The sequence below is a fragment of the Clarias gariepinus genome, chromosome 20, assembly GCF_024256425.1.
Source record: "Clarias gariepinus isolate MV-2021 ecotype Netherlands chromosome 20, CGAR_prim_01v2, whole genome shotgun sequence".
Lineage (NCBI taxonomy): Eukaryota > Metazoa > Chordata > Actinopteri > Siluriformes > Clariidae > Clarias > Clarias gariepinus.
In genome coordinates, this window is record NC_071119.1 from 6,348,135 (window position 1) to 6,420,223 (window position 72,089).

General features: G+C 37.3%; 2 protein-coding genes and 1 pseudogene across 2 annotated transcripts; all 3 read left to right on the plus strand.

Annotated features, from left to right (window-relative positions):
- Positions 1–14,511: 14,511 nt before the first annotated feature.
- LOC128508239 (CD209 antigen-like protein E) lies at positions 14,512–18,274 on the plus strand. The gene is made up of 5 exons (XM_053479462.1): positions 14,512–14,598; positions 17,032–17,329; positions 17,653–17,777; positions 17,930–18,036; positions 18,133–18,274. Exons 1-5 carry the CDS (start codon positions 14,512–14,514, stop codon positions 18,272–18,274), a joined length of 759 nt encoding a protein of 252 aa, XP_053335437.1.
- Positions 18,275–34,838: 16,564 nt separating this feature from the next.
- Positions 34,839–36,090, plus strand: LOC128508240 (C-type lectin domain family 4 member E-like). Its single transcript, XM_053479463.1, has 5 exons — positions 34,839–34,875; positions 34,951–35,160; positions 35,479–35,603; positions 35,746–35,846; positions 35,943–36,090. The coding sequence occupies exons 1-5, from the start codon at positions 34,839–34,841 to the stop codon at positions 36,088–36,090; spliced, it is 621 nt and encodes a 206-aa protein (XP_053335438.1).
- A 3,646-nt stretch (positions 36,091–39,736) lies between these two features.
- LOC128508241 (CD209 antigen-like protein E) lies at positions 39,737–50,745 on the plus strand (annotated as a pseudogene).
- Positions 50,746–72,089: the final 21,344 nt, after the last annotated feature.

Below are 72,089 nucleotides of genomic sequence, written 5' to 3' on the forward strand. Positions count from 1 at the left end.
AAAATCTATCTGTGCACGTGCAGGCATGCACATGCAGACACGCGCTGTAAAATATACTGCAAAATAGAGAGTCATGGTTACCAACTCTCGAGAGACAAACGAGCAAAACCACAGCTTCATAGACAAACCCAAAATAAATCACATATTATTATAGTATGTTGGAGCCACAAAGTTAACATAAACACATTAATACATTTTCTCATTTATATGATCAAAAGTTGTTTTATTTCAGTAATTCAATGAACAAAGTGAAACTTATATAAAACTTCCATTGCAAACAGACTGATATGTGTTTGTTTATTTATTTATTTATTTATTTATTTTAATTTAGCTGATTATGGCTTACAGCTAATGAAAACCCAAAATTCAGTATCTTAGAAAAATAGAATATTACTTAAGACAATAATTATTTAGACATTAATGTTGGACTACTGAACAGTATGAACATGTGCAGCTCTCAGTCTTTGGTTGAGGCTCCATTTATATGAATTACTGCAGCAATGCGGCGTAGAGGTGATCAGTCTGTGGCACTGTTGAGGTGTTACTGTATGGAAGCCCAGGTTGCTCTGATAGTTGTCTTCAGCTCTTCTGCGTTGTTGGGTCTGGTGTCTCGCATCTTCCTTCTCACAATACACCATAGATTCTCTACGTGGTTTAGGTCGGACAAGTGTCCTTGGCAGTCAAGCACAGGGACACCATGGTCATTAAATCAGGTATTAGTCTTTAGGTGTGGGCAGGTAGAAAATGAAATCAGAATCTCCATAAAGCTGATCATCAAAGGGAAGCATGAAGTGATCTAAAACTTACTGGTAGAGAGCTGTGTGACCTCGCACTACTTGTGTGTATATTTGCATATGTGTGTGTACAGCATGTGTGTGTGTAAAATAAATATATGTACAGTTTACAATTTTTTTTTATTTCTTCATTTTAAAATAATGCTAAAGGCATCCTAAATTATCCTTATGCTTTGTAGAGCTTTTATAACGGTGCTGTTAATTGATGATTTTTGTGGCTGGTAACTATAAATGAACTTCTCTGCAGCAGAGGTAAGTTTTGGTCTTGCTTTCCTGGGAAGGACTTCATGAGAAACAGTTTCCTCATGGTTCTTACTGGTATCATTACTGAAACAAAACTGTTAAAGATATTTTTTCCAATTAAAATGACACACAAACTCTGGAAAAGAAAAAAATGTGGAAGAGTAGCTTCTCCTGGCTGCGGGAAAACATCACTAACAAAACTACACTCAGGGTGTCTGAGTGAAGTCTCACTGCGTTAGTGACTGGATGTGTTGCTGCTGTACTGAAAGCCTGTTTCCAAACCACAAGTAAGAAACTGACACCCTGTGGTACCTTTAAACAGGAAGGCCTTAAAGGGGCCCCTATACAGTCATGTGACTACCAGACTCACACTGAAAAGTTTACTGGACATTTTATTAGTGTATGAATGATGATTTGAGTCCTGAAGTGAAGCAGCTCCCACACACACCTGCCTGCTCCATCATCAGTTGTTACAATTGTTTATTATAGAAAAGAAAAAGCAGACAGAGGTTAGTTAACATTATTGTGTTTACAGAAATTATAAACATTTGTATTTACATTTTGTCAAGAATATTTATAAACACATCATGTTGCTACAGCTACACTGTGTGTATAAACACTACAGTCTCTGTTCAACAAGATGATGAATAATTGATGCAGTTTATTTCAGCACTGTTGAATTATTGAACATTTTTATCAGGATACTATAGTAGTTCAGACAGTAGTTTTTTATAATAATGCACGTCTCATATTTCACTGTGGTGTTGTGTTGCTTTACTATTTCGACCACAGAAAGCTATCTTCCTTTACTTGCAGTCAGCAACTAATAGCCTTTTTGTGCATAGAAGCTAAGTATTTTTATAAATAAATAAAGCTGCATCCACCAAACAGCTTAAAGTAATCAGGACCAATGAGCTACATCTGACCTCCTGCTACACTTAACGCTGGGAAACACTGTGTGTGTTGGGCCAATAGGCCAATCAGAAGCCTAGACAAAACATCATCGCCACCGCCACCGGTTCCGCCATGTATAAGTCCAATTGGGTCTCCCCTAAAACTGCTGACGCTGTCCGCTTTGTCTTGTGTCTTTGGAGTTTTGTATGTAGCAGCAGTAGCTAAGTACATTCAGGCACCTCTGTTCGTTAACGTCATGTGCGAGTAACTGTGTATGTATGTACATGCATATTTAAAAGTCCAGTAAGCAACATTAACACAGTAACTAATTTATGTAAGTTTGGCGTTGCACAAAATATCCTTATAATCAGAGCTGACGTCAAATCAAGGAGAATGGTGCATGGACAATAAGATCACTGGCACACAAGGGGACGTCACAACAAGCCAAAAAGGCCGTTTCCCCTGTCCGCACAACACCACTGAAAACATCCAGATAAAAATATCACATGTGAACTCCCCACTCACTCGTTCTCTACATAACTTATCCTGTATCGGTTCGGGAGAAGCATGGAGCCTAGCTTAGGTATTTATACCCATGAGCAGCATATCAGGCTTCTCCCACTTCCTTACTCCCTCTCTGTTTTTCACAGCTATGTCGTTCTCCTCTGCCTGCGCTGTCTTGTGGTTTGAGAGTGTCTGGACTTGCAGCTCTTTATGGAATGTTAATAAAACAGAATGATTAAGTAAGGAATAAAACACACAGTGGCACGTTATTATGGTTAGTACATGTTAGTGATTGGTTAATACATTTATTGACTAGTAATTGTGTTGCTGGCTTTATTTTTTATTTTTATTTTGAATAGCAAACGTAGGTTTCAGTGGGCTTTAAGGTATCTGTGCAGAACCCTCATTTTTCCACGCAAACACTGCCAAATCATGACCTTCAATCTTTATAAAGAAAAACAAATGGGAAAAAAACACAGCCTGCTCCTAAAAAAAGCCTGCTCCCTTTATAACAAAACACAAACTCCAAACACACAACAGAGATCTGTCCTGAAGACTCTCCCAAAAAGTTTATATTACAGTAAATAAAGGTCATGCTCTTTTACATATATTTGTGTGAGTGTGCAGTGTGTTTCTGTGAGCTGTTTTTTCTCACACTGATGTGAGACAGAGAGCGGTGGTTGACACTGACCTTAGATCAGTCGATCAGCATCAGACAAACAGTGTCAGAGCTTTGTGCAATGTGTACATTACTATAACACAATTCTAACATTATTTTGTATTTATATAACTGCTGCACTTTAACATGCACATCTGCGGTTTGTGTGAGCTTTGCAACTCAAATGTCTCACACTTTGACCACAAGAAGTGACTGATGCGGCTCTGACTTTTTTTTTAGTGGCAGCAACAACGTTATATATATTTACCTATACAGTAAAAAAAACTAAAACAGTCACATAGGGCAATTACGTTTTCACATAGGGCCAGGTATGTTTGTTAGTGTATTTTGTCCTTTAATAAATGAAATCATCATTTAAAAATCCCCTTTTTTTTTATTTGGGTTATCTTTGTGTAACATCATCTAAGTGTAAGAAAAAAATATAGGAAGTCGGAGGGGGCAAATATTTTTTCACAGCATTGTAGATTAAAGATGTTTTGGTGTTGTCCTTTGCAGGCTAAGATGCCGAGAGGTTCCTACAATGCGGCAGACAGTGGTGAAGGTCATGGCACTGACTTTAAGACAGGACGAGATGCTCAACACTCAGGTACAGAATGATTAAGTTTGTTGGGCAAAAGTGTTAGAAAGTGCAGAGGTTCAGTAATTCAGTGTTTTATTACAGTGATGGAGATGATGGTGGAAATCTGTGAGAATTTACACACTGTTAGAGGGAACACAGAAAACAGAACCTTTAGTCACTTTTTCCACATTGCTTTGCTTTTCTGATTACATTAATCAATCATCTGTGTGTTACACTCTGTCTGTGCCTTGAGCCGAGCCATGGACAGAGCACTTCAAATTACACAATTTACATGGATTTCTGCACTTTCATTTACACAACCACTCAAATGTTTGAGTCACTTGTTTTTGTTTAGTGATTTATTTTCTACAACAATACTGGGGATTTCAAAGCTACAGTATGAAATAACATGTATGGGATTATGTAATTATGTAACATCAACAACAACAGTCAGTTGGTATTTTAAGACATGAAGGACAGCCTTTCTGTAATAGTTCTTGCAAGAACAATACCCATCAGGCACCATGATAAAGGAAAGCAAGACCAAAACATGGTTAGAGATTATTGCACATTTTGGACGCCTTCAGCATTGTTGTAGAGTGTATAAAGACATGAAAATCAGGAACGACCATGGAGTTAGAAAGGTATCCCAAACTTTTAAGTGATAGTGTAAATATTATACTGTTTATTTATTACAGCATTTACCAGATGCTCTTATTTACAGTGAATTAATAAAGTGCTTTATAATCTCTATCATAAACACATTCTCGTACTCTATAGGTCAGGGACCATGGGTAGATCTACATGCAGCGAGGAAGGCAGCTTGCCCCCCCCCCCACCTTTTATATAATTTGCCCACCATTCTCCCCATCCACAACCAACCCTGTGCCCACTTTTTTAGTTCCATACACCGCATAAAAAAATGCTAAACCAGCACCTCTGCTACTAATGCGCTGAGTCTGCACACAGTCAGTTAGTCAACCTTTGACTGGAACTGGCTTGTTTTTAGCTTGATCAGACATGACCAATCATGGACGTAATCAATTCTGTGCCGAGTGCACAAGCTAAACAGAAACACATTTTTATGGTGTTACATGATCAAAAGTCACGAACGGTAAAAACCCTCTGACTGAGTTTTTTATCTTTTTAAAATAGTCTTAAAACTCACTCATTACACCTATTTACATCAGTTTTACCACCACATGCACTAATTAGTGTCAAAACAGAAGTGTTAGAAACTGTGTATGGCCGCATTCTTACAATTACTCAACACACACTCAACACCTTAAAGGCACTTGAGGGAGTAAAATATCAATGTGTTCTTATAATCCTACAGGTAGTGCTGTGATTATTTACTAAGTGTGTTTAGAAATAATAATTATGGAGGATGACATGGATACATGCTGCTTAGTAACAATGTAGGTTTGTGTTACATTTAATTTGAAATTAACATTTATTTGAAATTAAATGTTAAACACTTTTATTCAAAGTTATTTTGTATTGTTTAAATGCTGCACTTGTTTTTTTTTTAATATACACTCTAAATAACAGAAGTTATATTTTGAATTTAAGAGAAATATTGTCAGCAGTTCAGAAAAAAAGACAAAACTGTTCATCTCACCAATACATGCACCTGTAAGAAAAACAAACATAAGAAACTGATTATGCACCAGTGGTCTCTTATGGTTTTCCAGAGCTGTTATTCCTCATGTTCAGTTCAGTTGTGAAGCTGTTGAATGAACCATAGAGGTATTAATCTTTTGAGTCTTGACAACTTTTTTTAAGGTTCAATGTCTTAAAATGGTAACAAAATCAGAAAAACTAGTGATCAAAAAATGTAAAATATAATTTTTCTGTGTATTTGCCCTTAAGTGGCCAGTGTGTTAACGAAATGTGCAGGACACCGTCAGGCCTCGGTGTCAGGTCAGCAAAAAACACTTTACCAAGGACTATTCATCTAGACCTTTTGGTGCTGTTAGCGCACCAACTTTGCCTGCTGCAGAATGGAAGAAGACGAATAAGAAGACAAAGCGGCTGGTGAAGGTGGGTTTCAGCTGCAAATTTAAAATTGCGTAGTTAAAGTGCGTAGTTATTATTGACAAGGAGTCTGAATGTAAGTTAAAACCACAAAGTCTGTCGTAAAAAAAAACATGTGGTATAGTTTAGCTAAAAATTACACAGCTTACGTTTGTTCGTAAATTGCAACAGGAAATGCTACCTGTGGTTTAGCATGTGGATTAGCATGTCTAGGTAACTGACACTAGTGAGGTTGAAAGGTTTGGTAAGATTATTATTAGGCATTCCCGGTTTCCTCCCACAGTCTAAAGACATGTAGGTTAGGCTAATTGTGTGTGTAGTGTGTGTGCCCTGCAATGGATTGGCACCATGTCCAGGGTGTACCCCGCCTCATACCCTAATTCTTATGTGATAGGCTCCGGGCCTCCCAGGTAGCCTGAATACAGGATAAAGCGGTATAGAAGATGAGTGAGTAAGTTAATGTTACTGCATGATCAGTTTTTGAAAACCAGTAGTTTTATTATAGAGTGTTCAGTTTATTATAGAGTTTAACTGCAGTTACCATTACATGTAACCTTAAGGACATCAGTTAATTATATTCTATAAATGGAAACCAATATGTTTGTTTGTGGAAAGGTTTCCTTGGTAATTATATACAGTGGTGTGAAAAACTATTTGCCCCTTCCTGATTTCTTATTCTTTTGCATGTTTGTCACACTTAAATGTTTCTGCTCATCAAAAACCGTTAACTATTAGTCAAAGATAACATAATTTAACACAAAAATGCAGTTTTTAAATGAAGGTTTACATTATTAAGGGAGAAAAAAAACTCCAAATCTACATGGCCCTGTGTGAAAAAGTGATTGCCCCCCTTGGTAAAAAATAACTTAACTGTGGTTTATCACACCTGAGTTCAATTTCTGTAGTCACCCCCAGGCCTGATTACTGCCACACCTGTTTCAGTCAAGAAATCACTTAAATAGGAGCTACCTGACACAGAGAAGTAGACCAAAAGCACCTCAAAAGCTAGACATCATGCCAAGATCCAAAGAAATTCAGGAACAAATGAGAACAAAAGTAATTGAGATCTAGCAGTCTGGTAAAGGTTATAAAGCCATTTCTAAAGCTTTGGGACTCCAGCGAACCACAGCGAGAGCCATTGTCCACAAATGGCAAAAACATGGAACAGTGGTGAACCTTCCCAGGAGTGGCCGGCCGACCAAAATTACCCCAAGAGCGCAGAGACAACTCACCCGAGAGGCCACAAAAGACCCCAGGACAACATCCAAAGAACTGCAGGCCTCACTTGCCTCAATTAAGGTCAGTGTTCACGACTCCACCATAAGAAAGAGACTGGGCAAAAACGGCCTGCATGGCAGATTTCCAAGGCGCAAACCACTTTTAAGCAAAAAGAACATTAAGGCCCTTCTCAATTTTGCTAAAAAACATCTCAATGATTGCCAAGACTTTTGGGAAAATACCTTGTGGACCGACGAAACAAAAGTTGAACTTTTTGGAAAGTGCGTGTCCCGTTACATCTGGCGTAAAAAAAGTAACACAGCATTTCAGAAAAAGAACATCATACCAACAGTAAAATATGGTGGTGGTAGTGTGATGGTCTGGGGTTGTTTTGCTGCTTCAGGACCTGGAAGGCTGGCTGTGATAGATGGAACCATGAATTCTACTGTCTACCAAAAAATCCTGAAGGAGAATGTCCGGCCATCTGTTTATCAACTCAAGCTGAAGCGATCTTGAGTGCTGCAGCAGGACAATGACCCAAAACACTCTGAATGGCTGAAGAAAAACAAAATGAAGACTTTGGAGTGGCCTAGTCAAAGTCCTGACCTGAATCCTATTGAGATGTTGTGGCATGACCAAAAAAAAGGCGGTTCATGCTAGAAAACCCTCAAAGATGAGTGGGCCAAAATTCCTCCAGAGCGCTGTAAAAGACTCGTTGCAAGTTATCGCAAACGCTTGATTGCAGTTATTGCTGCTAAGGGTGGCCCAACCAGTTATTAGGTTCAGGGGGCAATTACTTTTTCACACAGGGCCATGTAGGTTTGGATTTTTTTTTCTCCCTAAATAATAAAAACCATCATTTAAAAAATGTGTTTTGTGTTTACTTGTGTTATTTTTCACTAATAGTTAAATGTGTTTGATGATCAGAAACATTTTGTGTGACAAACATGCAAAAGAATAAGAAATCAGGAAGGGGGCAAATAGTTTTTCACACCACTGTACACTTTAACTGTGTTCTTTTCAGAAGCATGCCACCACAGAAACCTTTTGAGGAGACCAAGAATCTCAACAAAGAAACTGCAGGAGAATGTTCCGGAGTTTCCATCAGCACCACATCATCAGTCAGGAAAACAGCAGCTGACGAGCAAACTCAAGCCCACCTCTCAACCTTCAGACAGTTGGGAATGGAGTAGCTGAATAGTGTTTGGGTAAAAAACAAATTTTTTATATATTTTTATTGTTCCTTTAGACACTAAAGCAACTCCAGGAGCTGCAGACTCAAGAGAAGACCACAAGAGAAGACTAATGAGCCGGTGAGAGAACACATTTCCAGGTACTGAGCTGTTCCTGTAGCCCTTACATACAGCAAGTACAAATTTTCATCTCCTCTTTGACTGATTCTTTTCACTGGAAGATTGTCACAATGCTGTGGCCTTTGTGTAACTCCTGTATAAATCATACTTTGAGTTGAGCAGTGTCACACTTAATATCTTTGTCAGGTCATGTGACATTTTGTATCATTTAGGCCTTGTTCACATGAGCATTAAAATCGAGCATTTTTTTTTTGCGTTCGTGGCGTCCGGTGAGTGCGGATCAAGCGGCGAGTGATTTCTACACATAGGAGTCAATGAAAGTGATCACACGATCTTTGGTGACGTGCGTTTGTCAGGCTGCGTGTTTATACGGCATTAAAAAAACGTTGCATGCAGCTTTTTCTTGGCGTTCAAAACCCAACGAATGCAAGGAAACCGCTTCTAGTTTTTTTTGTGCGTTCATTTTCCGCTTCGGAGGACCGGATATATCCCATGATCCTACATGCTATACATAGGGAAATGCAGAAAAAGGGCAAAATAAAAAATAATAATTGTTAAAAAACTTGCGCGAAAATTTTCGCATTTCTTCATAAACCACAAAAAAAACTTTTAATCCGACGTTGTGCAGTCAGAGAGTGAACCTGGTAGCGGCGGGCTTTCATATCCAGTTCCCGCCTCCACAGGTTAATACACAAACTACAATGTGGGCTGCAGGCTGACGTTAGACAGAGACAAACGAACGCCGGTGTAGAAGTCAATCAAGCGCCACCAGAAAACGCAACATAAATGTCTAGGATGTTCAGAGCACGTTCGTTTATCCAAAAACTTAACGCCCGTGTGAACAAGGCCTTAGTGTCTTGATTTGCCAGGCTTTGTTGTTGTCTGTTATATTGTGTGAATTGTAAATTTATTACACAATAAAAACTGTATATTGTATTTTACATATTTAAGTGTATTTCATTCATGCATTTATTTTTACACATGGGCTCGATTTACAAATTAGTGGTAATAGTAAACTGTCTTTTTTTAAATATATTAACTTGCTGGTTTAAATGTTTAGGTGAACAGAGGTCAGTATGGACACTGACTGGTCTCAGGTGGTGTTTGTTGTGGCTCATCACTGTATGCTGTCATTGAGGATTTTTTATATGTTTAATAAATAAGAGTCTTAATCAATAAACCTGTAATATTTTTCATTTGTGTTTTATGCATCTCATTTATATCTGGATTTAATCTCATTATGGTCTCATATGGCTCATTTGCTTCTCCTACAAATGCAGCTTACTCCAAAAAGTAGATCTCAGGTTGTATCTCAGTTATGTATCTTTGTTTTTCCTAAGTTAGCTTTAGGAGAAATAGGAAAGACAAAGTCAAGCTTATAATGAGAGCTCAATTCAATCTAATGAGACTGGAAAAAGATCATTATAAGCAACAAAATTTTGCTATGGGGTTAGCCATTAGTCGCTAGCTGATAACCTACCCACCTTTACTGTAGCTTGTAAGAAACAGATGGACCAGAGAGCATCTGTATTAAATTATATATCAATAAACAAATGTAATTGAGGATATTGTTGCAAAAATAAAAAAATAATAATAAGTGATAAATTTTTATACATAATTTTTATAATTTTTTTCGAGGTTTTAGCTGTTTCTGCATTTCCAACTTTTATGGAGTCATGTGGGCATCACTTTTCTAGTGGAATACTTTACTCAGCTTGGCTTACGCAGTAATCATAGTGCAGAGGAAGAACAGGTTACATGATACAGATCTGCAGGTCGGTTAGCCCAGAAAAAAACAGACAAGATACATCATCATGACCAGAGAGAGACAACTTTAGAGAGGGAGAGAGATGAATATGTCCTTGCCTTCTTTCCTTTTTATGCTGAAAAAGGAGGGTCTACCAGAATTGCCCAAGTTGCTGACAGTACAGTAGGTGCATAAACAGGTCACACATGTCAGCTGACCATATTTATGACTATATGTATATTAATAATTAAGTGCACACATCTGTTTTTCTTTTGTTGTTTTTTTTAGATTCTTTGTTATAAGCAGCACTTCATTAACACTGTGTACTTTTACCAACATACACCTGATTTTACTTTATCCACACATTGGATACCCCTCTTTTTCCACAGCAATTTGTAAATGTTATTTTTTTAAATAAAACAACACAATATTTAAATCTTTTTAAACCTTTTTTTCTATTTTAAAGTTCTCTTTTAAAGTTAATAAGAAAGACAACACAGCAGTAAAATTCTTACACATACAAAGTAAATAATAAATAAATATCTTGCCCTTTTCTCTATGCCCATGTGTGAGACAGCATGCCCATGTGTGATGCCCTTGTATGTCAGCATGCCCTTGTATGTCATAGCTATACATCACATACTGATGTGTGAAAGAAAGCAGTGGTTAACACTGATCCTAGACCAGTCTGTCTGTTTTGTAACCTAACAGTAAAGCTGCATAAAATCTTCTAAAAAAAGAAATCTATGAATAATTCCAGATCTCCTGCAGAAACATGTCGACTAATTTATATGACCAAATTTAACAGTGCTGTAAATATATGTGTTCATCTTAAAAGCAGCAGGTGAAGACGATAATAATTTATTTTATATCATGAGGAGCAAAAATATGATTCATTTGTCCAATATATTGTAAAACAACATTGTAAACCAACAATGTTATTTTGTTCTTTATTTAACTGCTGGACTTTTAAGTGCAGCTTAAATGTCTTCACACTTTGACTGCAAGTAGCCATTTGTGTCCATTTTCTAATGTACAACTTCCTTTACTGGCAGCAGCACTGTTAATTAAGAAGGACTAGGTGGACACTAAAGAGAAAGCTGTTCACTCGTGCTCACACAGAGACACAGTAATTTAGTGTTTTAGTAAAACTTCTATAGATTAGAGATGGTTAAGTGTTCTTCTAAGGAAAAGGAAATGGTGGTGAATATCTACGAGAGTGCAGGTTATAGTGGCGGTCACAAACCCAGCCCTGATGCCAGGGACACAAAGCGAGACTCAGACATGGCTCCACACACTAAGTGTTAAGTTTAACAACGCATAAAAAGTTTCTATGTATACAATTTTATGCCTGTCTTGCGAAAGACTCACCAAAACTCAAAACCACGTTACTTGCAATCCGAGGTTTCACTGTGCCTTAAAGAAATCTACACTATTGTGCAAAAACCTTTAGCACATGCAAGTAACTGATGTAGAGCTGGGGGGTCTTTAAAAAATCTTTATTTTTTTCTCATTCTCTAATTGTTATTTATAATCAATATTGCATATTATTGAACCACACTGGTGCGCTAATGTGTATGCATTCATATTTTTCCTTAGTTTGTTTAACAATCCAAGCACATTAATAGAAAGTTGAGTGGAAGGAAAAGATGTGTTAGAAAAAGGTGCACTTTTTGCATTCCTTGTGTCAAACCACTCTTCAACCAGAGACAACGTCAGCTGTGTCTTACCTGGGCTAAAGACAAAAAGGACTGGAATGTTGCTCAGTGGGCCAAAGTACTCATTTCAGATGAAAGTAAATTTTTTATTTGGAAATCAAGCATACAGAGTCTGGAGGATGAGAGAAGAGGTGCAGAATCCAAGTTGCTTGAGGTCCAGTGCAAAGTTTGTAGAGTCAGTGGTGGTTTGGGGAGCCCTGTCATCTGCTGGTTAACTGTGTTTATCATGTCCAAAGTCAGTGCAGTTGTCCACCAGGAAGTCTTAGAGCACTTCATGCTTCCCTTTGCTCACCAGCCTAATGGAGATGCTAATTTTGTTTTCCTGCAGGACTTGGTACCTGCTTACACTGCCAAAAGTACTAGAAATTTCCCCACTGTGGGACGTATAAAGAGCTTATCTTAATACCTGGTTTAAGTACAATGGTTAATTGTTAAGCAACCTCCCCCAACCTAAAGACTGTAGAGAATCTATGTGGTATTGTAAAGAGGAAGATGAGAGATACCAGAACCAACAACGCAGAAGAGCCGAAGACCGCTATCAGAGCAATTTGGGCTTCCATAAAACCTCAGCAGTGCCACAGACATCACCTCCATGCCACGTCGTATTGCTGCAGTAATTTATGAAAATGTCCTGATCATGTATTTAGTGCTGTACTTTTTAGTAGTCCTAAACGTTTCTGTTTTTTGGGTTTTCATTAGCTGGAAGCCATAATCATCAAAATTAAAAGAAATAAACACTTGAAATATATCAGTCTGTGTGCACTGACTCTATATAATGAGTTTTATTTATTGAATTGAATTTATTGAGATGCACCTGCAGTAGATAAGAAGTAAACGTAAAGTACATTGTGACATTTTTTTTTTTTCTTTTTTCCCCTAAACCTATTTAGGCAAACGCATCATCGTTTGGTCACATGGTCACATGGTCATTGGTCACATGACTCTAAGGGAAACGATACATACCTCGAGGCGAGGCTTCATTTGGAAACGCTTGTCTGTTCAAAACATGCTTCGAATGCACATAGCATTGTAGCTAAAGGCTATAATACTCACTTCAGCATCCTGATAACCTGAGTTTAATCTCCAGTTACCTTTTTTTAGATATTTAGATCATCTCGAATGTAGTTTATCTTAAGAAAATGCTTTTCATACCTCTGGTATAAACATGTTAGCATTATATTCTGCATGCTGCAGTGTTATTTTAAGCTCTCCTAAACTTTCTTTTGTATTTTGAAAAGCACAATTATTTAAATGAAATAGTGCTTGTGCACATTCCATTTACCTCCTTTGGGGCTTCCGTGCGTAAAGTTATGCATTCTATATTTTTTATTTCAATATTTATTATACTTACAATTTAGAATCAAGTTCCAGGTACTTCTTTCGCATTCTCTCAGCAGTGTGTCATCACTTCTTCTTGTTCCAATGTTGTAGATTTCCCATGAGCGCACTCTTTTTGTATGGGACAATTTAAAGTTACATAAAGAATATTGATTGATTGGAATAAATGATTTCTTGAAACGAATCAGTATAAATACTTAATTCTCAAATCTTGATTATAATGTATCAAAAAATATTGTTTGTTAAAAAATATAATCTGTTAGTTAAATGCTAATTTGTATGTGTAAAATAAATTTCAATAATAGTATGAATTTAAGGCAAAATTAATAGTTTTTTTAGGCATTTATTTTGCAATGTCCATCTCAAACAATCATGTCAGTCAGAGATCTTATTAAAGTAACATAATTTTTTAATTGTTGTGATGTTTAAAAGGTAACAATGATTTTTTAGAGTATAACTTCAGCAGCTTCTCTTTTTGTTGCTCGCTAAACCTTTACAGTTAATTAAATATGTATTCTGTGCATTCTAAATATGTATTCTAGTACAGTCTGTGTGCTCTATGTGGTTGTTGCCCTGAACTATTGTTTTCTCAGACAGAGGTGGTTAATGCTGATCTTAAACTAGAGGCACTGGCGTCTTGTAACCTCAAAGAAAAGCTGCATAAAAGCTTCTGAAAAAGGAAATCTACAAATAATTTCAGATCTACTGCAAGAGCAAGTTGTCTAATTCATACGACAGAAAATCATCTTTCTATCATGTTAGGTTTTAAAAGCAAGTGTCCATTTTATTATTTTTTTTTCAATACACTTACTGGCCAGGCCTGTAAAAGGAGAGACAAACACACATGCAGGCATGATGTCTGAAGAGTTCTGTTTATTTTCAGCAAAGAAAGCCTATTTAAACTATTGGCTTTAGGTTATATGTCACATACATCAAAAGAACAAATCATTACCATCAAAGAGAGTCAAAGAGAGACCCGGAGACAGACAGGAAATACATTTACATCTTCAGGTTAAACAAAAGATTTCTAGCAGAGAAGCCTTTTTTGGAATTATTTGAATACAGGTTATAGGAAGTGTTACCAGATAAGTAGTCAGGGAGCCCAATAAGGGGATTGTTTTATGGTAACAGGAACCCCTTTTATTGAATTGTAATATCTTACATATCAATATCTTAAAAGCGGCAGGTGTAAAGCTCAACAGCTTTGTGTAACGATGTTAAGGGTAACAATAACAAGCAACTTCTAGACTTTAACAAGAGTCCCTAATCTTTGAGTGGAAATTGCGGCTAAAATATCTTCATGCTTTGACCACAACAAGCCACTGATGCTCCTCCTTTAATGTTTAACCTACTTTACTGACAGCAGCACATTTACAGTAATTTAGTGTAGCAGCTCAAACACAGACACAGTACTTTTCGAGATGCTTAAGCGTTCTTCTGAGCAAATGGAAATGGTGGTGGGTATCTATGAGAGTGCAGAAGGTGTTAGAGGTCACAAGCCTGATCCTGAAGGCACTGATGCAAAGAGAGGCCCAGACACAGCACCACACACAGGTAAGTGTAAAGTTTTGCAAGGCAAAAAGCGTTTCATTTGCAGAGACGCAGTAATTCATGCTTTTATAGATGTTTCAGTGTGTATCTGAGTGAGTGGAGGTGACGCTGTATGTCTATGAGAGTGCCGACGCTGTAAGAGTTGTTGAAAGCCATCTGACGCTATTCCCTCTATCAGTGTTTGTGTTGTCTCTGTCTTGAATTACTAAGGATTCCAATTTCCGGCTGCTTTATGAACTTCAAATGTCTCATTACTATCAGGAATACCTGCTGCTCCCGGACCTCCTCCACAACATGCTCTGGTTCCTCTGCCTTAAAAAAGGGTTTTTTTTTAAAAAAAAAAAAAAGGAGAACAAAAAGTTTCTGGTGTGCACTAGGTTTCTTTTTCCTTTGTTCTCTTTAAACATATAGGGCTTACTTCACATTTCATGGATTTTACTTTTTCTTTGTGCAACAAACATGGTTGTGCATCGGTGAATTTAGTTCTTTATCTGAGGATTTACTTTTTCATCCAACAATTTCAAAATGGTGAGGAGAAAAAGCGACACTTTTTAACTGTACAGTAAGCAGCTTACATAATATTATCCTTCTTATCAGGTAATACACCGTGATGTGCAGCCTGTCTGAATTCAATACAAATGTTTTTAAAGACTTTTTTTTTTTTTCAATACCAGAGCTATGCCTGATTTCTCTACACTGACTCCTTGTTCAGTTCAGGGTCAAGTTCAAGGTCTTGTTAATAATCTACAAAGTCTTGAATAATCTAGCACTGCTGTACATTTGTGACCTTTGTGAACTTGTGACCATACAGTCCAGCACATCTCTCAGGTCTGTGATCAGCTTCTACTCACAGCATCTAAATCCAGGGTGAAGAGTCGGGCCAATTGTGCCTCCTCAGTAGCAGCTGCTAAACTTTAAATCAAGCTTCTGCATGTCTTTCTTTTTAAATCACTTAAGACTTTTTTACACTCTTTGACCTTTAATGCAGTGAGAGGACCAGGTAAATATCGTCTTTCCCATTTTCCCTGATTTTTATTTCATGTATTATTTTATGTGTTTATTGTTTTTCTCGCCTCAGGTCTGGGTGTGTGTGGAGTTTATGTTACCCTGTGCTAGGTGTGTAGGTTCCTACAACAGTAAAAATAAATGCTTTGAATCTCGTTCATCAAAATAAACGAATCTTTTTTTTGGGTCATTTCGTTCATTTTGTTCTTTTAATCAGAAATAAATTAAAATTGCGTTTTTTTCAATAAAAAATAACCCAAATACGACCATAGTTTCAGTTACAATGTAACTAAGGACATGTTATAATAACCAGAATGAGCAGCTCACCTCTTATACCTTCCAATCTGAGTCGTTCGTTCTTTTGAATCTATTGCACCGCATAGCGTCTATGGGAGTCACGTGTCAAAAGAACGAATGACTTGAGACTTGAAGACTCATTGCTGAGAATCGTTCAATACTGTTTCCTGTGTACTGCACTGCACACTTAAAATACCGACGGTTATATGCGCGTGCTTAATCTGCGGTTCGGTTCTGGTTTTGGTCTGTTCTCATGAGTTGTGAAGCGAGAGGAACAAAGTATAAATATTTTTCATTTGCTAAATTTAGTATCATGAATTTTTATTGAATCTATCTCTGTATTTTTTTACAGCAGTTTGTGAGTGAAAGTGTCCTGTCTGCGTCTGACTTCAGGAGTTTCCTGATCAACCGTCTCTAACAGTCATATTTAAAAGTCATAACGTACAGTTATAAAGTACAACACGTTTCTGTTGGTCTTATTTTTTTATGATTAATACTTATTTCTGGTGTTTTATGCTTTGTACATCTTTTTAAATCAAAACCTCATTTGTAAGTTGCTGCTGGTGTAAAATAAGGTTTTTATTAAATAGAAAATAAAAATCTCCATTTTATCACGTTTGTCTTACGCTTCCTTCCTTCACAGAATTCTGTTGACCACGGTTAATTATAATTAACCGAAGTTATTTAATTAAAATAATGGGAGGGAGGTGTTTTAATAAAACGATGTCTATCCGACATGAATCAGACCTTTGGCAGATGTATGAACATCTGATTAACATTGTCTAAAGAGGTTGTTTTAAATCACTTACGTCTTAAATACGTAGGCTAAGCGTCGTTCTAAAATCTGGAACGGACGTCTCGGCGACATCTGCCAGATGAGCAAACGCCCTCTGCCAGATAAAAAAGATGACGTCGCATAGACGTCTTCACGATCGGCTGATTGGCCGGATCAGGTCAGACTGTTCTGACTGAAGTGGTTGACATAATGTAGTTTTATTTACATCAGGACATTATTATGATTATTAGTGGAATATTAAGATCCATGTACAACACAAATGACAACACATGACAGATCCTGTAGACTAGGTGTGTTTACATGGGGATAACTGCAAATGACCATGTACATGTGTTCAGGGCCGCGGTCTGTCAGTGAGTTTACTATGGTTAAACACATTTAAAAAAAAGAAAAAAAAAACCTGTCTGTGTGTCCACTCATTAGGAGAAGACACTGCATGGAGCAGGTGTTACAGAGTGACTGCAGTGTGTGTGGTGCTGCTGTGTGTTCTCCTGCTGACTGCCATCACAGTGCTGTGGATCAAATACAACAATTTGAAGACAGAAAACGAGTTACAGAAACATAACAACACCCTAACTATATTGAAAGAGCAGTTTCAGAGGGAGAGAGATGAACTCCAGAAGTTTTCTATACTGGGTGAGCAACACTACTGCAAAACTATGACATGATTATTAACGAACATCACATCATAATTGTAATTATTCTTAGTCACATTTAATTTTGAATATCATTGAAACAAGTCTGTTCCTGTTATCACTTGCTCCATCTTGTAGCAGCAAGTTTGTAGTAGTCTGTGCTTCTGTTGTTGTCGTTGTTGTTGTTGTTGTTATAACACTAGGAAATCAGAAATCACAAATTTATTTGTTGGAGAAAACATACTGACTTACAAATATACTGTAAAAAAATAATAATGCAGAGCCCTAAATAATTGTGTTGTTCTTCTCCTCCTTTGACTACAGGATGGTTTTATTTCAACTCCAGGGTTTACTACATCTCTACTGAGCACAAGAACTGGACTGAGAGCAGACAGTATTGCAGAGAGAGAGGAGCAGACCTGGTGATCATAAACAGCAAGGAAGAACAGGTACAGTATGTGTTTGTCTGTGTGTGTGTGTTTGTGTGTGTGTGTGTGTGTGTGTGTGTACACGTGTGTTTGAGAGTGCGTGTGATAGTGTGTGTGTCCGTGTGAGTGTGTGACTCTTATTTATTCTTATATTTTACTACAAACATTGACAGGAATTCATTAATAAACTGCTGAACTACAGAAGAGCTTGGATTGGTCTGAGTGACAGAGACAGAGAGGGCGAGTGGAAGTGGGTGGACGATACACCACTGATCACTGGGTAAGAAAACACTGATCTGATATTTTACTTCTGATACAGTTACTGACTCTTCATTAGTCTGAGAAACACAGCAGATCCTCTGATTCTCTCCTTCAGGTTTTGGGCAAGTGGAGAACCGAACAGTAAAGCAGGAGATGAGGATTGTGTTATAACTGGTGAATCATCTGATCCTATGTTAAACTGGGGTGATTATTCCTGTAATGAACAGTATATTTGGATCTGCGAGAAGACAATCTGAATTGCTGTATGTGAATGAAAAGCAGTAAATTGAATGTACATGTGTATCTGTGTGTGTCAGTGTGGTGTGTCTGTAAAATCCTCATTACTGTTAATAACTATAATGGTGTCACCTGTTATCCTTTTTTGAGACTACTTATTTTTCATTCAGGTATATTTTGGAAATGCTACAGATTCTACAGCACTAATGCGTATAAACGCCAGAGCTCTGGTATTTACTTTCTGTTACATACTGTATGTTTTTGCCTGTAGCACTCAATCTGCACTACACACAGCATTCGGGCCACAGAGACCACATCTCTTGTAAAAATCAGCAAAATACTATGATTTTTTAAATATTTAAATTCATTTGTATCTTTTTGATCAACTAATTGAATATTTCTGTTCATAATTCACGTCTCAAGTGTCTATTGTCTGAATGAAATTTTTGACATTTATTATGGAAAAATCTATTTTATACACCAATTAAAGTTTTACCCATTCATTTCAATAACTGTTCATTTTTGACCGAGAACGCCATGAGTGTATAAAAGTTTCATAAAACACACTCACTTTTATAAAAATATTTTAATGCCATGTAAATGCCATGTGCAAACAAAGTCATTGAACCTTATGAGAAATGGATAAAATTTACTGCACTTTTTTAGACAGGAAACATGTAAATCAGTCAGATTTGACCAGAACACATCATTAGGCTTAAACTCACTTCAGTGTAAAGTGATATGTAAAACTCTTTTAACAGCAGACAAACAGCTTCACATGAAGCCCAGGTGTAGAGTGAGATTTAGGCAACAACGGTAATTCAAAGTGCTTTACATAAAAAAGAAGATATTTATAAAAAGAAATAGAAAATAATAGCAATCAAACTTAAAAAAATATTTAAATTTGATTTAAAATAAAAATAAAAAGTTTGTAATGACACTTTTAAAACTACCTAAAATTTGATTTAGAAACAGTTAAAAAAATAAAATATAAAGTAAACCTAAAACCAAGTGCAGTCAGTTCGGACATAGCACAGTATTTATTCAATAAAATCAGATGAGTTTAAAGTCTAGATTTAAATATGACTAACGTTTTAGCACATCTGATCACTTTTGGAAGTTAACTTATGGGTTAGCATGCGATAATAGACAAATATATGAATTAAATCAGCAAACGGTTGCTAATGTTTTCATGTAACCTGTAGTGGCGGTAAGACGAACGCTGTGCTGCAGCTGTTTATCAATCAACTATGATTGTATACCCGAATCATAGTTGATTGACAAACAGCTACGGTCACTTATGTGCAACGCACTCTTAATTGCCATTGGTTGAAACCTTCGATAAAAACAACCTACCTACCCTAAACAGAGAGAGGGATAAGATGGGGAAGATGGCAGAGAAGAGGCAATGAATGAAAAGGGCACCAAGTTTCTCATCAGATAAACTAGAAATTTAACTGAATGTGGTGTTCACCCACAAGGCAACACTCTTTACCAGATTTAAAAACAACGTTTGCAACAGCACTAAAAAAGAAATGTGAAGTGAGATTGCGAGGAGGATGGCTGCCTTTGGTTCAGGTGCACCCAGAGACTGGCAGGATGTGAGGAAAAAATGGCACGATGCCGCTGTAGCAAGGAACTCGTAAATCTAGAACGCGAAAAGTTGGTGGTGTTGCATAACATTGAGCAAAAGTTGCGTAATATTGAGCGTCAGCTGACCGAAGGAAACGTCCTCGCACGCTATTCACTGGAGCTGAACAGGGCAAAGCTGGCGCTGGCCAAACAACAGCATATCCTGGCAAAGTTCAATAGGCCTTTAATCTCAGTACCAATCTTGCTGCCATCTGAAGGTAAGCCAGTTTTTCATTGTTCATATTTTGATGTTCATTCATGTGATGTGATGTGTGTGTGTGTGTGTGTGTGTGTGTGTGAGTGTGGTGTGTAAATATTTTTTGTATGTCATTTGTAGTGTATGCACCTATTTCTTTAAGTTTATTTTTATGTTGCTGCTAATAAAAAATTGTCGAGGATGACCCACCCAGTCTCAAGCGTGTGTCTACTTTAAGACTAAGTAATCGTGTGGCACAAAAACACGACATCATTTGTCATTCTTCAGGAGCCTGAAGAACGAACAACTTTTTTTTTTCCTATTGCAATAAGAAACCTACGTGTAAAAGGTTGCTCTATTCATCCACAAGGAAATTAAAGAATGTTTATCTAGGTGGACGTTTATTTTTAAAGACTCGTTTGTTGGCGCAGACATTAGTCTGAGATAGAGATGACGAGTGTTTAAAAAAGGTTTGCTGTGCTTGAGGCAGAGCAGCGGCGAGAAAAGCTATCTTCCAATTTTGCGATCTGAGTTCACTAGCCATAAGATAAATCAAGATTAATCAGTAATACGACATTTTAGCTTGGCCAGCCAGTTAACTTTTGACAGAGATATTCTAATGTTTAGGTCTATACAACTTTAGGAGAAGCACGTCAGTCATTGTGGTTGTATAGCGTACTTATGTAATGAATACTATGAGATGACAGAGTAGAGGTTCTAAGCATTACAATCACATAAAAAAAATTATAGATGCGGGGTTTGAAACTCCCAAGTTTATTTTCTTATTTAACTAATAAGAAATAAGACACATTTTAAACAAAAACATTTACAATCAACTGCTGCCTTGCCTCAACCCTGACAGCATCAGTGCAGCCCCCTGTGAAGATTGAAGACCTTAATGTCCACCTCTGCATCTTCCTCCTCATTCTCCTCCTCCTCCTCCCCCTCTGGTAATGGTGCATTTCCACGCAGAGCCATGCTATGGAGCATGGCTGTTGCCACCGTAACTGCGCAACACCTGTGAGGCTTCATGTGCAATCCTCCTGCGGACTTGTGCAGACACCGAAAGCGCAGCTTCCAGAGTCCAAACGCTCGACGATGTTGCGAGTGCGAATGTGTGCAACATTGAAGCCTCTTTTAGCCGGAGTCTGTGGGTTGGATACTGGTGTGAAGAAGTACATTTTGAGAGGGTATCCACTGTCCCTGAGGAACATGCTCTGACTAAATTCACCTCTTTCTGCTTCCTCACCCAAGGCAGAATTGGCCCAGACAAAACTGTCAAGGGTGCTGCCAGGCCAGCAGGTCATTGATTAGACCCCTGTGATACACCACTACCTGGACTTTTATTGCTGCATATACCTTTCGCGACATGTATGCCTGATCAAGCACTAATGGACTGGAGATTGGGATTAGTGTTCTATTCACTAAGCTTAGGACTCTAGGAATGCCAGCATGGCATGGCAGCCCTGGTGCACCTCCTGGACCTCCTGGCGTGTTGCTGGCAGTCGGATCCAATCCCCAGCATGGCACAGAAGGTCGTTGGTAACAAAGAGGATGCATTTCCACACGGAGGGTTTGCTGAGGCAGTAGCCTTCTCCCCCAACCTCCATAAAGCTCCCTGTAGCATAAAAGCTTAGCGCTGCAAGCAGCGAGACATTGGGACGTACAGCGTAAGAACGACGCATTGGCCTGGCAAGTGCAGGTCCGAGCAGGTCAAGAAGTTCCATAATCTGTTGCCTTGGAAGGCAAAACTTTTTTTTAAAAATAGCCACCGCAGGCAAAATATGAAGAGGGTTGAAGTTTTGCCTAAAGAAAAAAATTACATGCACCACATGGCTCTGCAAACAGCATCGTCTTTGGTTAAGCACAAGAACACGCTGTATCGCTGCCATTTCTGTTGCTTTCTGGACACCACCATGATTACCCCTTTATGCAAACTTTGCCAGTTAGAGCCAAATTATTTGCCACCTGTTGAATATTAAAAGTGATTGCCAGTTTAAATGCATTAGTCACATTATGAAATAGGCTATTTAAAAGTCACTCTATTAGTACTGAAATAAAATAAAATAAAATTCTTAAACACACTTACAGTATATTCCATAATTAATACTACTTAATACTACTGATAACCGCTCTTGCATACACCGCTAATTTATAAGACTGCTGCTCAGTGGCGGCGACTAGCGTCTTGAGCTGAACCTACACTAAGAGTGAGTTAAGGTTGGTCCAGACCAACCTTACGAACATGTGACTTACCTAAGAGATACTTAGAGTACGAATGTAACGGGAATTGCGCCATAACGTTAAGAACGAGGTTAAGGTACAACTTAAGAACTTAGCGATAAGAAGCTTTCGAGAAACTGGGCCCTGAGTGGTCTGTTAGGTTTATATTGAGTGATGATATCTGCAGTGTTTTTAGGGGTCCTAGGCCATTAAGTGATTTATAAACGAGTACAAGTACTTTAAAATCTATCCTAAATGTTACAGGAAGCCAGTGCAAGGACCTGAGGACTGGTGTGATGTGATCAGATTTTCTGGTTCTAGTTAGAATTCTGGCAGCAGCATTCTGGATGAGCTGCAGCTGTCTAATGGTCTTCTTGGGAAGGCCGGTGAGGAGACCATTACAATAATCCACCCTGCTGGTGATAAAGGCATAGACAAGTTTCTCCAAGTCTTGATTGAAAACAAAACATTTAATTCTTGCAATGTTTTTAAGATGATAGTATGCTGACTTAGTCACTGCTTTGACATTTAGATCATTGTTGAACACTGAACGGTGATTAAAAACTGAGATAAGACAAGGAAGAAGTCTTGAGAGGGAGCAGACTCAGAAGAGGAGATGATCTATGGGTTGTGTGTGACGCTGGTGATTATGTGGTTATAAATCAGTACAGTATGCAGTTGTAGAAAAGTGAAAACTAACAGTACTTAGTGTGTTGACATGGTGTTTAGTTAGAGTGTGAATGAGCACAGGACAGGCTTTATGATCACAGCAGCAGGTCTTGTGTACAGATCTACAGTATCCAGGTAAGATTATCCTCATCATCCTGATCATGAACACAGAAATAATTTGAGTATTTTTATTTCATATTTGGGGAATTAAGCTATTGCAAATCCTCAGTCTACAGTATATGTGGTTAAAGGTTGACTCTAAATAAAAAAAAAAAAACTATTACAGCCAAGAGTTTTGAGTGCTTTGTGTGCACTATGTCCTTTTTATTACCAGTGTCTCCTGCAGTGTGTGTGTGTGTGTGTGTGTGTGTGTGTGTGACCAGAGTGTAACAGATAAAACTGTAGTCTAGGGTCTTCTAAATACAAGATTCTGAAAAAGGGTCTGCTGCTTGTGCACACATGCAGCCTTTGTGGTCTGATTGAACAGGGATATCAGACCTTTCGTTATTTCTAGGCTGGAACATGTGAATCAAATTTGACTAAGTCAATCTGGCAGCCATGTTGGCACACACATGTAGTTGAATCCTGAATCAGACACCACAGCTTTGGTATAAATAAATTAAAATTTCTTTGAATAAATAAAAAATCTCTCTCTCTCTCTCTCTCTCTCTCTCTCTTACAGACACAAACACACACCTTTTCTTCTGTGCTGTTTATGATCACCAGGTCTGCAGAGAGAAAATAGATATTTAACCTCTCTAATATAACTTGCTTTTGCTTTACACGCACACACACGTGGTATAATAAACAGTACACATGCGCTGTAGACACGCATACAAACACAAAATGAAAGATGCTTTACACACACACATGGTCACAGTGGTACAGTTAACAGTACACGCACGTATGAATGTTGATTAAGAAGCGTATGCGTGCTACATGATACTTGGTCTTCGTAAACCAAGAAGTTTGTTTTTCAAGTCAAAATGTCTTGCAGAATGCTCGCAAACTGTATATATAATAATAATAATAATAATAATATAGTCTTTTTTTTTGCATTGTCCTGCTGGAATCATTTCTGGTCTCCTAATTCGAGTAAATGGAAATAGTACTATCACAACATACAAAAAACTATTATATTTAGTGCTTCCAACGTTGTGGCAACAGGTTGGAGAAGAAGTACATATGAGCATGATGGTCAGGTGTTCACATACTTTTGGCCATATAGTCATTTTAATCAGTAATTTCCTCTGCCGGTTCACTTATTTCACTCCTTTGCAGTTATCTCGATCTGTCCTGAAGACTCACATACTGTAAGGCAAAACTTGCCCCTTTTTCTGTGTGCGAGACTGTGCAAGAGTGTGTATGTGCATCGTGTGTGAGCAGTGGTTAATGCTGATCTTAGACCAGTGGAACTTGTGTCTATATTAAAAGGTCTAAAAACTCTGCAGAATAACATTATATATAAAATGCAAAATGTAAAGTATTATACACAATTACAACATCATTTTGGTATTTATATAACTGCTGTACTTCAACATGTACATCTGGGATATGCGTGTATTTTGCAGTTTAAATGTCTTTACACTTTAAGCACAAGAAGCCTCTGATGCTGCTACCATGACGTGTAACTTCCTCTAACTTTATTTCCTGTCAGCAGCACATTTACGTCCCTATACAGAGTACAGAGTCTCAGCCTGTCAGTCACGTCCACACAGAGACACAGTCAGTTCATGTTTTAGTGAGACTTTTATAGATTAAAGATGTCTTGGTGTTCTTCTGAGCAGGATGAGATGGTGAAGGTTATTTACAGGATTGCAGACAATGTTGAAGGTCATGACCCTGACACAGAGGAGGAAGACGCTGACACTGAGACACGTCCAGAAGCACAACACACAGGTACAAAATGTTTAAGTTTGCTTGGTCAAAAATGTTACATTCAGTATTTTCAGTTATTTATGTTTTATAACAGTGAGTGGAGATGATAGTGGATACCTGTGAGAATGTACACACTGTGAGGAAAATAACTGTTACTTGTTACTTAAAGTTGTAAACTATTTTTTTAAGTTTTAAAGTTTAAAGGTAGAAATAAATTTAAGAGATGAAAAGAATGCAGCTGAATCAGAGTGAGGGACAGAAGCATGGGCTAATAGTAAGACAGGTGGAGACAGATGATCCTGTTCTAGTTCTAGTAGGACCCCATGATATGATTTTATTATTTCTTTCTATAAATTTTAGTGCAGTAACACACCATGTTATTAAGTAAAATAACATATTAGATTTTATGGGAGATTAAATAAAAAATGTGAAGTCAGTAAACATGAATCAATACATGCATGCTCTGATTGGGAAAATTGGTTCATTCATTTATTATTTATTCATTCCATCCTTTTTATCACCCTCGCACCATCCTGCCAAAATATTTTGTCACCTCCATATAAAACTTTCTACATCCCTCACAGTCAGGGACTAGGAGTAACGTGTGAGGTGCGCCCCCAAGTGGGAAGCAGATGTGACTGCTTTGGACTTTGTGTCTATATTTATAGCACTTTATCCTCACATCACTTCTCAATGTTTTCTGGTTCAAGACATGATTTCTATTCACAGTTGTGTCTAGTGCTGTTTGATTAGTTTCCTTATTGAAGCTAGCAGATGTTCACAGTTAGGTTGTCTTACTTCTGTTATGTTGTCATTAGCTGCTGTTTTCACTGCATTTTACAGTATTTGTGTTCTGTTATTCTTTTGTTGTCGTATTTGTTTAATAAAGTCTTTATCTGTATTGTTACATGACATACCTTTAAAAAAAAGGAAAAAAAAGGATTCATTATTGAATCTGACAAGAATAATAAGGGTGACCCAACATGAAATAATCACTTAAAGCTTACCAATTCTTCTTTTTTAAACAAATCTTAAAGTTTTTAACCTAAATCTTTAGGTGAATAAAACAAAGGTGAAAAAAGTATTGTCAATAGCAACAACTTATTTTGTATATATTTAGGAGTTTTTAATTTATTATAACTTCCTCAATCTTTATTGATGTATAATAGTGTGCAGGTAGTTTTAGGCAGGTGTGAAATAATGTACAGTAAAAATGCCTTTAAAAATAGTTGTGGTAATAGTTTATTTTAATCAGTTAACATAATGGAAAGTAAATAAACAGAAGATAAATCCAAATTAAATCAGTATTTGGCATCACCACCCTTTTAAAACAGCATCATATCTTTTAGGTACACATGCACACAATTTGGGTAGGTTGTTCCAAACATCTTAGAGAGCTAACCACAGATCGTTTTTGTATGTAGGCTGCCTCAAATATGTCTGTCTCTTTATGTAATCCCAGATAGAATCAATGATGTTGAGATCAGGGCTCTACAAATAACTTTCAGGACTTCTCTATTTTAATGATAGTTTTTAATTAAATTAGTTCTCCTGAACTCCTGATGTTATTACATGATCGATACGTATCTGTCCAAAGACCTTCAGGTTAGGTTAATCGACATTCCCAAATTGCCTGTAGGGTGTGAATAAGTGTGTGGCTGAGTGCATGTGTGTGTGTATATATATATACAGGTATATACTGTTCTCTGAAAATAACTCAACATACAGACATTATTGATAAAATTTCTATAGTATTGTTTCTTCAGAACAAATAATAAAGTGGTTGCTGAAATGTGAGATGTGTACCCACTTTTGTGAAATACTGTATATAAAAAAGCAGCCTTTTATTTACTGAGAAACACCAACACACAAACTCCTCTATCCTAAAGACTTACTGTTACAAAGAGGGTAAATATTAAATAAACTTCCCATCCCCTTTGCATGGCTGTGTGTGTGTGTGTGTGTGTGTGTGTGTGTGTGTGTGTGTGTGTGGTTGTTACTCTTTTCGCATACAGATGTGCAAAATATAGCGTTTGTTGACCCTGATCTTAGACCTCACAGTAAAGCTGCATAAAAACTTCTGAAAAAGTAAATGAATAAATAATTCCAGATCCACTACAGGAACATGTCTACTAATTGTAACAGAAACAAACTTGCTATAGATAAATAACTACGACTTATTACCAAAGATATGATGCATTGGTGTGGTGTTTACATGATTATACCACAACAGTGTGATCTTAGTACAGTATTTGTACTACTTGACTTTAACCAGAACATGTGTGTGAGACGTAAAATGAGTGAGAACTGCAACTCTAATGCCTTCACACTTGACCACAATACGCCCCTGATGTCCCTCCTCGGATGTGTAACCTTCTCTGACTTCCTTTATCGACAGCAGCACATTTCATTCCCTTCACACAGAGTCAGTCACGTCCACACAGTCATTTCATATTTTAGTGAGTTTTAAAATTAAAAATGTCTCAGTGTACTTCTGAGCAGGATTGCAGATCATGTTGAAGGTCACAACCCTGACACAAGCCTGACAGACATACACTCAGATATACGGTATTTCAGTGTTCTATAGATTGGAGAAGTGTTTCTGGGTGAGTGGAGTAATGCAGAGAAACAAATAAGAAAAATATTCCTCTTTTCCTGTAAAAACATTTTTTTTAGTTTTGTCAATATAAGAGTGTTTTCTCAGTTGGAATGATTGTTCCATTCAGAACCCGAGCATGATTTCTCCCCCTTCCCAATCCCCCCGCAGGTCTACGTGCACACTGTAGCATCGGTTCTGATTCCGGGCACACATGCATATTTTACACAAACGGTACGTGGCGGTAGAGATGTAGTTGGTTTGTTTTCTGTCAGAAGAAACGAAGAAAGAAGAAGAACTGAGGGACACCTGTTAATGCTCCATGTGGATGTTTTCATTTTTGTGACAAAAACAACGGCGCTCTAAACGACATTCCTACTGACTTATCTATCGCGCGGCTCAGAGGGTGAAATAAGCGTGCGGCGCGGATATGGCTCGAGGCACTGAAGAATGACTTAACAGCTTTACTCTGTAAGTTGAGTAATCAGGTGATGTCTACATTCTCTTCAGATTTCCACCGTTAAATTGAAATAAACTGCATTATTAAACATTACTTTCTTTAGTCATAGCACATGAGTGTTACTTATTTTAAATATTTATTTTTTTATCGCAAAAATAAAGTTTGTCTACACTCAATTAATTATAGTGATGTAAACAGTAAATAATAACTGCAAGAAATGCTACAAATAAAGATAATGCCTGCTATAATAAAGTTCAACAAATAGCATATAAAAATTATAAATAATAAATATCTAATCATATACTGTATTTTCTGGTTTCCACAGGATCATGGGTTTAAGAGAGGTCTGGTGTGTGATGGCAGCTTGTCCTTGTGACCAGGAGAAACAAGGAATGACTACCAAATTTTCCTATCAAGAAGACAACATTCCTACAAGAGAGATGCTTGTGCTCTTTTTTTGCCTTACCTTGCTATGTGTAGGTTTTCAAATTTAGCGGTCGTGCTGAAACTGTTGAATTTAAACCTCACCATGCATCCATGTTTTGTGTTTAACATTTCTGTGCAGTGTGTGTATATTGTATTTTTGTAAATGTAAAAATTAATGTATACCGTAAAATCCAAGATGAGTTTGGGGGATTTTGAATAGATACTAAATACTGGACAGAGTGCAAAATGTTTTATTAAAAATTATTCAATAAAAAAATATAATAAAAGTAAGTTTTCTAACAAAAGTAGCTGTCAAATAGAAGAGAATGTAAACAATAAATGTAGCGTAGTTTTATATTTACTTGTACTTGCATAGATTTGGGCTTATGTACAAGAAAGCCCAACAGTGTCTTTTCTTTCTGAGAAGGCTGAGAAAGGCCCAGCTTCCACTGAAGCTGAAAGTGTGGAGACAGCCCTCCGAAAAAGGTTTATCACACAGAGGGATGCATCTAGCCTTAAACTCTGGAATATCGGTGAGTTAAACACTTTTTTAATTTTGCTTGTTCACACACACTCAAACACAACAAAGCAGTCCTGAAGACAAAAAGATCTGAGGAATGTTTCTCCTATTTATAACCTGCAGGTGCACTTCATCAGATGACGTCACCTGACCAGGTTATATAAGCCAAAATTTGGTGTGTTTGATACACACATGCTTCACAACACAAAAAGATCTTCAGCTTACTCTTCACATACAGGTAGATTGAGGGGAAAGTTAGTGGATTGTATCTAGTAGAAAATAAAATAAATCTTAATATTGTGTTAACAGTCATATATATATTTGTTGTTAGTTGTATACAGTAGACCACTTTTGTGTTAAGGGAAATCCGGCCCGCTCCGCTCGCTACCACCGCAGGTATATTTCACCCCTGTGGGAAACACTGCAATGTGCAAAGTATTTGAACTTTCTGCTTTAGAATTGCAAAAATAAAGTATCCAAGGAAGTTTCTCTTTTAATCAATCATGTGTTTAATAAAGATATGTAGATATGTAGGTTGGTAATAAATAAAAATCAAAACATAACAAAGTTGTTTTGTTTTGCGACATTTTATATCTTTTAGTGTCTTGATTTGCCAGATTTTGCTGATGTCTGTTATATTGTGAGAACTGTGAATTCATTACACAAGCAAAACTGTATATTGTGTTTTGCAAATTAACGTTTATTTTATTTATGTATTAAATTTTATTTATGGGCTTGATCTACAAATTAGTGGTAATAGTAAACTGTAATATTTTTTATATTATTAACCTGCTGGTATTAATGTTGTGGTGGACAGAGGTCAGTATGGACACTGACTGGTCTCATGTGGTGTTTGTTGTGACTCATCACCGTATGCTGTCATTGAGGATTTTTGAAATGTTCAATAAAACTACAATCTCATTTGTGTTTCATGCACCTCATGTATATCTGGCTTTAATTTCACTGTGATTATATATGTGGTCTTATATACAGTATGGCTCATTTGCTTCTCCTACAGCTTACTCCAAAAGTAAGTCTCAGGTTGTATCTCAGTTGTGTCTCTTTGTTTTTCCTCAGTCAGCTTTAGTAGTAATAGAAAAGGCAAAGTCAAGTTTATAATGAGAAAGCTTAATTCAGTCTTATGAGACTACAGTAGAAAAAGATCATTCTGAGCAACAAAATGTTGCTATGGGGTTGGTCATTAGTCGCTAGCAGCTAACCTACCCAACTTTAGCTTGTAAGAAACAGACAGACCAGAGAGCATCTGTATTAAATTTTATATCAATAAACAGATGTAATTAATGATGTTGTCACAAAAAAAAAACATACATTTTATATATATACATAATTTCTATAATTTATTTTGAGGTTTTGCAGTTTGGCTTATGCAATAATCATGAAAAACAGGTGACATGATACAGATTTGCAGGTCAGTTAGTTAAAAACCAGCCCAAAGCCCCGCCCATCACTACATGCTTTATTGCAAAGGAAGGAGTTTCACATTGATGGCTGGATAGAGTTTCTAAGATGTTCTTCATGTCACTGCTGTAAGGATTTGATATGAATGAGGCTGTTCTATCGGTTTCCAGAGCAGTGTGTTCTGCTGTCACAGTGCTGTGAATCAAATTTAGTGAATTGAGTGCAGAAAATAACCAGACACGATACAAGAGAGAGAAAACTTTAGAGAGGGAGAGAGATGCATATGTCCATGCCCCCCTTCTACTTCATGGTTAAAAAAGAGGGTCTACCAGAATTGCCCTATTTGTTAACTGGATATGCCCCTTTTACCACAGCCATTTTTAAGTGTTTTTTTTTTTTTTTTTTTAATGAAACAACACAATCTTTTTAAACCTTTATTTTTTCATTTGCAAGTATTTTTTTTTCATGCTTTCAAAGTTAATAGTAAAAACAACACAACATCTGGAAAAAGAAGTTAACGTAAAGTACATTGTCACAGTTTTTTTTTTCTTTTTTTCCCTTAAACCTATTTAGGCAAACGCATCATTAGGTGCGTTCGAGCTCATGCTGCGCTGTGCAGTTCGATCGGCGAGATTAGCCGGAAGTAGTCGGGGAGGAGCTGAAAACGGAGCCGTCAAGTCGGACACGTTGGGGATCTCGTTGCCTCCTCAAACATGGCAGATCACGTGGCGTTTGCCTACTTTATTGCAGATGGACTGGAAGCTATAGAAATACCTTTTTGTTGGAATAAATGCAGCAGGATGAACAACGACGGTAAGTTTATAAACAATATATGTGCATGTGTAAATTATTTAATTTTAAAGTAACTGAACAAATACTGTTTTACAAATCAAGCTTATACTTAATCAAATTATGTTTTGTTTAGTGGTGTTATGTTAGGTCTTATGTTGCAGTACCAACATGCAATCATTTCAGTGAAAGTTAAAAATTGTAGACAGTTAATATAATTTAGTCTATAAGACTTACTAGTAAGCTCCAAAAGTTCCAAGTTTTTGTAAGGTCCAAAAGTAGCAACGTTATTTTGTGTGTGATTTCTGAAAAAAAGTTTTTTACCACTGCAAACACATGCCTCTTTTTTCCAGTCTTAGGTGCCATACCTTGTGATTTAGGGCGGTCTATCTGGACGGAGGATGGGTTTCTGGCTCCTGAAGGGTTACCACCCACTACATCGGTTTTTAGGGTGGCAGTCGGTAGGTCCTGGCTAATGGGTGTCTGGTGCACAGGGCACTGGCTGGTTGGTGGTTTCACAAAACTGAGATTTAGGGGTACAGGTGACTCAGTGGAGGTAGAGGGACATAGAGAAGGAGGTTGGGGAAACACTGCAGCACAAGCTAGATCGCTGATAGGAGCTGTTTAGAGAGAAAGCTAAAAATTTAGTTGTCACTTATGTGTCCAGTATGTGTTTGTTCATCACAAGTGTTTACCTTGTTTTGTGTCAACGGCTGTAACTTTTGCCATGACATCAGAGAGGAACATCTGGGGAAATACTGAAAACTATCACACAGTCCTCTTTTTGGAACTTTCTTGAAGGTCTCCATTGACTATGCCTTTCTAAACTTGTTTCGTGATTTGTTTGTCTTTGCATTTAAGAATTTATAGCCATTAGAATGTGTTACAAAATTTTGCCTGTTAAGACACCTGTACCACTGCTGTTGTTTTGTTGAAAAATTTAATAAAAAAAACTATTACACAAATCATTGTTAACTTGTATTTATTCCAGTTCTTCCATTTACTTACCAGTTTTCATTCTTTCTGCAGTTTCCTTGGAAACCTTAAGCGTAAAGGTTCTTCCTTTGCTGTCCTTCACATTCATTGTTATATTATTCATTTTGTTTTTTCTTGCACTTGGTAATGCATGGTCATTATATTTGCAAAGTGAGAGACCATGGGACTATACTAAAGGTGTGTGAAGCTACCGAAAAAAATCATAGATGCACAAGCACAATGTATTTGTCTTTATTATAATTTATACCAGTGTATAAAAGTGATCTAAATGTTCTATTTTTCACTTGACAATGCACACTAGCACAATGCAGCACATGCAAGTGAAGCAGCAACTACAGATTTCAGCATCAACCAATGTTGACCACATTACATTAAATGTCTGTGACATTTTAGTTATTCCATAAAAAATATTACTTAAATATGCAGCTGAATACTATAAGTGGTCTGTATGAAAAAAGTACAATAAACTTATGCACAAATCCAATATAAAGAATTTAAAGGAAAAAATTTACGAAATGGCATGCACATTGATTTATTATGCAATTATATGGATTAAGGCACGAAAGACTTGTGATCATCGTCATGTGGTGAATGTGGCCAATCATGAGAAGCTGTGACGTCATCACAGCCTGGTGCAGTCGCTCCTGAAATGCTGCGCTGGCTGAGCAAGCCGGCTGTTCTCGAAACGCTCTCGCGTTACTTTGATGCCACACGTGAACGTCACGTGGCGTCGGCGCCGGTTCAAGTCGGACAAAATTTCTAACCGGCATGCACTACTTCAAGTCAGCCGCCGATCGGTCTGTGCAGCGCCGCATGAAGTCGAACGCACCTATTGTTTGGTCACATGGTCACATGTTTATTGGTCACATGGTTTCATTTGGAAATGCCTGTCTGCTCAAAACATGCTTTGAGTGCACATAGTGCATTGTGGCTAATACTCACTTCAGCATCCTGATAACCTAAGTTTGATCCCCAGTTACCTTTTTTTTTTTAGAATTTTAGATATTTAGATCATCTTAAATGTAGTTTATCTCAAGAAAATGCTTTTTATACCTCTGGAATAAACATGTTAGCATTATATTCTGCATGCTGCATGTAGTGTTATATCAAGGTTTCCTGAGCTTCCTTCTGTATTTTAAAAAGTACAATTATTCAGATAAAATAGTGCTAGTGCACATTCCATTTACCTGCTTTAGAGGCTTCTGTGCATAAAGTTATGCATTCTATATTTTTTATTCAATATTTATTATACTTACAGTATAGTGTCAAGTTCCAAGTATTTCTTTCGCATTCTCTCAGCAGTGTGTCATCACTTCTTCCTGTTCCAATGTTGTAGATTTCCCATGAGCACCCCATGGGACAATTTAAAGTTACATAAAGAATATTGTGAGTGATTAATAAAGTTCTTGAAACTAATCAGTATAAATACTTAATTTTGAAATATCTTGATTATAATGTATCAAAAAATAATTTTTGTTAAAAATATAATCTGTTAGCTAAATGCTATTTTGTATGTTTAAAATAAATTTAAATAATAGTGTGAATTTAAGGCTAAAGTAATTTTTAAAGATTTATTTTGCGATGTCCAACTCAAACAATCATGTAGTTTTCAGAGATCTTATTAAAGTAAGATAATTTTTTAATTGTTGTGATGTTTAAAAGGTAACGATGATTTTTTAGAGTATAACTTCAGCAGCTTCTCTTTTTGTTGCTCGCTAAACCTTTACAGTTAATTAAATATGTATTCTGTGCATTCTAAATATGTATTCCAGTACAGTCTGTGTGCTCTATGTGGTTGTTGCCTTGAACTATTGTTTTCTCAGACAGAGGTGGTTAATGCTGATCTTAGACTAGAGGCACTTGCGTCTTGTAACCTCACTGGTTTCGGTCTGTTCTCATGAGTTGTGAAGCGAGAGGAAGAAAGTATAAATATTGTTAATTTGCTTAATTAAGTATCATGAATTTTTATTGAATCTATCTCTGTATTTTTTCACAGGAGTTTGTGAGTGAAAGTGTCCTGTCTGCATCTGACTTCAGGAGTTTCCTGATTAACCGTATCTAACCGTCATATTTAAAAGTCATAACGTACAGTTATAAAGTACAACACGTTTCTGTTGTTTTTTTTTTTGTTATGATTAATACTTTTTTCTGGTGTTTTATGTTTTGTTCATCTTTTCAAATCGAAACCTCATTTCTTAGTTGCTGCTGGTGTAAAACAAGGTTTTTATTAAATAGAAAATAAAAATCTCTGTTTTATCCCGTTTGTCTTATGCTTCCTTCCTTCACAGAATTCTGTTGACCAGGTTAATTATATTTACCCGAGTGTATTTACTTAAAATAATGTGAGAGGGGTGTTTTAATAAAATGACGTCTATCCAACATGAATCAGACCTTTGGCAGATGTATGAACATCTGATTCAGTTGAATTTAGAAAATGACAACATTGTCTAAAGAGTGGATCAGGGTCGTTTTAATTCATTTATGACTTAAATACGTAGGCTAAGCATCGTTCTAACATCTGGCACAGACGTCTCGGGGACATCTGCCAGATGAGCAAACGCCCTCTGCCAGATGAAAAAGATGACGTCGCATAGACGTCTTCACGATCGACTGATCAGCTGGATCAGGTCAGACTGTTCTGACTGAAGTGGTTGACATGATGTAGTTTTATTAAGATCAGGACATTATTATGATTATTAGTGGAATATTAAGATCCATGTGATGACAACACATGACAGATCCTGTAGACTAGGTGTGTTTACATGGGGATAACTGCAAATATGACCATGTACATGTGTTCAGGGCTGCGGTCTGTCAGTGAGTTTACTATGGTTAAACACATAAAAAAAAAAAGAAAAAAAAAAAAAACCTGTCTGTGTGTCCACTCATTAGGAGAAGACACTGCATGGAACAAGTGTTACAGAGTGACTGCAGTGTGTGCGGTGCTGCTGTGTGTTCTCCTGCTGTCTGCCATCACACTGCTGTGGATCAAATACAACAATTTGAAGACAGAAAACGAGTTACAGAAACATAACACCCCTACTATATTGAAAGAGCAGTTTCAGAGGGAGAGAGATGAACTCCAGAAGTTTTCTATACTGGGTGAGCAACACTACTGCAAAACTATCACATGATTATTAACGAACATCACATCATAATTGTAACCATTCATAGTCACATTTAATTTTGAATATCATTGAAACAAGTCTGTTCCTGTTATCACTTGCTCCATCTTGTAGCAGCAAGTTTGTAGTAGTCTGCGCTTGTGTTGTTGTCGTTGTTGTTGTTGTTATAACACTAGGAAATCAGAAATTACAAATTTATTTGTTGGAGAAAACATACTGACTTACAAATATACTCTAAAAATAATAATGTTGAGCCTCAAATAATTTTGTTGTTCTTCTCCTCCTTTGATAACAGGATGGATTTATTTCAACTCCAGGGTTTACTACATCTCTACTGGTAAGAAGAACTGGACTGAGAGCAGACAGTATTGCAGAGAGAGAGGAGCAGACCTGGTGATCATAAACAGCAAGGAAGAACAGGTACAGTATGTGTTTGTGTGTGTGTGTGTGTGTGTGTGTGTGTGTGTGTGTGTGTGTGTGTGAGAGTGCGTGTGATAGTGTGTGTGTCCGTGTGAGTGTGTGACTCTTATTTATTCTTATATTTTATTACAAACATTGACAGGAATTCATTAATAAACTGCTGAACAAAGGAAGAGCTTGGATTGGTCTGAGTAACAGAGAGAACGAGTGGAAGTGGGTGGACGATACACCACTGATCACTGGGTAAGAAATCACTGAACTAATAATTTACTTCTGATACAGTTCCTGACTCTTCATTAGTCTGAGAAACACAGCAGATCCTCTGATTCTCTCCTTCAGGTTTTGGGCAAGTGGAGAACCGAACAGTAAAGCAAGAGATGAGGATTGTGTTATAACTGGTGAATCATCTGATCCTGTGTTAAACTGGGGTGATGATTTCTGTAATGAACAGTATATTTGGATCTGCGAGAAGGCAATCCTAATCTGAATTGCTGTATGTGGATTTAAAGCAGTAAATTGAATGTACATGTGTATCTGTGTGTGAGTGTGTGTCAGTGTGGTGTGTCTGTAAAATCCTCATTACTGTTAATAACTATAATGGTGTCACCTGTTATCCTTTTTTGAGACTACTTATTTTTCATTCAGGTATATTTTGGAAATGCTACAGATTCTACAGCACTAATGCGTATAAACGCCAGAGCTCTGGTATTTACTTTCTGTTACATACTGTATGTTTTTGCCTGTAGCACTCAATCTGCACTACACACAGCATTCGGGCCACAGAGACCACAACTCTCCTAAAAGTCAGCAAAATACTATGATTTTTTAAATATTTAAATTTGTATCTTGATCAATTAATTGAATATTTCTGTTCATAATTCACATCTCAAGTGTCTATTGTCTAAATAAAATTTTTGACATTTATTATAGAAAAATCTATTTTATACACCAATTAAAGTTTTACCCATTCATTTCCAATAACTGTTCATTTTTGACCGAGAACGCCATGAGTGTATAAAAGTTTCATAAAACACACTCATTTATATCAAAATATTTCAAATGTATTTTTGGTGTTCAAATGCCATGTGCAAACAAAGTCATTGAACCTTATGAGAAATGGATCAAATTTACTGCACTTTTTTAGACAGGAAACATGTAAATCGGTCAGATTTGAACAGAACACATCATTAGGCTTAAACTCACTTCAGTGTAAAGTGATATGTAAAACTCTTTTAACAGCAGACAAACAGCTTCACATGAAGCCCAGGTGTAGAGTGAGATTTAGGCAACAACGGTAATTCAAAGTGCTTTACATAAAAGAGAAGAGAGTAATTATGAAAGGAAATAGAAAATAATAGCAATCAAACTTAAAAAAAATATTTAAATTTGATTTAAAATAAAAATAAAAAGTTTGTAATGACACTTTTAAAACTACCTAAAATTGAATTTAGAAACAGTTAAAAAAAATAAAATATAAAGTAAACCTAAAAGCAAGTGCAGTCAGTTCGGACATAGCACAGTATTTATTCAATAAAAGCAGATGAGTTTTAAGTCTAGATTTAAATATGACTAACGTTTTAGCACATCTGATCTCTTTTGGAAGCTGGTTCCAACAGTGGGCAGCATAATGGCTAAAAGCGGACTCCCCTTGTTTTGTGTGAACCCTTGGTATTTCTAGCTGACTCAATCCTAACAATCTGGAACCGGTTTCCCGATAACGCACACTCTTAGCGCGCTAAGAAGACTCTTAAGATATATCTTATGTAAAGTGATCACTTTTGTAAGTGTGTTTCTCGAACTGTCTCTTAGGAGTCTTCTTATGTCGCTGCCTCTTATGTTTTCGACGTTACAAGGTGCTGTCTACAGTGAAGGTGCTGAATTAGGTGACATCGGTTGTTTAGGAATCGATTTTTCAATCCTTTTGCATGACAGTGTTAAGAGAGATGGCACTTTCTATGCAAAGTAAACGTTGCACTAATTTCCTCCAATATCGTTATATCGTTTATTTCGACATGGGTTAACTTATCAATAGCATGCGATAATAGACAAATATATGAATTAAATCAGCAAACGGTTGCTAATGTTTTCATGTAACCTGTAGTGGCGGTAAGACGAACGCTGTGCTGCAGCTGTTTATCAATCAACTATGATTGTATACCCGAATCATAGTTGATTGACAAACAGCTATGGTCACTTATGTGCAACGCACTCTTAATTGCCATTGGTTGAAACCTTCGATAAAAGCAACCTACCTACCCTAAACAGACAGAGGGAGAAGATGGAGAAGATGGCAGCAACACTCTTCGCCAGCTTTAAAAACAACGTTTGCAACAGCACTAAAAAAGAAATGTGAAGTGAGATTGCGAGGAAGATGGCTGCCTTTGGTTCAGGTGCACCCAGAGACTGGCAGGATGTGAGGAAAAAATGGCACGATGCTGCTGTAGCAAGGAACTCGTAAATCTAGAACGCGAAAAGTTGGTGGTGTTGCATAACATTGAGCAAAAGTTGCGTAATATTGAGCTTCAGCTGACCGAAGGAAACGTCCTCGCACGCTATTCACTGGAGCTGAACAGGGCAAAGCTGGCGCTGGCCAAACAACAGAATGTTCTGGCAAAGTTCAATAGGCCTTTAATCTCAGTACCAATCTTGCTGCCATCTGAAGGTAAGCCAGTTTTTCATTGTTTATATTTTGATGTTCATTCATGTGATGTGTGTGTGTGTGTGTGTGTGTGTGTGTGTGTGTGTGTGTGTGTGTGTGTGGCGTGTAAATATTTTTTGTATGTCATTTGTAGTGTATGCACCTATTTTTTTAAGTTTATTTTTATGTTGCTGCTAATAAAAAAAAGGCCGAGAATGATCCAAACTCCCCAGTCTCAAGCGTGTGTCTTCTTTAAGAAAAAGTAATCGTGTGGCACAAAAACACGACATCATTTGTCATTCTTCAGGAGCCTGGAGAACAACTTTTTTTTTTCCTATTGCAACAAGAAACCTACGTGTAAAAGGTTGCTCTATTCATCCACAAGGAAATTAAAGAATGTTTATCTAGGTGGACGTTTATTTTTAAAGACTCGTTTGTAGTAGCAGACATTAGTCTGAGATAGAGATGACGAATGTTTGAAAAACGGTTTGCTGTGCTTGAGGCAGAGCAGCGGCGAGAAAAGCTATCTTCCAATCTTGCGATCTGAGTTCACTAGCCATTAGATAAATCTTTATAAAGATTAATCAGCAATACGACATTTTAGCTTGGCCAGCCAGTTAACTTTTGACAGAGATATTCTAATGTTTAGGTCTATACAACTTTAGGAGAAGCACGTCAGTCATTGGGGTTGTATAGCACACTTATGTAATGAATACGATGAGATGACAGAGTAGAGGTTTTAAGCATTACAATCACATTGAAAAATTTATAGATGCAGGGTTTAAAACTTCCAAGTTTATTTTCTTATTTAACTAAATCAAATTTCATCATAAAATTAAATGTGTCAAAAAAAGTCCATCCAGTCATAGATGATGGCTAATAAGACATATTTTAAACAGAAACATTTTTAATCAACTGCTGCCTGTGGAAGACCTCAATGTCCACCTCTGCACTTCCTTCTCATTCTTCTTCTCCTCCTCCCCCTCTGGTAATGGTGCATTTTCACGCAGAGCCATGCTATGGAGCATGGCTGTTGCCACCGTAACTGCGCAACACCTGTGAGGCTTCATGCGCAATCCTCCTGCGGACTTGTGCAGACACCGAACGCGCAGCTTCCAGAGTCCAAACGCTCGACAATGTTGCGAGTGCGAATGTGTGCAACATTGAAGGCTCTTTCAGCCAGAGTCTGTGGGTTGGATACTGGTGTGAAGAAGTACATTTTGAGAGGGTATCCACTGTCCCTGAGGAACATGCTCTGACTAAATTCACCTCTTTCTGCTTCCTCACCCAAGGCAGAATTGGCCCAGACAAAACTGTCAAGGGTGCTGCCAGGCCAGCAGGTCATTGATTAGACCCCTGTGATACACCACTACCTGGACTTTTATTGCTGCATATTCCTTTCGCGACATGTATGCCTGATCAAGCACTGATGGACTGGAGATTGGGATTAGTGTTCTATTCACTAAGCTTAGGACTCTAGGAATGCCAGCATGGCATGGCAGCCCTGGTGCACCTCCTGGACCTCCTGGCGTGTTGCTGGCAGTCGGATACAATCCCCAACATGGCACAGAAGGGCGTTGGTAAAAGAGAGGATGCATTTCCACACGGAGGGTTTGCTGAGGCAGTAGCCTTCTCCCACAACCTCCATGAAGCTCCCTGTAGCATAAAAGCTTAGTGCTGCACATTGGACACAGCTGGACATTGGGACGTAAAGCGTAAGAACGACGCATTGGTCTGGCAAGTGCAGGTCCGAGCAGGTCAAGAAGTTCCATAATCTGTTGCCTTGGAAGGCAAAACTTTTTAAAAATAGCCACCTCAGGCAAAATATGAAGAGGGTTGAAGTTTTGCCTAAAGAAAAAATTTACATGCACCACATGGCTCTGCGAACAGCATCGTCTTTGGTTTAGCACAAGAACACGCTGTATCGCTGCCATTTCTGTTGCCTTCTGGACACCACCATGATTATCCCTTTATGCAAACTTTGCCACTTAGAGCCAAATTATTTGCAACCTGTTGAATATTAAAAGTGATTGCCAGTTTAAATGCATTAGTCACATTATGAAATAGGCTATTTAAAAGTCACTCTATTAGTACTGAAATAAAATAAAATTTAATTCTTAAACACACTTACAGTATATTCCATAATTAATACTACTTAATACTACTGATAACGTGCCATAATACACCGCTCTTGCATACACCGCTAATTTATAAGACTGCTGCTCAGTGGCGGCGACTAGCGTCTTGAGCTGAACCTACACTAAGAGTGAGTTAAGGTTGGTCCAGACCAACCTTACGAACATGTGACTTACCTAAGAGATACTTAGAGTACGAATGTAACGGGAATTGCGCCATAACGTTAAGAACGAGGTTAAGGTACAACTTAAGAACTTAGCGATAAGAAGCTTTCGAGAAACTGGGCCCTGAGTGGTCTGTTAGGTTTATATTGAGTGATGATATAGGGGTCCTAGGCAATTAAGTGATTTATAAACGAGTAAAAGTACTTTAAAATCTATCCTAAATGTTACAGGAAGCCAGTGCAAGGACCTGAGGACTGGTGTGATGTGATCAGATTTTCTGGTTCTAGTTAGAATTCTGGCAGCAGCATTCTGGATGAGCTGCAGCTGTCTAATGGTCTTCTTGGGAAGGCCGGTGAGGAGACCATTACAATAATCCACCCTGCTGGTGATAAAGGCATAGACAAGTTTCTCCAAGTCTTGATTGAAAACAAAACATTTAATTCTTGCAATGTTTTTAAGATGATAGTATGCTGACTTAGTCACTGCTTTGACATTTAGATCATTGTTGAACACTGAACGGTGATTAAAAACTGAGATAAGACAAGGAAGAAGTCTTGAGAGGGAGCAGACTCAGAAGAGGAGATGATCTATGGGTTGTGTGTGACGCTGGTGATTATGTGGTTATAAATCAGTACAGTATGCAGTTGTAGAAAAGTGAAAACTAACAGTACTTAGTGTGTTGACATGGTGTTCAGTTAGAGTGTGAATGAGCACAGGACAGGCTTTATGGTCACAGCAGCAGGTCTTGTGTACAGATCTACAGTATCCAGGTAAGATTATCCTCATCATCCTGATCATGAACACAGAAATAATTTGAGTATTTTTATTTCATATTTGGGGAATTAAGCTATTGCAAATCCTCAGTCTACAGTATATGTGGTTAAAGGTTGACTCTAAATAAAAAATAAAAAAACTATTACAGCCAAGAGTTTTGAGTGCTTTGTGTGACCAGAGTGTAACAGAAAAAACTGTAATCTAGGGTCTTCTAAATACAAGATTCTGAAAAAGGGTCTGCTGCTTGTGCACACATGCAGCCTTTGTGGTCTGATTGAACAGGGATATCAGACCTTTCGTTATTTCTAGGCTGGAACATGTGAATCAAATTTGACTAAGTCAATCTGGCAGCCATGTTGGCACACACATGTAGTTGAATCCTGAATCAGACACCACAGCTTTGGTATAAATAAATTAAAATTTCTTTGAATAAATAAAAAATCTCTCTCTCTCTCTCTCTCTCTCTCTCTCTTACAGACACAAACACACACCTTTTCTTCTGTGCTGTTTATGATCACCAGGTCTGCAGAGAGAAAATAGATATTTAACCTCTCTAATATAACTTGCTTTTGCTTTACACGCACACACACGTGGTATAATAAACAGTACACATGCGCTGTAGACACGCATACAAACACAAAATGAAAGATGCTTTACACACACACATGGTCACAGTGGTACAGTTAACAGTACACGCACGTATGAATGTTGATTAAGAAGCGTATGCGTGCTAAATGATACTTGGTGTTCGTAAACCAAGAAGTTTGTTTTTCAAGTCAAAATGTCTTGCAGAATGCTCGCAAACTGTATATATAATAATAATAATAATAATAATATAGTCTTTTTTTTTGCATTGTCCTGCTGGAATCATTTCTGGTCTCCTAATTCGAGTAAATGGAAATAGTACTATCACAACATACAAAAAACTATTATATTTAGTGCTTCCAACGTTGTGGCAACAGGTTGGAGAAGAAGTACATATGATGGTCAGGTGTTCACATACTTTTGGCCATATAGTCATTTTAATCAGTAATTTCCTCTGCCGGTTCACTTATTTCACTCCTTTGCAGTTATCTCGATCTGTCCTGAAGACTCACATACTGTAAGGCAAAACTTGCCCCTTTTTCTGTGTGCGAGACTGTGCAAGAGTGTGTATGTGCATCGTGTGTGAGCAGTGGTTAATGCTGATCTTAGACCAGTGGAACTTGTGTCTATATTAAAAGCCGCAGGCCAAAGGTCTAAAAACTCTGCAGAATGAAATTATATATAAAATGCAAAATGTAATGTATTATACACAATTACAACATCATTTTGGTATTTATATAACTGCTGTACTTCAACATGTACATCTGGGATATGCGTGTATTTTACAGTTCAAATGTCTTCACACTTTAAGCACAAGAAGCCTCTGATGCTGCTACCATGACGTGTAACTTCCTCTAACTTTATTTCCTGTCAGCAGCACATTTAATTCCCTATACAGAGAGGCTCAGCCTGTCAGTCATGTCCACAGAGAGACACAGTCACTTCATGTTTTATTGTGACTTTTATAGATTAAAGATGTCTTGGTGTTCTTCTGAGCAGGATGAGATGGGGAAGGTTATCTACAAGATTGCAAACAATGTTGAAGGTCACGACCCTGACACAGAGGAGGAAGATGCTGATGCCAAGACACATTCAGAAGCACAACACACAGGTACAGAATGTTTAAGTTTGCTCGGTCAGAAATGTTAAATTCAGTATTTACATTCATTTTATTTATGTTTTATAACAGTGAGTGGAGCTGATAGTGGATAATGGAGAATGTACACACTGTTAGAGAAGCACAGTGTGAGGAAAATAACTGTTACTTGTTACTTAAAGTTGTAAACTATTTTTTTAAGTTTTAAAGTTTAAAGGTAGAAATAAATTTAAGAGATGAAAAGAATGCAGCTGAATCAGAGTGAGGGACAGAAGCATGGGCTAATAGTAAGACAGGTGGAGACAGATGATCCTGTTCTAGTTCTAGTAGGACCCCATGATATGATTTTATTATTTCTTTCTATAAATTTTAGTGCAGTAACACACCATGTTATTAAGTAAAATAACATATTAGATTTTATGGGAGATTAAATAAAAAATGTGAAGTCAGTAAACATGAATCAATACATGCATGCTCTGATTGGAAAAATTGGTTAATTCATTCATTATTTATTCATTCCATCCTTTTCATCACCCTCGCACCATCCTGCCAAAATATTTTGTCACCTCCATATAAAACTTTCTACATCCCTCACAGTCAGGGACTAGGAGTAACGTGTGAGGTGCGCCCCCAAGTGGGAAGCAGATGTGACTGCTTTGGACTTTGTGTCTATGTTTATAGCACTTGTATCCTCACATTACTGCTCACTGTTTTCTGGTTCAAGACATGATTTCTATTCACAGTTGTGTCTAGTGCTGTTTGATTAGTTTCCTTATTGAAGCTAGCAGATGTTCACAGTTAGGTTGTCTTACTTCTGTTATGTTGTCATTAGCTGCTGTTTTCACTGCATTTTACAGTATTTGTGTTCTGTTATTCTTTTGTTGTCGTATTTGTTTAATAAAGTCTTTATCTGTATTGTTACATGATATACCATCCAAAAAAAAAGGATTCATTATTGAATCTGACAAGAATAATAAGGGTGACCCAACATGAAATAATCACTTAAAGCTTACCAATTCTTCTTTTTTAAACAAATCTTAAAGTTTTTAACCTAAATCTTTAGGTGAATAAAACAAACGTGAAAAAAAATATTGTCAATAGCAACAACTTATTTTGTATATATTTAAGAGTTTTTAATTTATTATAACATCCTCAATCTTTATTGATGTATAGGAGTGTGCAGGTAGTTTTAGGCAGGTGTGAAATACTGTACAGTAAAAATGCCTTTAAAATAGTTGTGGTAATAGTTTATTTTAATCAGTTAACATAATGGAAAGTAAATAAACAGAAGATAAATCCAAATTAAATCAGTATTTGGCATCACCACCCTTTTAAAACAGCATCATATCTTTTAGGTACACATGCACACAATTTGGGTAGGTTGTTCCAAACATCTTAGAGAGCTAACCACAGATCGTTTTTGTATGTAGGCTGCCTCAAATATGTCTGTCTCTTTATGTAATCCCAGATAGAATCAATGATGTTGAGATCAGGGCTCTACAAATAACTTTCAGGACTTCTCTATTTTAATGATAGTTCTAAATTAAATTAGTTCTCTTGAATTCCTGATGTTATTACATGATCGATACGTATCTGTCCAAAGACCTTCAGATTAGGCTAATTGACATTCCAAAATTGCCCGTAATGTGTGAATAAGTGTGTGGCTGAGTGCATGTGTGTGTGCCCCAGCGATACCGTGTGCAGGGTGTACTCTGTCTGATGCCCTAAGGCCTTGTTCACACGGGCATAAAAATCGAGCGTTTTTTTTCTTGCGTTCGTAGCGTCCGGTGAGTGCGGATCAAGCAGCAAATGTTTTCTACACATAGGAGTCAATGAGATATATATATATATATTTAGATTTACTGTCCTCTAAAAATAACTCAACACACAGACATTACTGTCAAAATTTCTATAGTATTGTTTCTTCAGAACATATAATAAAATGGTTGCTGAAATGTGAGATGTGTACCCACTTTTGTGAAATACTGTATATAAAAAAGCAGCCTTTTATTTACTGAGAAACACCAACACACAAACTCCTCTATCCTAAAGACTTACTGTTACAAAGAGGGTAAATATTAAATAAACTTCCCATCCCCTTTGCATGGCTGTGTGTGTGTGTGTGTGTGTGTGTGTGTGTGTGTGTGTGTGTGTGTGTGTGTGTGTGTGTGTGTGTGTGGTTGTTACTCTTTTCGCGTACAGATGTGCAAAATATAGCGTTTGTTGACCCTGATCTTAGACCTCACAGTAAAGCTGCATAAAAACTTCTGAAAAAGTAAATGAATAAATAATTCCAGATCTACTACAGGAACATGTCTACTAATTGTAACAGAAACAAACTTGCTATAGATAAATAACTACGACTTATTACCAAAGATATGATGCATTGGTGTGGTGTTTACATGATTATACCACAACAGTGTGATCTTAGTACAGTATTTGTACTACTTGACTTTAACCAGAACATGTGTGTGAGACGTAAAATGAGTGAGAACTGCAACTCTAATGCCTTCACACTTGACCACAATACGCCCCTGATGTCCCTCCTCGGATGTGTAACCTTCTCTGACTTCCTTTATCGACAGCAGCACATTTCATTCCCTTCACACAGAGTCAGTCACGTCCACACAGTCATTTCATATTTTAGTGAGTTTTAAAATTAAAGATGTCTCAGTGTACTTCTGAGCAGGATAAGATGGTAGACATTATCTACAAGATTGCAGATCATGTTGAAGGTCACAACCCTGACACAAGCCTGACAGACATACACTCAGATATACGGTATTTCAGTGTTCTATAGATTGGAGAAGTGTTTCTGGGTGAGTGGAGTAATGCAGAGAAACAAATAAGAAAAATATTCCTCTTTTCCTGTAAAAACTTTTTTTTTTTTTAATATTTGCTTTAGGTTATAAAAGTTAGTTTTGTCAATATAGGAGTGTTTTCTCAGTTGGAATGATTGTTCCGTTCTGTACTTGATCACGATTTCTCCCCCTCCCCATACACCCCCCCCCCATCCCGTTATATTGTCTAAAATATAAATTCATTACACAAGCAAAACTGTATATTGTGTTTTGCAAATTTATGTTTATTTTATTTATGTATATCATTTTATTCATGGGCTCGATCTACAAATTAGTGATAATAGTAAACTGTAATATTTTTAATATTGTTAACCTGCTGGTTTTAATGTTGTGGTGGACAGAGGTCAGTATGGACACTGACTGGTCTCATGTGGTGTTTGTTGTGACTCATCACTGTATGCTGTCATTGAGGATTTTTGAAATGTTCAATAAAACTACAATCTCATTTGTGTTTCATGCACCTCATGTATATCTGGCTTTAATTTCACTGTGATTATATATGTGGTCTTATATACAGTATGGCTCATTTGCTTCTCCTACAGCTTACTCCAAAAGTAAGTCTCAGGTTGTATCTCAGTTGTGTCTCTTTGTTTTTCCTCAGTCAGCTTTAGTAGTAATAGAAAAGGCAAAGTCAAGTTTATAATGAGAAAGCTTAATTCAGTCTTATGAGACTACAGTAGAAAAAGATCATTCTGAGCAACAAAATGTTGCTATGGGGTTGGTCATTAGTCGCTAGCAGCTAACCTACCCAACTTTAGCTTGTAAGAAACAGACAGACCAGAGAGCATCTGTATTAAATTTTATATCAATAAACAGATGTAATTAATGATGTTGTTCCAAAAAAACTGTGTATATATATATAATTTCTATAATTTATTTTAAGGTTTTGCAGTTTGGCTTATGCAGTGATCATAGGGCAGAGGAAGAACAGGTGACATGATACAGATTTGCAGGTCAGTTAGTTAAAAACCAGCCCAAAGCCCCGCCCATCACTACATGCTTTATTGCAAAGGAAGGAGTTTCACATTGATGGCTGGATAGAGTTTCTAAGATGTTCTCCATGTCACTGCTGTAAGGATTTGATATTAATGAGGCTGTTCTATCGGTTTCCAGAGCAGTGTGTTCTGCCGTCACAATGCTGTGGATCAAATTTAGTGAATTGAGTGCAGAAAATAACCATACAAGATACAAGAGAGAGAAAACTTTAGAGAGGGAGAGAGATGCATATGTCCATGCCCCCTTTCCTCTTTATGGTGAAAAAAGAGGGTCTACCAGAATTGCCCGATTTGTTAACTGGATATGCCCCTTTTACCACAGCCATTTTTAAGTGTTTTTTTTTTTTTTTTTTTTTAATGAAACAACACAATCTTTTTAAACCTTCATTTGCAAGTATTTTTTTTTCATGCTTTCAAAGTTAATAGTAAAAACAACACAACATCTGGAAAAAGAAGTTAACGTAAAGTACATTGTCACAGTTTTTTTTTTCTTTTTTTCCCTTAAACCTATTTAGGCAAACGCATCATTGTTTGGTCACATGTTTATTGGTCACATGGTTTCATTTGGAAATGCCTGTCTGCTCAAAACATGCTTTGAGTGCACATAGTGCATTGTGGCTAATACTCACTTCAGCATCCTGATAACTTAAGTTTGATCCCCAGCTACCTTTTTTTTCAGAATTTTAGATATTTAGATCATCTTAAATGTAGTTTATCTTAAAAAAATGCTTTTTATACCTCTGGAATAAACATGTTAGCATTATATTCTGCATGCTGCATGTAGTGTTATATCAAGGTTTCCTGAGCTTTCTTCTGTATTTTAAAAAGTACAATTATTCAGATAAAATAGTGCTTGTGCACATTCCATTTACCTGCTTTAGAGGCTTCTGTGTGTAAAGTTATGCATTCTATATTTTTTATTCAATATTTATTATACTTACAGTATAGTGTCAAGTTCCAAGTATTTCTTTCGCATTCTCTCAGCAGTGTGTCATCACTTCTTCTTGTTCCAATGTTGTAGATTTCCCATGAGCACCCCATGGGACAATTTAAAGTTACATAAAGAATATTGTGAGTGATTAATAAAGTTCTTGAAACTAATCAGTATAAATACTTAATTTTGAAATATCTTGATTATAATGTATCAAAAAATAATTTTTGTTAAAAATATAATCTGTTAGCTAAATGCTATTTTGTATGTTTAAAATAAATTTAAATAATAGTGTGAATTTAAGGCTAAAGTAATTTTTAAAGATTTAGTTTGCGATGTCCAACTCAAACAATCATGTGGTTTTCAGAGATCTTATTAAAGTAATATAATCTTTTAATTATTGTGATGTTTACAAGGTAACAATGTTTATTTTTAGAGCATAATTTTAGCAGCTTATCTTTTGTTGCTCTCTAAACCCTTAACTATTAAGTAACTATGTAGTTTTCAGAGATCTTATTAAAGTAACATAATTTTTTAATTGTTGTGATGTTTAAAAGGTAACGATGATTTTTTAGAGTATAACTTCAGCAGCTTCTCTTTTTGTTGCTCGCTAAACCTTTACAGTTAATTAAATATGTATTCTGTGCATTCTAAATATGTATTCCAGTACAGTCTGTGTGCTCTATGTGGTTGTTGCCTTGAACTATTTTTTTCTCAGACAGAGGTGGTTAATGCTGATCTTAGGCACTTGCGTCTTGTAACCTCACTGGTTTCGGTCTGTTCTCATGAGTTGTGAAGCGAGAGGAAGAAAGTATAAATATTGTTAATTTGCTTAATTAAGTATCATGAATTTTTATTGAATCTATCTCTGCATTTTTTCACAGGAGTTTGTGAGTGAAAGTGTCCTGTCTGCATCTTCAGGAGTTTCCTGATTAACCGTATCTAACCGTCATATTTAAAAGTCATAACGTACAGTTATAAAGTACAAAACTTTCTGTTGTTTTTTTTTTTGTTATGATTAATACTTATTTCTGGTGCTTTATGTTTTGTACATCTTTTCAAATCGAAACCTCATTTGTTAGTTGCTGCTGGTGTTAAACAGGGTTTTTATTAAATATAAAATAAAAATCTCTGTTTTATCCCATTTGTTTTATGCTTCCTTCCTTCACAGAATTCTGTTGACCATGGTTAATTATAATTAATAATAAAATACTAAAATAATGTGAGAGGGGTGTTTTAATAAAATGACGTCTATCTAATATGAATCAGACATTTGGCAGATGTATGAAAATCTGATTAACATCGTCTAAAGAGCGGATCAAAGACGTTTTAATTCATTTATGACTTAAATACGTAGGCTAAGCATCGTTCTAACATCTGGCACAGACGTCTCGGGGACATCTGCCAGATGAGCAAACGCCCTCTGCCAGATGAAAAAGATGACGTCACATAGACGTCTTCACGATCGACTGATCAGCTGGATCAGGTCAGACTGTTCTGACTGAAGTGGTTGACATGATGTAGTTTTATTAAGATCAGGACATTATTATGATTATTAGTGGAATATTAAGATCCATGTGATGACAACACATGACAGATCCTGTAGACTAGGTGTGTTTACGTGGGGATAACTGCAAATATGACCATGTACATGTCTTCAGGGCCGCGGTCTGTCAGTGAGTTTACTATGGTTAAACACATTAAAAAAAAAAGAAAAAAAAAAAAAAACCTGTCTGTGTGTCCACTCATTAGGAGGAGACACTGCATTGAGCAGGTGTTACAGAGTGACTGCAGTGTGTGTGATGCTGCTGTGTGTTCTCCTGCTGACTGCCGTCACAGTGCTGTGGATCGAATACAACAATTTGAAGACAGAAAACGAGTTACAGAAACATAACACCCCTACTATATTGAAAGAGCAGTTTCAGAGGGAGAGAGATGAACTCCAGAAGTTTTCTATACTGGGTGAGCAACACTACTGCAAAACTATCACATGATTATTAACGAACATTACATCATAATTGTAACCATTCATAGTCACATTTAATTTTGAATATCATTGAAACAAGTCTGTTCCTGTTATCACTTGCTCCATCTTGTAGCAGCAAGTTTGTAGTAGTCTGTGTTTCTGTTGTTGTTGTCATTGTTGTTGTTATAACACTAGGAAATCAGAAATTACAAATTTATTTGTTGGAGAAAACATACTGACTTACAAATATACTGTAAAAAAATAATAATGTTGAGCCTCAAATAATTTTGTTGTTCTTCTCCTCCTTTGATAACAGGATGGATTTATTTCAACTCCAGGGTTTACTACATCTCTACTGGTAAGAAGAACTGGACTGAGAGCAGACAGTATTGCAGAGAGAGAGGAGCAGACCTGGTGATCATAAACAGCAAGGAAGAACAGGTACAGTTTGTGTGTGTGTGTGTGTGTGTGTGTGTGTGTGTGTGTGTGTGTGTGTGTGTGTTTGTTTGTTTGTGTGTGTGTGTGTGTGTGTGTGTGTGTGTGTGTGTGTGTGTGTGTGTGTGAGAGAGTGCGTGTGATAGTGTGTGTCCGTGTGAGTGTGTGACTCTTATTTATTCTTATATTTTATTACAAACATTGACAGGAATTCATTAATAAACTGCTGAACAAAGGAAGAGCTTGGATTGGTCTGAGTGAAAGAGAAAGAAAGGGCGAGTGGAAATGGGTGGACGATACACCACTGATCACTGGGTAAGAAATTACTGAACTAATAATTTACTTCTGATACAGTTCCTGACTCTTCATTAGTCTGAGAAACACAGCAGATCCTCTGATTCTCTCCTTCAGGTTTTGGGCAAGTGGAGAACCAAACGGTAAAGCAGGAGATGAGATGATTGTGTTATAACTGGTGAAACATCTGATCCTGTGTTAAACTGGGGTGATGATTTCTGTAATGAACAGTATATTTGGATCTGCGAGAAGACAATCCTAATCTGAATTGCTGTATGTGGATTTAAAGCAGTAAATTGAATGTACATGTGTATCTGTGTGTGTCAGTGTGGTGTGTCTGTAAAATCCTCATTACTGTTAATAACTATAATGGTGTCACCTGTTATCCTTTTTTGAGACTACTTATTTTTCATTCAGGTATATTTTGGAAATGCTACAGATTCTACAGCACTAATGCGTATAAACGCCAGAGCTCTGGTATTTACTTTCTGTTACATACTGTATGTTTTTGCCTGTAGCACTCAATCTGCACTACACACAGCATTCGGGCCACAGAGACCACAACTCTCCTAAAAGTCAGCAAAATACTATGATTTTTTAAATATTTAAATTTGTATCTTTTTGATCAATTAATTGAATATTTCTGTTCATAATTCACATCTCAAGTGTCTATTGTCTGAATGAAATTTTTGACATTTATTATAGAAAAATCTCTTTTATACACCAATTAAAGTTTTACCCATTCATTTCCAATAACTGTTCATTTTTGACCGAGAACGCCATGAGTGTATAAAAGTTTTATAAAACACACTCATTTTTATAAAAATGTTTCAAATGTATTTTTGGTGTTCAAATGCCATGTGCAAACAAAGTCATTGAACCTTATGAGAAATGGATCAAATTTACTGCACTTTATTAGATAGGAAACATGTAAATCGGTCAGATTTGAACAGAACACATCATTAGGCTTAAACTCACTTCAGTGTAAAGTGATATGTAAAACTCTTTTAACAGCAGACAAACAGCTTCACATAAAGCCCATGTGTAGAGTGAGATTTAGGCAACAACGGTAATTCAAAGTGCTTTACATAAAAGAGAAGAGAGTAATTATGAAAGGAAATAGAAAATAATAGCAATCAAACTTAAAAAAATATTTAAATTTGATTTAAAATAAAAATAAAAAGTTTGTAATGACACTTTTAAAACTACCTAAAATTGAATTTAGAAACAGTTAAAAAAAATAAAATATAAAGTAAACCTAAAAGCAAGTGCAGTCAGTTCGGACATAGCACAGTATTTATTCAATAAAAGCAGATGAGTTTTAAGTCTAGATTTAAATATGACTAACGTTTTAGCACATCTGATCTCTTTTGGAAGCTGGTTCCAACAGCGGGCAGCATAATGGCTAAAAGCGGACTCCCCTTGTTTTGTGTGAACCCTTGGTATTTCTAGCTGACTCAATCCTAACGATCTGGAACCGGTTTCCCGATAACGCACACTCTTAGCGCGCTAAGAAGACTCTTAAGATATATTTTATGTAAAGTGATCACTTTTGTAAGTGTGTTTCTCGAACTTGTGTCTCTTAGGAGTCTTCTTATGTCGCTGCCTCTTATGTTTTCGACGTTACAAGGTGCTGTCCACAGTGAAGGTGCTGAATTAGGCGACATCGGTTGTTTAGGAATCGATTTTTCAATCCTTTTGCATGACAGCGTTAAGAGAGACGGCACTTTCTATGCAAAGTAAACGTTGCACTAATTTCCTCCAATATCGTTATATCGTTTATTTCGACATGGGTTAACTTATGGGTTAGCATGCGATAATAGACAAATATATGAATTAAATCAGCAAACGGTTGCTAATGTTTTCATGTAACCTGTAGTGGCGGTAAGACGAACGCTGTGCTGCAGCTGTTTATCAATCAACTATGATTGTATACCCGAATCATAGTTGATTGACAAACAGCTACGGTCACTTATGTGCAACGCACTCTTAATTGCCATTGGTTGAAACCTTCGATAAAAACAACCTACCTACCCTAAACAGAGAGAGGGATAAGATGGGGAAGATGGCAGCAACACTCTTCGCCAGCTTTAAAAACAACGTTTGCAACAGCACTAAAAAAGAAATGTGAAGTGAGATTGCGAGGAAGATGGCTGCCTTTGGTTCAGGTGCACCCAGAGACTGGCAGGATGTGAGGAAAAAATGGCACGATGCTGCTGTAGCAAGGAACTCGTAAATCTAGAACGCGAAAAGTTGGTGGTGTTGCATAACATTGAGCAAAAGTTGCGTAATATTGAGCTTCAGCTGACCGAAGGAAACGTCCTCGCACGCTATTCACTGGAGCTGAACAGGGCAAAGCTGGCGCTGGCCAAACAACAGAATGTCCTGGCAAAGTTCAATAGGCCTTTAATCTCAGTACCAATCTTGCTGCCATCTGAAGGTAAGCCAGTTTTTCATTGTTTATATTTTGATGTTCATTCATGTGATGTGTGTGTGTGTGTGTGTGTGGCGTGTAAATATTTTTTGTATGTCATTTGTAGTGTATGCACCTATTTTTTTAAGTTTATTTTTATGTTGCTGCTAATAAAAAAAAGGCCGAGAATGATCCAAACTCCCCAGTCTCAAGCGTGTGTCTTCTTTAAGAAAAAGTAATCGTGTGGCACAAAAACACGACATCATTTGTCATTCTTCAGGAGCCTGGAGAACAACTTTTTTTTTTCCTATTGCAACAAGAAACCTACGTGTAAAAGGTTGCTCTATTCATCCACAAGGAAATTAAAGAATGTTTATCTAGGTGGACGTTTATTTTTAAAGACTCGTTTGTAGTAGCAGACATTAGTCTGAGATAGAGATGACAAATGTTTGAAAAAAGGTTTGCTGTGCTTGAGGCAGAGCAGCGGCGAGAAAAGCTATCTTCCAATCTTGCGATCTGAGTTCACTAGCCATTAGATAAATCTTAATAAAGATTAATCAGCAACATTTTAGCTTGGCCAGCCAGTTAACTTTTGACAGAGATATTCTAATGTTTAGGTCTATACAACTTTAGGAGAAGCACGTCAGTCATTGGGGTTGTATAGCACACTTATGTAATGAATACGATGAGATGACAGAGTAGAGGTTCTAAGCATTACAGTCACATAAAAAAATTAATAGACGCAGGGTTTGAAACACCCAAGTTTCTTTTCTCATTTAACTAAATCAAATCTCACCATAAAATAAAATGTGTCAAAAAGTCCATCCAGTCATGAATGGTGGCTAATAAGAAATAAGACACATTTTAACAAAAACATTTTCAATCAACTGCTGCCTTGCCTCTACCCTGACAGCATCAGTGCAGCCCCCTGTGGAAAATTGAAGACCTTAATGTCCACCTCTGCATCTTCCTCCTCATTCTCCTCCTCTTCCTCCCCCTCTGGTAATGGTGCATTTCCACGCAAAGCAATGCTATGGAGCATGGCTGTTGGCACCGTAACTGCGCAAGACCTGTGAGGCTACATGCGCAATCCGCCTGGGGACTTATGCAGACACTGAAAGCGCAGCTTCCAGAGTCCAACTGCACGCTCGACGATGTTGCAAGTGCGAATGTGTGCAACATTGAAGGCTCTTTCAGCCTGAGTCTGTGGGTTGGATACTGGTGTAAAGAGGTACATTTTGAGGGGGTATCCACTGTCCCCGAGGAACATGCTCAGACCAAATTCACCTCTTTCTGCTTGCTTAACCACGGCAGAATTGGCCCAGACAAAACTCTCAAGGGTGCTGCCAAGCCACTTTGCAATCGGGTAATTGATTAGACCCCTGTGGTCCACCACTACCTGGATGTTTATTGCTGCATATCTCTTTTGCAACATGTATGCCTGATCAAGCACTGATGGACTGAAGATTGGGATTAGTGTTCTATCCACTAATCTCAGGACTCTAGGAATGCCAGCATGGCATGGCAGCCCTGGTGCACCTCCTGGACCTCCTGGCGTGTTGCTGGCAGTCAGATCCAATCCCCAGCATGGCACAGAAGGGCGTTGGTAACAGAGAGGATGCATTTCCACACGGAGGGTTTGCTGAGGCAGTAGCCTTCTCCCACAACCTCCATGAAGCTCCCTGTAGCATAAAAGCTTAGCGCTGCAAGCAGCTGGACATTGGGACGTAAATCGTAAGAACGACGCATTGGCCTGGCAAGTGCAGGTCCGAGCAGGTCAAGAAGTTCCATAATCTGTTGCCTTGGAAGGCAAAACCTTTTTAAATAGCCACCTCAGGCAAAATATGAAGAGGGTTGAAGTTTTGCCTAAAGAAAAAATTTACATGCACCACATGGCTCTGCGAACAGCATCGTCTTTGGTTTAGCACAAGAACACGCTGTATCGCTGCCATTTCTGTTGCTTTCTGGACATCACTATGATTACCCCTTTATGTAAACTTCGCCAGTTAGAGCCAAATTATTTGCCACCTGTTGAATATTAAAAGTGATTGCCAGTTTTAATGCATTAGTCACATTATGAAATAGGCTATTTAAAAGTCACTCTATTAGTACTGATATAAAATAAAATAAAATTCTTAAACACACTTATGGTATGTTCCATAATTAATACTACTGATAACGTGCGAAAATGTTCTTGCATACACCGCTAATTCATAAAGACTGCTGCTCAGTGGCGGCAACTAGCGTCTTGAGCTAAAACTACACTAAGAATGAGTTAAGCTTGGTCCAGAACAACCTTACGAACATGTGACTTACCTAAGAGATACTTAGAGTACGAATGTAACAGGAATTGCGCCATACTGTTAAGAAAGAGGTTAAGGTACTGTACAACTTAAGAACTTAGCACTAAGAAGCTTTCGAGAAACTGGGCCCTGAGTGGTCTGTTAGGTTTATATTGAGTGATGATATCTGCAGTGTTTTTAGGGGTCCTAGGCCATTGAGTGATTTATAAACGAGTAAAAGTACTTTAAAAATCTATCCTAAATGTTACAGGAAGCCAGTGTGAGGACCTGAGGACTGGTGTGATGTGCTCAGATTTTCTGGTTCTAGTCAGAATCCTGGCAGCAGCGTTCTAAATGACCTGCAACTGTCTAATGGTCTTCTTGGGAAGGCCAGTGTGGAGACTATTACAATAATCCACCGTGCTGGTGATAAAGGCATGGACAAGTTTCTCCAAGTCTTGATTGAAAACAAAACATTTAATTCTTGCAATGTTTTTAAGATGATAGTATGCTGATTTAGTCACTGCTTTGACATTTAGATCCTTGTTGAACACTGAACGGTGATTATAACACAAGGAAGAAGTCTTGAGAGGGAGCAGACTCAGAAGAGGAGATGATCTATGGCTTGTGTGTGTTGCTGGTGATTTCGCAGTTATAAATCAGTACAGTATGCAGTTGTAGAAAAGTGAAAACTAACAGTACTCAGTGTGTTGACATGGTGTTCAGTTAGAGTGTGAATGAGCACAGGACAGGCTTTATGATCACAGCAGCAGGTCTTGTGTACAGATCTACAGTATCCAGCTGAGATTATCCTCATCATCCTGATCATGAACTTGATATTTTTTTTTAGAAAGTACAACTTTAGATATCTATATATGTAGACTCTCTACAGAAATAATTAGAGTATTTTTATTTAATATTTGGGGAATTAAGCTATTGCAAATCCTCAGTCTACAGTATATGTGGTTAAAGGTTGACTCTAAATAAAAAAAAAAAAACTATTACAGCCATGAGTTTTGAGTGCTTTGTGTGCACTATGTCCTTTTTATTACCAGTGTCTCCTGCAGTGTGTGTGTGTGTGTGTGTGTGTGTGTGACCAGAGTGTAACAGATAAAACTGTAATCTAGGGTCTTCTAAATACAAGATTCTGAAAAAGGGTCTGCTGCTTGTGCACACATGCAGCCTTTGTGGTCTGATTGAACAGGGATATCAGACCTTTCGTTATTTCTAGGCTGGAACACGTGAATCAAAATCTGGCAGCCATGTTGGCACACACATGAATCCTGAATCAGACACCACAGCTTTGGTATAAATAAATAAAAATTTCTTTAAATAAATAAAAAATCTCTCTTTCTTACAGACACAAACACACACCTTTTCTTCTGTGCTGTTTATGATCACCAGGTCTGCTCCTCTGTCCCTGCAGAGAGAAAATAGATATTTAACCTCTCTAATATAACTTGCTTTTGCTTTACACGCACACACACGTGTTATAATAAACAGTACACGTGCGCTGTACACACGCATACAAACACAAAATGAAAGATGGTTTACACACACACATGGTCACAGTGGTACAGTTAACAGTACACGCACGTATGAATGTTGATTAAGAAGCGTGCTACATGATACTTGGTGTCCGTAAATCAAGAAGTTTGTTTTTCAAGTCAAAATGTCTTGCAGAATGCTCGCAAACTGCGATACCCGGTTCCACTGTATATATAATAATAATAATAATAATAATAATAAGTATAATAATAATAATAATAATAATAATAATAGTCTTTTTTCTGCATTGTCATGCTGAAATAATTTCTGGTCCCCTAATTCGAGTAAATGGAAATAGTACTATTACAACATACAAAAAACTATTATATTAAGTACATATGAGCATGATGGTCAGGTGTTCACATACTTTCGGCCATATAGTAATTTTAATCAGTAATTTCCTCTGCCGGTTCACTTATCTCACTCCTTTGCAGTTATCTCGATCTGTCCTGAAGACTCACATACTGTAAGGCAAAACTTGCCCCTTTTTCTGTGTGCGAGACTGTGCAAGAGTGTGTATGTGCATCGTGTGTGAGCAGTGGTTAATGCTGATCTTAGACCAGTGGAACTTGTGTCTATATTAAAAGCCGCAGGTAAAAGGTCTAAAAACTCTGCACAATGACATTATATATAAAATGCAAAATGTAATGTATTATACACAATTACAACATCATTTTGGTATTTATATAACTGCTGTACTTTAACATGTACATCTGGGATATGCGTGTATTTTGCAGTTCAAATGTCTTCACACTTTAAGCACAAGAAGCCTCTGATGCTGCTACCATGACGTGTAACTTCCTCTAACTTTATTTCCTGTCAGCAGCACATTTACGTCCCTATACAGAGTACAGAGTCTCAGCCTGTCAGTCACGTCCACACAGAGACACAGTCAGTTCATGTTTTAGTGAGACTTTTATAGATTAAAGATGTCTTGGTGTTCTTCTGAGCAGGATGAGATGGTGAAGGTTATTTACAGGATTGCAGACGATGTTGAAAGTAACGACCCTGACACAAAGGAGGAAGACGCTGACACTGAGACACGTCCAGAAGCACAACACACAGGTACAGAATGTTTAAGTTTGCTTGGCCAAAAATGTTACATTCAGTATTTTCAGTTATTTAGTGTTTTATAACAGTGAGTGGAGATGATGGTGGATATCTGTGAGAATGTACACACTGTGAGGAAAATAACTGTTACTTGTTACTTAAAGTTGTAAACTATTTTTTTTAAGTTTTAAAGTTTAAAGGTAGAAATAAATTTGAGAGATGAAAAGAATGCAGCTGAATCAGAGTGAGGGACAGAAGCATGGGCTAATAGTAAGACAGGTGGGGACAGATGATCCTGTTCTAGTTCTAGTAGGACCCCATGATATGATTTTATTATTTATTTTTTATACATTTTAGTGCAGTAACACACCATTTTACTAAGTAAAATAACATTTTAGATTTTATGGGAGATTAAATAAAAAAATTTGAAGTCAGTAAACATGAATCAAAACATGCATGCTCTGATTGGAAAAATTGGTTCATTCTTTTATTATTAATTCATTCCATCCTTTTCATCACCCTCGCACCATCCTGCCAAAATATTTTGTCACCTCCATATAAAACTTTCTACATCCCTCACAGTCAGGGACTAGGAGTAACGTGTGAGGTGCGCCCCCAAGTGGGAAGCAGATGTGACTGCTTTGGACTTTGTGTCTATGTTTATAGCACTTGTATCCTCACATCACTTCTCACAGTTTTCTGGTTCAAGTCATAATTTCTATTCACAGTTGTGTCTAGTGCTGTTTGATTAGTTTCCTTATTGAAGCTAGCAGATGTTCACAGTTAGGTTGTCTTACTTCTGTTATGTTGTCATTAGCTGCTGTTTTCACTGCATTTTACAGTATTTGTGTTCTGTTATTCTTTTGTTGTCGTATTTGTTTAATAAAGTCTTTATCTGTATTGTTACATGATATACCATCAAAAAAAGGAAAAAAAAAGGATTCATTATTGAATCTGACAAGAATAATAAGGGTGACCCAACATGAAATAATCACTTAAAGCTTACCAATTCTTCTTTTTTAAACAAATCTTAAAGTTTTTAACCTAAATCTTTAGGTGAATAAAACAAAGGTGAAAAAAGTATTGTCAATAGCAACAACTTATTTTGTATATATTTAGGAGTTTTTAATTTATTATAACTTCCTCAATCTTTATTGATGTATAATAGTGTGCAGGTAGTTTTAGGCAGGTGTGAAATAATGTACAGTAAAAATGCCTTTAAAAATAGTTGTGGTAATAGTTTATTTTAATCAGTTAACATAATGGAAAGTAAATAAACAGAAGATAAATCCAAATTAAATCAGTATTTGGCATCACCACCCTTTTAAAACAGCATCATATCTTTTAGGTACACATGCACACAATTTGGGTAGGTTGTTCCAAACATCTTAGAGAGCTAACCACAGATCTTCTTTGTATGTAGGCTGCCTCAAATATGTCTGTCTCTTTATGTAATCCCAGATAGAATCAATGATTTTGAGATCAGCAAATAACTTTCAGGACTTCTCTATTTTAATGATAGTTCTTAATTAAATTAGTTCTCCTGAACTCCTGATGTTATTACATGATCGATACGTATCTGTCCAAAGACCTTCAGATTAGGCTAATTGACATTTCCAAATTGCCCGTAGTGTGTGAATAAGTGTGTGGCTGAGTGCATGTGTGTGTGCCCCAGCGATACCCTGTTCAGGGTTTACCCTGCCTCATGCCCTAAGGCCTTGTTCACACGGGCATAAAAATCGAGCGTTTTTTTTCTTGCGTTCGTAGCGTCCGGTGAGTGCGGATCAAGCAGCGAGTGTTTTCTACACATAGGAGTCAATGAGAGTGTTCACACGGGCTTTGGTGACGTGCGTTTGTCCGGCTGCGGGTTTATACGGCATCAAAAAAACGTTGCATGCAGCTTTTTCTTGCCATTCAAAACCCAACGAACGCAAGGAAACCGCTTCTAGTGCGTTTTCTTCACGTTCATTTTACGCTTCGGAGGACGGGATTCAGTCCAGTTCCCGACACACTGCCCCCACAGGTTAACACACAAACTTTGGGCAAAATTTGGGCTGCAGGCTGATGTTAGACAGAGACAAACGAACGCCGGTGTAGAAGTCAATCAAGCGGCACTACAAAACGCAACATAAACGTCTAGGACGTTTAGAGCAAGTTCGTTTATCCAAACATTTAATGCCCGTGTGTATATATATATAATTTCTATAATTTATTTTAAGGTTTTGCAGTTTGGCTTATGCAGTGATCATAGGGCAGAGGAAGAACAGGTGACATGATACAGATTTGCAGGTCAGTTAGTTAAAAACCAGCCCAAAGCCCCGCCCATCACTACATGCTTTGGAAGGAGTTTCACATTGATGGCTGGATAGAGTTTCTAAGATGTTCTCCATGTCACTGCTGTAAGGATTTGATATGACTGAGGCTGTTCTATCGGTTTCCAGAGCAGTGTGTTCTGCCGTCACAATGCTGTGGATCAAATTTAGTGAATTGAGTGCAGAAAATAACCATACAAGATACAAGAGAGAGAAAACTTTAGAGAGGGAGAGAGATGCATATGTCCATGCCCCCTTTCCTCTTTATGGTGAAAAAAGAGGGTCTACCAGAATTGCCCGATTTGCTAACTGGATATGCCTCTTTTACCACAGCCATTTGTAAATGTTTTTTTTTTTAATGAAACAACACAATCTTTTTAAACCTTTATTTTTTCATTTGCAAGTATTTTTTTTTCATGCTTTCAAAGTTAATAGTAAAAACAACACAACGTGTTGTTTCTACTATTAATTTCATTTATTGAATTGAATTTACAGTAGTCAGATGCATCCGGAAAAAGAAGTTAACGTAAAGTACATTGTCACAGTTTTTTTTTTTTTTTTCCCTAAACCTATTTAGGCAAACACATCATTGTTTGGTCACATGGTCACATGGTCATTGGTCACATGGCTTCATTTGGAAATGCCTGTCTGCTCAAAACATGCTTTGAATGCACATAGTGCATTGTGGCTAATACTCACTACAGTATCCTGATAACCGAAGTTTGATCCCCAGGTAATTTTTTTTTCCAGAATTTTATAGATATTTAGATTATCTTGAATGTAGTTTATCTTAAGAAAATGCTTTTTATACCTCTGGAATAAACATGTTAGCAATATATTCTGCATGCTGCATGTAATGTTATATTGAGGTCTCCTGAGCTTTCTTCTGTATTTTGAAAAGTACAATTATTCAGATAAAATAGTGCTAGTGCACATTCCATTTACCTGCTTTAGGGGCTTCCGTGCGTAAAGTTATGCATTCTATATTTTTTATTTAATATTTATTATACTTACAGTATAGTGTCAAGTTCCAGGTATTTCTTTCGCATTCTCTCAGCAGTGTGTCATTACTTCTTCTTGTTCCAATGTTGTAGATTTCCCATGAGCACCCCATGGGACAATTTAAAGGTACATAAAGAATATTGATTTGGAATGAGTGATTAATAAAGTTCTTGAAACTAATCAGGATAAATACTTAATTTTCAAATATCTTGATTGAAATGTATCAAAAAATATTAAGTGTTTTTAAATAACATTGTATATTTTTAACATGCTAATTTATATGTGTAAAATAGATTTAAATAGTGTGAATTTAAGGTAAAATTAATAGTTGTTTTTTAGACATCTATTTTGAAATGTCCAACTAAAATAATCATTCATGTAGTTTTCAGAGATCCTATTAAAATAACATAATCGTTTAATTGTTGTGATGTTTAAAAGGTAACAATGATTTTTTAGAGTATAACTTCAGCAGCTTCTCTTTTTGTTGCTCTCTAAACCATTACAGTTAATTAAATATGTATTCTGTGCATTCTAAATATGTATTCCAGTACATTCTGTGTGCTCTATGTGGTTGTTGCCCTGAACTATTGTTTTCTCAGAGAGAGGAGGTTAATGCTGATCTTAGACTAGAGGCACTTGTGTCTTCTAACCTCACAGTAAAGCTAAATAAAAGCTTCTGAAAAAGGAAATCTACAAATAATTTCAGATCTACCGCAAGAGCAAGTTGTCTAATTTATACAACAGAAAATCATCTTCCTATCATGTTAGGTTTAAAAGCAAGTGTCCAAATTTATTTATTTTTAATACACTTACTGGCCTGTAATAAGAGAGACAAACACACATGCAGGCATACGGAGCCCTGGAAGTCACCTAGAGGAAAAAAACGGTTTGTGGCAACGGTTTTGCAATTCATACCTTCAGTTTATAATCCGTTCCCACATTTTTTTAACTGTTCCCTCAGTTTATCAATTAGTTTAAGAATCTGTTCCCACAAATTCCTAAACTGTTACCTCAGTTTAACTACCTGTGCACTGTGGATTTTGTAATCCATACCCACAAATTCATAATCAGTGCGCACACTTTTACATATCCATTCCCACAGGTTTGTACACAGACTCCTTTTAAAACAGGAACAGGAGGCTCCCAGGTACAGTAGTTAATCAATTGGAATGGTTATTACCGTCGCGCTCACCGCCGTGCAAAAAACGTCAGCAGCCAAAATAAATCAGTTTGATCTCCGTGCCTGGTTTAGGTTTAGTATTCAGTGCGCATCTGTTATATTACAACTATCATAACACATTTATTATAAATAACCTATTACACTTTTGGAAATTTGTTTGTGTACTATTCCTTTTTAACATGAGAACTTAAGAGACCCAAAAAGAGACTTTAAATGATAAAAGGAAATGTCCTATGGTTTAAATACATTGTACAGATTGCTGCCCAATGACACTCTCTCTCTGTCTACCCTTAAGCTTTCATTTTCAAGATTTCATTTCGTAAATGAGCTTACGTCACTTATTCCTTACTTTATAGGATGGACAGATTTGACCTAATTCAACATTATTTTGACCTGGGTCTAAAGTTTGAAGAAATCCTTCATATTTTAAGTGTAAAACATAGGATTATTATCAGCCTTAAGACACAAATATTAAGTAGAAATGGACTGTTTCGCAAAAAAAAGAAGACAACTTATTTAATGTTATTCAGTTTGTTAGGAAAGAGCTCCAAGGCTCGGGGGCATTGCATGGATATAGAAGGATGTACAGGAAGTGAAAGGAAAGAGGACATGTGTGCAAAGAAGACATCCATCTTATTCTGTCTATTCTTGACCCATTGGGCACTGAAAGGCGAAGAAAAAGAAGACTCCACAGAAGAGCTTACTTTTCAAAAGGCTTTAACTTTCTTTGACATGTTGACTTTTATGACAAATTGAAGCCATTTCGCATTTGTATCAATGGGGCAATAGATGGATTCTCAAGGAGAATACTATGGATGAATGCATACTGCACAAGCAGTGATCCTAAAGTCATAGGAGGTTACTTCCTTGAGACAGTAAGAAGTCTTGGTGGCTGTCCTCGAATCTTGAGAGCAGATATGGGAACAGAAAACAGCACCATCAGGGATATGCAGCGGTACTTGCGCCGTAGTTATGCTGATCCACTGGCTGGAGAAAAAAGCTTCATCTATGGCAAAAGTACGAACAACCAGAGAATTGAAAGTTGGTGGGGTGTCCTTGGAAAAGAGTGTGTGGATTATTGGCTTGAATGTTTTCACCAACTTAAATAGGAAGGCAACTTTGATGGCAGCTTTTTGGACAAGAACCTTGTGTTATTTTGTTTCCTGGGCTTAATCCAGGTAAAAAGTGAATTTTCTCTCTCTCTCTTTGTCTATCTCATACACACAAATGCAGACATCCTAGTTCATCCTGTTTTGTCAGGTCCAGATGTCCCCACATGGTGAAATAAATAATTTAACATTCTGTGGAGTCCACACAAAGATGACATCTTATAAATCATAGTAAAGAATGCTAAACTCACCATAAAAAAAAAAAAAAACTATTATAGTATGGCCCACACTTTATTTTTTAAAGGCAGCACAACTATTTCCAACACTAATAAATCAGCATATGAGAAAGATTTCTGAATGTTCATAAGACACTGATGACTGGAGTAATGATGATGAAAATTCAGCTTTCCTATATTTTATAATATACAATATTCATAGGGAACAAATTTGACATTGTATTACTATTTAACTATTTTATTGTAACTCTTTTGCAAGCTTAAGGTATGAAAAATACATCCGCAGGTGTAAGACTGGGGACATCTTTTGAAGAAACTCTTCGGCTGAACGAACCGAACATAAATAAACTTTGCAACAATAAACTTTGGAGATCAGCTCCTACCAGGAAACAAATAATGCAGTGAACAATTTAAAATGTACACATATAATAACAATACTACAACTAAATAATGTACATCAGGAAATGCAAAAAAAAAAAATAATAATAATATATATATATATATATATATCAGCATCAATCTCAGCATCTTTACCTTCCTCATTTCATATTGTTCACCTAATGTTGTTTGTGGAACTATTTTTTTTTCTGTGAAGTCTCTTAATTTCAGCTGAAATTAATTTATATTCCCTAGTTTATTTTTTCCATTTGGAAAGAACATCTCCTTGCCACACTCCAGAAGCTCTTCCATGGTAGCAGTCTTTAAAGCCTTTAAGTGCCTAGTTCCACCACCTCGTTTCTTTCTGAACGATTATCACAATGCTTCCTCTTTCTGTCTCGCTTTTCTTGCAATTTTGACATTAGGTTTTTAGTGGCTTTAGATACTAAGGTATTTCCTTCTAATGCAGCTACTTTTCTTCTGCAATAATGCCTTACTGCTATCCGATCTCCAAATCTGGGGAGGTATATCTGTAGTTGCTCATCTGACATACAATTGACTGCATAGCAGTCAATCTAAAATAAACGAGAATTAAAAAAAAAATCTACTGCAAATGCTTTCCTTATTTCAATATTTTTTCTTTCACTATAGTAAATTATTTACTATATGTGAAGCTGAACTGTCTTGTATATATAGATGATCTTAAATTAAATGGCATTAAGAAATATACAGAAAATATGCAGCAGGTAATAAGAAACATAGTATATGTTTCCACATGGAAAAGTGACAACTTAATGTCCTATTTGCACGGGACTAGTATTACCAAGCGCACAGGTCAATCTATTAGATTTTAACCTGGTGAAATAAATGACAAGGCACAAAATTGTTTCTTTTTTTAAAATCAATCTAACTGGACATCCATTCTATGCCTCACACATAGTCTGCATACACACACACACACACTCCCCTCCTCTTTTTATCGCAACACACTCTTAAGAGACACACACTTCAGGATAGATACTGTACATCTGGAGATAAGTCAGTAGATTCGAGTAAAATCGCAGGTGTCGCGTATCCCATGCGAATGCGTCAAACAAAGTTCGGATGTGAGGTGGTAATCACTCGAGGTCCCCAGGTAATTCTAATCCCCTGCGAATAGTTTTGCTTCATGTTGTGAAATTTTAATGATAAAATATTACTTCATATGTCTTAAATAAGCTGACCTCATTAGGTCACAACAACTGTTGGAGTTAGATGCATGCAACGGGCTTCACTGGTTAGTTATTATTAAATAACTAAGCGATTACACTGCATTCGGCTAGAGAGTAACTTGTACATAATTTGTTTTGTATTGCTTTTTACCTTCTCTTCTCGAAACACTGACCGAGTCGCGTCATCCAACTCCCTGTCGATTTTTAGAAAATGAAGGAAATTCTCCATTTTGCAATACAGTGTATCGCGCACCTAAACAGGTGGCCTGGTTGAATCTGCCGGGAAAGACCGGGGGCGGGGCCAGGTTTATTAAATAATAATAATAATAATAATAATAATAATAATAATAATGCGCTGATTAGCACCAATTATCACAAGATTTAAATGGAAATAATTCTTATTAAATCGTAGTATTCTACCTCGAACCTTCTACATTTGATAGCTAGAGAATCACTATAAGCATGCAGTTAAGACAATTTGATGTATTCTCTCACTCTCCACGAGAAACTGGCAGAGGTGGTGGTACGGGTCTCCTGTTGTCCAAGAGATGGTCCTTCTCGCCTATCCCCCTGTCTCATCTGACATACCTCATTTGAATTTTATGCAGTTAAGGTAACCTCTCCAGGGTTACCAAACCACCACCATCTTGGTTATTTACCGTCCTCCTGGCTCTCAAGGAAACTTTCTAGATAAAATGGACATGCCTCTTAGTATTTTTCCTTCTGCTAACACTCCTCTCACTGTTCTAGGAGATTTAAACCTTCCATCTGACAAACTACAATCTTCTTTCCTTCTCCCTCTCCTTAACTCCTTCTCTTTAACTCTAAAGAGCTGCCCTCCCACACACAAGGCGGGGAATTCTCTCGACCTCGTTTTTTGCCGCCCTTCCCCAGTCACAGATATCACTACTATTCCTCTTCATAAATCTGATCATTACCTGGTAGTCTTTACCATAACCCTTCCTATTCTATGTAAACCTAACCAAAATGTCTCTTTTACCTGCAAAAACCTTGACTCTGTCTCCTCTTCCTCTGTGTCTTCCTGCACCCTATCATCCCTTCCAGACCCAGACTCCTTCTCCTCTCTACCACTAGAGACTGCGACTGAAACTTATCTCTCCTCTCTCTTCTCATCCATAGATCTCCTTTGCCCACTGTCATCTAAACCAAGGAAGACATCTTGTCCTGCTCCTAGGCTATCTGATGTACTGCGCAACAACAGGATAGAATTAAGAACTGCAGAGAGAAGATGGAAGAAATTGCAACTTGATGCAGATCTCATCTTTTACCAGACTCTTCTCTCCAAATTCTCATATGACGGGACTACTGCCAAAACTACCTTCTTCAGAGAAAAGCTTGAATCCTCTGCACATGATCCTGGCAAACTCCACAACATTTTCTCCTCAGTACTTAACCCAACGACTTCTCCTGCCCCTTCCTCTCTGACTGCTGACGATTTTGCCACGATAGGAAGATTGCAGCAATCTGCCAGTCCTTCGCTCCCAACCAAACTCCTACGGCAGAACCTCAGGACCTTCCCTTCCCTCCCTTAGCAGAATTCTCCAACCTGTCATCTGATGAGGTTCAGCAGATCATCTCGTCATCTAACCCCACCACCTGTTCATTAGACCCAATCCCTTCCACAATGCTCCAGGCCATCTCACAAGACCTCCTTCCCTTCACCACAACCATCATCAACCATTCCATATCATCTGGTCATGTTCCTGCTGCTTTTAAGAAGGCAAGGGTTATTCCCATCCTCAAGAAACCCTGCCTGGACCCATCAGAAGTTAACAATTATCGCCCGATATCACTTCTCTCTTTTATTTCCAAAATTCTTGAAAGAACTGTTTATAACCAAATGTCTCTTTATCTCTTACAGAACAACCTTAATGATCCCAACCAATCTGGATTTAAAGTGGCACATTCTACAGAGACTGCCCTTCTGTCAGTCACTGAGAAGCTCCATGCTGCTAGATCTGTTAAACTATCTGTCCTCATCCTCCTGGACCTGTCAGCTGCATTTGACACGGTGAACCACAAGATTCTATTATCTATTCTTACAAGCCTTGGAATTTGTGGAACAGCATGGCAATGGTTTGCTTCTTACCTAGAAGATAGGTCATATGAGGTACCATGGAGGGGATCTACATCTGCCCCACGTAGACTCTCTACTGGTGTCCCGCAGGGCTCAGGACTTGGTCCTCTTCTGTTCTCCCTCTATACCCGGTCTCTTGGTAAGGTCATATCATCGCATGGATTTTCATACCATTGTTATGCAGATGACATCCAACTTACTCTCTCCTTTCCTCCCTCTGACACCCGGATCTCAGCATGTCTGGCAGACATCTCATCCTGGATGGCTGCCCATCAGCTGAAGCTCAATCTCAGTAAAACATAACTGTTGTTTATCCCTTGTGACTCATCCCCATGTCAAGACCTTGTGATATCCCTGGATAACAACCAAATCAGTCCTTCAACCACTGCCCACAATCTTGGGGTAACTGTGGACAATCATCTGTCATTTTCCCCACACATTGCTAAGCTTACTCGCTCTTGTAGATTTCTTCTTTACTTTATTAGAAGAATTCGCCCATTTCTTTCTTCACAGGCTACTCAGGTGCTTGTTCAGTCCCTTGTTATCTTAAGACTGGATTACTGCAACTCACTCCTGGCAGGCCTGCCTCTGTCCATGATTCGCCCTCTGCAACTGATCCAGAATGCAGCAGCACGTCTCGTTTTTAACCTTCCCAAGTTCTCCCACACCACACCACTCCTCCGCTCCCTGCACTGGCTTCCTGTAGCTGCCCGCATTAAATTCAAAACGCTGATGCTTGCCTACAAAGCTAAAAATGGCCCAGCACCCACTTACCTCTCTGCTCTAATCACACCACGCATTGCACCACGTTCCCTTCGATCCTCCAGCACTGGTCACCTCATTTCACCATCTCTCAGGGATCGAGGGCGGCAATCATCCAGGCTCTTTTCTGTTCTGGCATACTTAAACTAACGCCCCCCCCCCCCCCCCCCCAAAAAAAAAAAACCCTCTTCCCAGTTGTGTTGGACTAATGGCGCTTAGGTATTAACCTAGTTAACCCAGTGTAAGTATGTATCCAGTAATGTAAACTTTAAAGCACTTTTTGTAAGTCGCTCTGGATAAGAGCATCTGCCAAATGCCTAAATGTAAAATGTAAATGTAAGTATTACACTTATAATAAATAAAACAATAAAATAAAATTTGAAAAAATGAATAAACAAAACAATATACAATAATAATCCTTAAGATGTACCTGGGAGCTTCCTGTTCTAAAAGGAGTCTGTGTACAAACCTGTGGAAATGGATATGTAAAAGTGTGCGCACTGATTATGAATTTGTGAGTATGGATTACAAAATCTGAGCGCACAGATAGTTAAACTGAGGTAACAGTTTAAGAATTTGTGGGAACAGATTCTTAAACTAATTGATAAACTGAGGGAACAGCTAAAAGAATTGTGGGAACGGATTATCTGAGGGTATGAATTGCAAAACCGTTGCCACAGACTGTTTTTTTTTTCTCCTCTAGGTGACTTCCAGGGCTCCGTACAGGCATGATGTCTGAGTAGTTCTGTTTATTTTCAGCAAAGAGATGATATTTAAGCTTTTGGCTGTGGGTTATATGTCAGATACATTAAAAGATCAAAACATTACCATGTCAGTCAAAGACATTTAGAGTAATTCAGTGTACAAGCGAAGGAAGTGCAGCAGCTCAAACACAGGCAGTAATTTCAGAGATGCTCAAGCGTTTTTCTGAGCAAATGGAAATGGCGGTGGGTATCTATGAGAGTGCAGATGGTGTTAGAGGTCACAAGCCTGATTCTGAAGGCACTGACAAAAAGGGAGACCCAGATACAGCACCACACACAGGTAAGGCAAAAAGTGAGGTACACCATATCCCCCTGGCAGTACAGGATAAGTGCTATAGATAATGAGTGAGTGAGGGTGTTCATTGTTTTATTGAATTATTTTAATGCCATAAAGGGAATGTTTCATTTCACTTCTGTTTTTTAAAGCCTGTTTGTAGGGTCTGCAGCTATGTTATGACTTTACAGCACTTGCAAATCTCATGTCTCTTGTACAAAAATTTTTGTAACATTATTTCCCATCTTCAGCACAGTTTTTACAGAACAGGCTTTGCTTATATATATATATATATATATATATATATATATATATATATATATATATTGTTACGACCCTTGGTGGTCTAGGGGTATACGGGTCGCACATTTACATTTGGTAGACATTGGCTAGTTGAATTCCCAGCATGGATTGGAACCAAAGTGATGACACACTCAATACTTTATTAGCAAATGGGTGTTTATTTACGTAAAGTGCAAGAGGCGATACTAAGTGAAATATTTACAAATTAAACCAGTTGTTTAAAGCTAGGCACTAATTGAGAGACTAGCGATGGGTGCTGCTGAAAATAAACCAAGAAGGGAAAAAAAAAAAAAAAGTCTAACTAATCACAATACACCCCCCCCCATCTAGTCTCCTCTAAAAATCAAAAAGAAAAAGAATAAAAAAAAAATCTGATAAGCAAAAACATCCTAACTAGCTACACTATCTAAATCAAAAGGGATACATGGGTTGGCATACACCCTCTTACCTAGTGTATCTCTAGACAGCTGGTTACCTACATGTTGACATGTATACCACGTGGCTTACTTCCCTAAACCAGTCTCTCAACCGCAAACATTTCCAGCCTATTGGCTGGGGAAACAAACAGTATAGCCAGCACAAAGTGAGTCTCAAGACTGCCTCTACTTTCTGAAATGGCTTCTTAAAAAGACAGCTGGAGGATGGGGATTGGTCGAAGCACTGGGATTTGCTGCAGCCAATCAGAAGAGTGGACTGACTGGATTGGCTGCAGTCCTGAGATGTAGAGCAGCCAATCAGAAGTATGTATAAAACACGGTGTACACATAACATACAAATCATTTAACGTCTTTTTATAATGTCTGTCTGATGTTTAAGCATAGCGTACGTCATTTATTACTGCTGAAGTGATCTGCAGTAACAGTATAAAAGTGTAAATGTCCATTTTTGCCTTCATTGTTCTCCAAAAGCTGCTGTGTTGCACAGGAAATCTCTTCAGATGAAAGAAAGAAGCGATGTGATAAGATCATCATAACACTCAACAATTACCTTTGCTTAGAACATGAAAGTTAATGCTTCTAATATAAGGTTATGTTAGCAGTTTTTAAATTAAATATTTTATCATAGACACCGTTGTGTGTCAGAGAATAATACTTTGGCAGAATAAGTAATAGTCTGAAATGTTTAGCATGTTCTGTTGTCAAACTGTTAATATTGTTCAATGAAGTGAGAAACAATCAGATTAAGTGTTTAGACAGCCAGCATTACTTACTGAATGGATTATCAGGGTTTACACTGCCCCACTCATTACAGTTAAAAACTCATTCTAATCAGCTGGATCAGGAAGTGGTTAAGATAATGCAGTTTTATTTAGATCAGGCGATTATTATAATTATTAGTGGAATATTAAGATCCATTTGAACACATGACAGATCCTGTAGACTAGAAGTGTTTACATGGACCCTAATATTCCACTAACATGGATAACTGCAAATATGACCATATACATGTGTTCGGGGCCGCGGTCTGTCAGTGTGTTTACTATGGTTAAACTATCAAAGCATACATTTCAGAACATGAACTCAATCACATCTGTGTCCACTTCCCATTAGGAGGAGACACTGCATGGAGCAGGTGGTCCAGACTGATTGCAGTGTGTCTGGTGGTGTTGTGTGTTGTCCTGCTGACTACAGTCATAGGGCTGTCAATCAAATACAACAATTTGAAGACAGAAAACCAGACCAGTAACAACCAGAAAACAGAAGAGCAGTTACAGAAGGAGAGAGATGAGCTCCAGACGTTTTTTTAAAGAGGGTGAGTAACACTTTACTGCAGAACTGTCACATGTTTATTAATAAGCATCACTTCATAATATTAACCATTCATAAGTACATTTAATGTTAAATATCATTAAAAACAAATCTGTTCCTGTTATCACTTGCTCCATATTGTAGCTGCTAGTCTGTAGTAGTCTGTTCTTCTCTTGTTGTTGTTTTGTTGTTGTCATGACACTAGGAAATCAGAAAGCACAAATTTATCTGTGGCTTAAAAATATTACTGACTTACAAATATACTGTAAAATAATAATAATAATAATAATAATAATAATAATAATAATAATAATAGGCTTAAAATAATGTTGTTGTTTTTCTTTAAAATGATCTGATTCCAGGATGGACTTATTTTAACTCCAGTGTTTACTACAGCTCTACTGAGGAGGAGAAGAAGAGCTGGACTGAGAGCAGACAGAAATGCAGAGAGAGAGGAGCAGACCTGGTGATCATAACCAGCACAGAGGAACAGGTGTGTGTGTGTGTGTGTGTGTGTGTGTGTGTGTGTGTGTGTGTGTGTGTGTGTGTGTGTGTGTGATTCTCATTTATTCGTATATTTTTACTACAAACATGAAAGAAATTCATCAGTAAACTGACAGGCAAGGGTACAGCTTGGATCGGTCTAAGTGGCAGAGCCAGAGAGAACAAGTGGAAGTGGGTGGACAATACAACACTGAGGACTTGGTAAGAAATCACTGAACTAATATTTTACTTGTGATACAGTTACTGACTCCTCATTAGTCAAAAACATAGCAGATTCTCTAATTTTCTCCTTTAGGTTTTGGGGACCTGAAGAACCCAACGGTCAATCACAAAATGAGGATTGTGTTGTAACAGGTGTTAAGACTGATCCTGGAATTGGGAATTGGGCTGATTATAAATGTAACAGTTTATATATGTGGATCTGTGAGAAGACCATG

What these genes read in the sequence shown, in the direction of transcription:
- LOC128508239 (XM_053479462.1), top strand. Translation starts at nt 14,512, where the DNA reads ATGAGAGTGCAGAAGGTGTTAGAGGTCACAAGCCTGATCCTGAAGGCA. An exon ending in CCAGAAGTTTTCTATACTGG is followed by an intron (nt 17,330 to 17,652) that starts GTGAGCAACACT and finishes CTTTGACTACAG; the next exon opens with GATGGTTTTATTTCAACTCC. An exon ending in GATACACCACTGATCACTGG is followed by an intron (nt 18,037 to 18,132) that starts GTAAGAAAACAC and finishes TCTCTCCTTCAG; the next exon opens with GTTTTGGGCAAGTGGAGAAC.
- LOC128508240 (XM_053479463.1), top strand. Translation starts at nt 34,839, where the DNA reads ATGACCATGTACATGTGTTCAGGGCTGCGGTCTGTCA. An exon ending in TAAACAGCAAGGAAGAACAG is followed by an intron (nt 35,604 to 35,745) that starts GTACAGTATGTG and finishes AAACATTGACAG; the next exon opens with GAATTCATTAATAAACTGCT. An exon ending in GATACACCACTGATCACTGG is followed by an intron (nt 35,847 to 35,942) that starts GTAAGAAATCAC and finishes TCTCTCCTTCAG; the next exon opens with GTTTTGGGCAAGTGGAGAAC.